At 42.9% G+C, this 72,089-nt stretch overlaps 1 protein-coding gene and 1 long non-coding RNA gene across 2 annotated transcripts; one reads left to right on the forward strand and one right to left on the reverse strand.

Moving 5' to 3' along the window:
- Positions 1-337: 337 nt before the first annotated feature.
- Positions 338-52,686, reverse strand: GALM (galactose mutarotase). Its single transcript, XM_014832932.3, has 7 exons — positions 52,239-52,686; positions 44,384-44,538; positions 39,917-40,123; positions 34,384-34,465; positions 3,478-3,619; positions 2,140-2,314; positions 338-1,506 (listed from the first exon to the last, which is right to left on the reverse strand). The coding sequence occupies exons 1-7, from the start codon at positions 52,684-52,686 to the stop codon at positions 1,429-1,431; spliced, it is 1,287 nt and encodes a 428-aa protein (XP_014688418.3). The 3' UTR covers positions 338-1,428.
- On the forward strand, positions 45,811-53,990 carry LOC123286534 (uncharacterized). Its single transcript, XR_006528997.2, has 3 exons — positions 45,811-45,925; positions 53,036-53,114; positions 53,863-53,990. It is a non-coding gene; the product is annotated as an uncharacterized lncRNA (long non-coding RNA).
- Positions 53,991-72,089: the final 18,099 nt, after the last annotated feature.

Genomic DNA, 72,089 nt, shown 5'->3' on the forward strand with positions numbered 1-72,089 from the left:
CCAGAGAGGCTGTGATAGCCCTGAGGGAACATACTACATCTTTAGACCTTACCTCTTGAATCCCTTAAAAGACCCAGCAGAGAACTGTGTACACAATAGGTACTCAGAAAATCCATGCTGAAGTGAATTAAAAAATAAACAGTATCTTTGGTTTATTATTCTGTCTAAGAAAGAGGAAGTATGGGAAGCTCAATAGGCTGCCAGTAGCTTTCCTCTAGGAAGATGCTGGGGCTTGTATTGGAAAGCATAATAGATTCCAGAACATACCGTATACTTGGTCCATTTCCCAGAGGTCCATGCCTGATAGATTTAAAGATGAGTGAAGAAACTGGGAGTCTTCTGAAGGTGCAGATTTTGGTTTTATTTCAACTAATTGCTAGCATATAATAGTATAAGAAACATTAAAAACCACCAACCCAAACCCATCACTGATGATTCAATTGTTCAAAAAAGGAGGGAGCCCCAGCCTCATAACACGACATGTGCTCTGCGCGGAACATGCAATCCTCAGGTAAGGCCTCTCTCCTCACACCAACACAGCTCCTGCTTCCAAGGCTTCCTTTCTTCCCACACTTTGGCTGGGTTGGGCTTTCTCAGTTAATCCCAAAGGCAGAGAATCAAAATTATAGATTCTTTCTGGATATTTTGATCTTGCATTTGAAGTCACCCCACCTCTAAGGCTCAGAGAGAGTTAAACTCAGACTAATGCTTAAAAAGTGAATCTGGGAGGAATGGCTGGCTACAACGGTGTAAAGGTCAGACCCCCCTTTGCCTATCAGTGACTCTGGCAGACTGAAGTGGAAGCAAAGAAGGGGACTTGAATTTGCATGACCTAACCTCAAGTCCTGGCTAAAATTTCTCCTAGTTGTGTGCCTTTAGGTGGGTCATTTACCCTCTCTAAGCCTCAGCTCCCTCACTTCTCAATCATTTACTACCTTATCAAGGCAGAGAGGTCCATCTGCCTGCATCTTGAATGAGCTAATGTGACCTTTAAAAACTCCAGAGTGTTACACAAGGGCAAGGTGGTTTGAGGTAGAAGAAGAGGAAAAAGAAAAGGAATGAGAGGAGAATCAAAGAAAGGAATGTGAAAAGTAGAAAAGAAAGGCGGGTGGAGAGATTGAGCCCACATAACACCGGGGGCCCAGGTACCACTTCTGGGCTAGGGTTGGGGCTTAGATGATGACATTGGTGATTGGATCCTCCTAAGTACACAGAGAATAGAGCTGGTCATCAGATCTAGCCTGGAGCTAGTTATTGGAAAAGGAAGTCAGTATTCAGATTGATTATCATGACAGCTACCATTTGTATGATTTTAATTCATCGGATCACTTTTAAAGCCTCTAATCTTCATATCATTTCTGGACAGGAGAGAGGCTGCTGAAGAGGCTCCCAGCCTGGCCCCGGAGGAGGTCATGTCTTTACACTTCCTTAAGCCACAGAAAACTTAAACCAAGTGGTGTGGTCATACTCGTCACCAGGCCTCAGCAGCACAGGAGGGAAGTGGGGCTGTGAAGGGGAAAATAATCAGGTTACACCTTGCCAGCCCAGGGTGCTCCCTTAACCATTCAGGGTGGCTTCTAGACTGGTCTTTAGACCAGCTCTGTGAACCAGTTGCCAATGTAAGAAAACTGTTTATTATGGGTTTGCAACGAGATAAAGAACTTGAGCCAGAATGAAAATCCACTGCATCACTAAGCACATTTGGTCATAGCAAAATTCAAAGAAGGAAGCAGTGTGTTGATTTATGTTCTGGTGCAAGCTGCAAGTGTCTATGACCTTGGTGCTTTGAGGGGCATTACTCTAGGCAATATCTAGAAAAGACAGTTATGAGGAAGCAAACAGGACGAGAAGATACGGAAGATCATCTTAAAAGTGTGGTTGCAGAAAATGAGTAAATATTGATAAGGAGAAATATTAAACTGAATAAAGGCTTTGGAGGTACAAAATATAAGATTTTTTTTTAACATGTAAATACAATGTTAGTAACTTGGCTAAGTGTTTCCTGGGTTTATCACGATTTGGAGAAGAGAACACATGTGGACTTTTGACTCATACAGACCTGTCTTGAGTGTTGTGACCTCTGAATATAGTGTCACCTTGGACACAACACTACTCTGACAAGCTGGCCTGTGGCTTTACCTGATTGACCGCATCAGGCCAGTTCTGGGTCTCAAGGCAGAAACCGGAGTGCTTGGGATAGACTGCTCCACTCTTGCCCTTTAGTGTGCCATCAAGGAAGTTGCCCGTGTAAAACTGAACCCCGGGCTGGGTGGTGTACACTTCCAGTACCCGCCCGCTTCCAGCATGATGGACCCTGCAAATAAAGCCAAACCACATATAGGTCCAGGGCAGAAAAGCAGGTAGGGACAGGTAGAAGCTGGGAAGCAGCTTTGAGACAGGAATGAGACCCAGCCACAGGGCAAGGACGAGATATATGGAGGAGACAAAAGGAAGAGCATGATGGGAAATTCTCACAGCCTCATAGGTGAGGCATGAGAAGGTGGTTTTTTTTTTTTTTTTAAGATTTTATTTTTTTTTCCTTTTTCTCCCCAAAGCCCCCCAGTGCATAGTTGTCTATTCTTCATTGTGGGTCCTTCTAGTTGTGGCATGTGGGACGCTGCCTCAGCGTGGTTCGATGAGCAGTGCCATGTCCGCGCCCAGGATTCGAACCAACGAAACACTGGGCCGCCTCCAGCGGAGCGCGTGAACTTAACCACTCAGCCACGGGGCCAGCCCCGAGAAGGTGGTTTTGAGGATCTTCAGTAGCAACCTCTCACTCTGATCTTGGCTTCTTTGCGGAAGAGCAAATCAAACTCACCCAGCCTAGTGTGTGTGTGTGTGTGTGTGTGTGTGTGTGTGTGTGTGTGTATACACACACACACACATACACAGTGGAATACTACTCAGCCAGAAAAAAAAGACAAAGTCATCCCATTTGCAACAACATGGAAGGACCTGGAGGGAATTATGCTTAGCCAAATAAGCCAGACTGAGAAAGACAAATGCCAGATGATTTCACTCATGTGGAATATAAGCAAGCACATGGACAAAGGAAACAGTTGAGTGGTTACCAGGGGAAGGGGGGTGAGGGGATGGGCACAGGGGGTGAAGGGGAGCACTTATGTGGTGACAGACAAGAAATAATGTACAACTGAAATCTCACAATGATGTAAACTATTATGAACTCAAATAAAAATAAAATTTTAAAAAAAGGGCCTTAAAGAACAGGCAGAGATGAGAGAGGGAGCAAAGAGAGATGGGGTGCCAGGTAGGGACATAGGAATAATGGCATGGTGGGGGAGGGGGAGGTAAATTCTACAGAGCTCACCTGTGGGATAGGAGCTTTGAAGACATACGATGTGGTATTTGGTCCCTGTGGCATAGTAATTGGTCCTGATAATGACTAGAAGAGAAGCTCCTCAAATAGGAGTTTATATCTCTTCTTCCCTACAGAGGCAGTAAGTGAAAAGGACCTACCGGGCACAAAAATGCTTTTCTTTGGATCTCTTCAGACAGAAATTGTGGTCAAAGCCACCGAGGTGAAACTCCTGTAGGTGTTTTCCAAGCTCCACTGGCTTCCTCAGGTCAAATGCAGTTCCTCGCACTGGAGCAACTTCTCCTGGTGGGAAGAGGCAGAAAAAAGGGTGATAAATGCCCAAATCAAATCTTTATATAAGTATCCTAAAGACCCACTGGCTCTACCCTCTCAGCCTTCATTTCAATTTGTAAGGGAGATGGGAGCCCAGATCCTAATAAGGAGAATGAATTATTGGATTTCTTTAATTGTAAGATGCCATTGATTGCAAGATGCAGTAGCTTTAACATTCAGAGTCATTCAAGTGTGAAAAAAGTACAGAAATCAAGGAAACCCATAATACCCATGAAGAGCTTAGTGGAATAAAGGGTGATGGTTGTCCTAACTATTGAGTCAATCACCTTCTTGACAGTTCTTGTTTTAGTGCTGAAATATCCCAGGGCTCATAACCAAGCATTAGCACCTGTGCAGTGGCTAACCAGACACTAAAAATGTCCCTGGGAATGGAATACTACTCAGCCATAAAAAGGAAAAAATTGTCCCATCCACAGTAACATGGATGGACCTTGAGGGTATTATGTTAAGTGAAATAAGCCAGATAGACAAAGACAATCTCTGTATGACTCCACTTATATGTGGAAGTTGAACATGTGGACAAAGAGAACAGATCAGTGGTTACCAGGGGAAAGAGAGAAGGCTGGAGAAGTGGGCACAAAGGGTGAAGTGGTGCATCTACAATATGACTGACAAATAATAATGTACAACTGAAATTTCACAAGATTGTAAACTATCATAACCTCAATAAAAAATAAAATAGAAAAAAAATGTCCCTGAGATTAGTGATTCTCAAACCAATTGGGGCCATTATTAGTCAAAAAGACACTGGCAACCACCTTTCCCCAATCACTTCCCTGATCAGCCTGAAGGCACACTCTAAACTATAGTGGGGGCTATTAATAATAACACTGGGACAAATGAGATAACTGGGACTGTCCGGGGCAAACTGGGATGTATGGCCACTCTACAATCTGCCAATTTTGGATTCAATCCTTTGAATGAAAGTTTTGTGTCTCCAGGAGTGATTGATTCCTGAAGAAGTTGTAGTCGGCAAGCACTGCCTCCTTCCTGTGTGTAAGCCAGATTCCTCAAGCGCTACAAGCAGTACATTTGTTCTTATCAAGGCGGGACATCCTGAAGCCTCTTCACAATGATGTGGGTTGGTGGTCAGTCCTGAAGGAGGATACTGCAGTGTGGGGACCCTTAACTCTTAACAGGCAAAGCACAGAGGAACATGGACAGGAGCCCAGTCTTGGTGGTCATCACACAGCCAGTGCCCAGTTAACATTCCTTCGTGGTGTTACAGAACTCAATGGAGTTGGGACCAGAGTGTTCTCAGAGCTCAACTGGTCCAAACTACTCATGTAACACATGAGGAAACTGAGACCCACATAACTTGATATGATCAAATGACAACCTATGATATTGATATATGCTGTATTTCATCAATTTAAGACACTCGTTTTTGTATTTTAAAATCTCTGAAAGCATGTCATGGTCTAACTGGTAGAAGTTTTTTTAATTCATGGGATATTCAACAATGGTGAACTTTACAATTGATGGCATCTTACAGTTGATAAAATCTGTAAAAATAGTTTGCAACATTCTCTGCTCTATAAAACCACTGAACAAGTAATCAGGGCTTTGAGGGTGAAAAAAGAGGAATCAGGATTATTTTGTGTCATTTCTTTTTTCTAAAAAATGAACAAGTGGCTCTAAAGAATTGTGAAGAGACTCTGTGTGTGTGAGGAAGACTGGCCATGAGCTGACATCTGTTGCCAATCTTCCTCTTTTTTTTGTTTCTCCCCAAAGCCCCAGTGCATAGTTGTACATCCTAGTTGTCAGTCCTTCTAGTTCTTCTATGTGGGAGGCCACCACAGCATGGCTTGATGAGCGGTATGTCAGTCCATGCCTGGCATCCAAACCAGCGAACCCCAGGCCATTGAAGCGGAGCACATGAACTTAACCACTACACCACCGGGCCAGCCCCTGTGCGTCATTTCAACTGAAGATCCAAGAGAAAGAGAATTTCTCAGTACACAGTCCTCTAAATATGTCTGCCAAAACGCTGTAATATGGGTTTTCCATTCTTCTGAAATAGTGTCATTTTGCTTTCTCACCTTTCATTCTTTTCCTAACTTTGAGGTCTGTTCTTCCCTAGATCCTAGGCTGAGCCATTTCAAACAGAGTATGCAAATATTTTGAATTTAGCTCAGTTAAGAAAGGCCAGATAATGTGAGGAAGTCTAGAGAGCAAACTGGTTACTTTACAGCACCATGTCAAAGCCAGAGCAATGGACGAGGAGCCATTCAGTCAGTCACTCTTTTGCTCCATCAGCACTTATTAAACACCTACTGTATGCCAGGCACTCCGATGGGCAGGGACACTACATAGATGAAGGAGACTTGGAACCTGCCTTCTTAAGCTGCTTCAAGTCTGGAGGAAGGAGCAGACCTATAAATAGCTCATAATCACAGAATGTGAAGAGTGCTCCAGTAGAGGCATAGCTGTAAGAAAGAAGATAGGCAGTGTGACTGAGTTGGCTTAGATGTGGCAGACTGGGGAGATTCCATGGATGAAATTACAGAGGTTAAGCTGAGGCTTGAGGTGAGATCACACCAGGCTGAATGGGTGAGGAAGATTGAAGAATGTTCAATGTGGAGGAAACAGCTTTGGTACAAGGTGATGGGGGTGTGTGTAGTAGGGCGGAATGCCTCAGATGAGGAAAGAAAGACATTAAGTAAAGTTAGATTATGAAATCACTTCTCTGAGCCTGGGTTTTTCATCAGTACAATGAAGAAGTTGGACTAAATCACTGACTTTCAACCTCTACCCCACTTCCTGCAGAATTCTTTATTTCAGAGGGAATCTCTGGCGGAAGCTCAATAGACACACACACACACACACACACACACATACATACATATATATTAAAATATTCACATACATACAGTATAAAATACACATATATAAAAGCCAGAGTGAAGCCAGTACAGGCTCTGAGCAGCTCAGTTGGAAAACCCCAGGAACAGATGAGAGCTGGGGTGCACCTCGCCCCCTCTAAAAGTATGGCCCACCTGGGAGCGAACAGCCCCCTGGTCCTAGGATCTTGCACCAAGTACAAAGAATCCCAGGTTCCCCGGCAGCAGGCAGAAACACTCTGGCCATTCTTTCTTTCTTTCTTTTTTTTAAAGATTGGCACCTGAGCTAACATCTGTTGCCAATCTTTTTTTTTTTAATTCTCCCCAAAGCCGCCCAGCACATAGTTGTATATTGTAGTTGTGAGTATCTCTGGTTGTGCTATGTGGGACGCTGCCTCAGCATGGCCTGACGAGCCGTGCCATGTCGGCGCCCAGGATCCGAACCAGTGGAACCCTGGGCCGCCAAAGCAGAGCGGGGAACTTAACCACTCGGCCATGGGGCCAGCCCCCTGGCCATTCTTTTTTTTTTTTTGAGGAAGGTTAGCCCTGAGCTAACTACTGCCAATCCTCCTCTTTTTGCTGAGGAAGGCCAGCCCTGAGCTAACATCCATGCCCATCTTCCTCTACTTTATATGTGGCACGCCTACCACAGCATGGCGTGCCAAGTGGTGCCATGTCCACTCCCGGGATCCAAACCAGCAAACCCCGGGCCACCGAGAAGCGGAACGTGCGAACTTAACCACTGCACCACCAGGCCAGCACCACCAGGCCAGCACCTTCCCCCCTCCCCCCCCACACACCCCCCTCCCCCCACCACGGCCATTCTTTCTTGAGGGGGAAAGAGGATAGGGACTCTTTCAGAGCCTTACACGATGATACAGTTTGTCCCTTTAAAAGTTTTCTTGTTGTCCCAGAACCACATCATGTATTTTAAAGATAAATACAAATGTTAGGTAGTTAACATACTCTTTTAGGGTGAGAATTGCCTTTTCTTTTCATGAGGTCAAATGGAAATGTTTTAGGAACTTGGTTTCTACTATTTTTAGGGGACAGATAATAGCATACAAAGTGGGGCTGAAATCTGAGGAGGCTAAGAAAAATCAGGAACTTGTCTTTATCATTAAAAGAAATAAGTAAAAGGAGAACTGACTTTTAGCCATTTAAAGCATTTAGTTCTGCTTTTGTGGGTTCCTAAAAACCGAGAGGAAACATGAATCTCCTATCTTTGGGCAAAAGAGGGTATCCTTAAACTCAGAGCTGCTGTTCAGGAATGCAGTCCTTCTGGCATGTGAGAACTGGGGTCTCTGAGTTCGCAGAGCTTTGAGGGGGCCTGGGGTGCCTGGGGTCCAGAGCACCTGGAGGAGACGCTGAGGCCTGGCTGATCTCATCCTAGAGTCCGGTGCCCACTGTTCAACCAAGAAAATTTGAGAAGCACACAAAGAAATCCTTCTCATTTACCAGAGTCAGCATCAGGAAAAATTAACATTCTTTTTGAAAAGCTCCTTTAAAAGTATCTATTTCCTTTGCCTTGGTTCTACTTTTACAAAAAAGAATTTTTGACTAGGTAATCTTTGCACGTGTAACCAATTTAAAAGGGAACAAACATAAAAGGTATGAAATACTATATAGCAAAAAGAATTTCTCTCAGCTTTGTTCCCCACACGTCAGTTTCCTTCAACAGCACAACCACTGCTACCGGTCTCTCATGCACCCTTCCAGAAATATTACAAGGATAGCCAAGCAGCTGAGTGTACACCCACGTACACACACAAATACCCAGCCTGCTTCCACTGCGACCTGTTCACCCAATTTATCTTGAAGGTTGTTGCTAAATTTACTCCTAGGTATTTCATTGGACAACTCTATGTGCACTCATACTTTTCTCTGTTTTTTCTATAATAATCTGTCTAAAATTTCTTTTTGGAGGTCACAATTGCAAATTTATTTTTATTTTCCTAGAAAATTATCCATTTCATCTATATCACTCTCATATTTATTTGTAAAGAGTTGAGGAAAGAAATAATTTATGATCCTTTCAATTTCATTTGTCTGTGGTTATTTGCCTATGCTCATTTCTTTCTTCCTTTTTTCTTTTTGGTGAGGCGATTGGCCCTGAGCTAACATTTGTTGCCAATCTTCCTCTCTTTTTTTTCTTCCCAAAGCCCCCGTACATAGTTGTATATCACAGTTGTAGGTCATTCTAGTTCCCCTATGTGGGATGCCGCCACCCCATGGCTTGATGAGCGGTGCATTGGTCTGCACCCAGGATCTGAACCTGTGAACCCCGGGCCACCAAAGTGGAGTGAACGAACTTAACCACTTGGTCACGGGGCCAGCCCCTGCCTATGCTGATTTCTAATTTTGTGTGTCGAATAGGTTAGCTAATGCTTTATCTATTTTATTAGGGTTTTTTTCCTCCAATGAAGCAGCTCTTAGATTTATTTATTAGTACTACCTTGGCTCCTCTTTTCAAAATCATAATTTCTGCTTTAATTTTATTAATTTTTCTTTTGTTCTCTTGAGTTCATTCTTTTTCCAGTATCTTGCATTAGATGCCTAATTCATTTATTTTCACATTTTTTGAGTAATATAAGTATTTAGTGCTAAAATTTTCTTTTGAACAATACTTTATATCACATGTAGGAGTTCCCATTATATATAATTAGAATATTCCCATTTATTATATATTCCAATATATATTATGTATAAAAATTTCCATTATATAGAATATAATATACTATTTAGTTATTTTCTAGATATTCCTAGCTTTGAGGTTTGATTTCCTTTTTGATCCAAGAATTACGGAGAGAATTAAAACATTTCTAGGTCAATATTGGCTATATTACTTACATTTGTGAAACTGCTTGAGGTTTTTCTTAACGTCTTAGATATAGTCATTTTTTGTGAACGTCCGTTATGAATTGCATCCTTTATCATTATAAGGTGTCTTCCTTTATGTAATTTAATACTTTCTGTCCAGAAATCAGCCTTTACTGATGTTAAAATTGAGACCTGCTGATATTGTGGCTTTCATTTGCCTGGTTTGCTTTTTCAAAATTAATTAATTAATTAATGTAATTTTTAAATTTTTGGTGAGGAAGATTGGCCCTGAGCTAACATCTGTGCCCATCTTCCCCTATTTTATATGTGGGACACCTGCCACAGCATGGCTTGATAAGCGATGCATAGGTCCGCACGCAGGATCTGAACCAGCAAACCCCGGGCCGCTGATGCGGAGTGTGCAAACTTAACTACTGGGCTACCGGGCTGGCCCGGTTTGCTTCTGGATTCTCATATTTTCAAACTTTCTGAGTCACTTGGTTTGTACAAAGCATTCTGCTGGGCTTTGCTTTGTGGTTCAATTTGAGAGACTTTTTTAATAGGGGCGTTTTATGGCATTAATGTGACATATGTTCTAAGTGTTCTTAGTTCTGTCATTATATTTTATGGTATGCTTTCTGTGTTTATGAATTCTAGTTGTTGCTTTTTAAAAAAAAATCCTTTACTATATGGTCTGTGTGTGTATATGTTTCTGATAATTTAGAAAGTCTGTGTTTTTATTTTAGTGGTTACATCTCTTTATAAGTAACTTCAATATAATATACTTAATTCTCTATTTCTTAGGCAGAATCTGCTGAGCTTTTCCTTCCTCCCTTTTTCTCCTTCCTCTTTGCTTCCTGAGTTGGGTTTCTCATGCTTTCCACTATAAGTCTTCTAATAAAGGCACTTTGTTTCCCGGTAGATGGTGCTAGAGACACAAGATAAACAGCTTGCTTTATAAACATCCACCTCTGCCGAGTTCTGAGTCAGTCCTCTAAACCCTGATCAGTTCTGGGAGAATAGCTGAACTTTTTGGATCTCTAAGGCCAAAGGCCAAATCCAGGATAGCAGTGACCCACCCAGGTGCTATTGTCCTGTGAAGTCTGCAGTGACCAACCACCTCTCACATTGACTTCAAAAAAGCCAACAACGTGTCCTTATGAAATCATTTGACTGGGAAAAAGAAGCAGCTATTCTCATGGCTCACAAAGATTTTAATCTTACCGACCCTACTCTGAGCGGTAACTTACATTATGCTTTCTTCCCTAACCTTATATGGTGTTCACAATATTTAGTTTTTCCTTAAAGCCATACTTGACTCAAAACCTAACTCTTAGCAAAGTCCCAATGTGATTGCCCAGGTCATTACTTATTTCTCTTGACTTTAAGGGAAAAAAAAGTCATGGAATTTTCATGAAGGAAGGACTCAGAACATGTTTCAGGTCTGTTTACCTGATATTGAGCAATCTACAAATCAGTGTTTACTTTAGCTTTTCTCTCTGTAAAATGAAGCTGCTATTATTTTCTGCCTTACACGTTACATGGAAATATTTGATAAATGATATGCTTGAACATTTTCAGGAGGACAGCATAAATAAAAGGGCCAAATTTCGGGCTAACATATATAACATAAAGCAGAGCCTAGAGAGGATAAGACCTCAAGAATGGCAGAGAAGCTCTGCTTAAAAATTAGAAACTTGGGATAATTCTAAAATGAGATTTTTTGCTAAATGAGAAGAAAAAAGACAAAAGGTTCCAGTCTATCTTTTCCAGCCTCATATCCTGACATACTCCCTCATGTGCCTAATGGCCAGGCATCTGGAAAACTTGGAATTTGTCCCCCAGATTCATCATTACTTTGAGTTCTTTCTCATAACTGGAATCTTTTCTGTGCCCCCTACCCTCATCGCACTCTGGCAAAGTCCATTGATCATTTAAGAAAACTTACTCTCTAACACCATTTTCTCTGTGAAAGACTATAATCTCTGCAGGTAGAGCTAACCCCCTTTTCTACTTTGCTCCCATCGCACTTTGAACATACCTTCCCCCAAACATTCATCAGATTATGGTATAATTACAGAATTATATCAAGCTCTTTGTAAGGAGTGTGAGCTCTGGGAGGACAGTGATTGTGTCCTATTTCTGTTTGTCCCCTTTGGGCATGAAGCACAGCCTTTACTGGATTAAAAACTGATGAATGGGGGCTGGCCTGGTGGCACAGCAGTTAGGTTCGCATGTTCTGCTTCAGCAGCCCGGGGTTCGCCGGTTCAGATTCCGGGTGCGGACATGGCACCACTTGGCAAGCCATGCTATGGCAGGCGTCCCACTATAAAGTAGAGGAAGATGGGCACAGATGTTAGCTCAGGGCCAGTCTTCCTCAGTAAAAAAGAGGAGGGTTGGGAGCAGATGTTAGCTCAGGGCTAATCTTCCTAAAAAAACAAAAAGCAAAAAAACCCCCTGAGAATGAAGTAGAGGCAGAGAAAACAGGGACAACTGTGAATGTTACAGCATCCTGTGCCAAAGTCGGCAATGAAAGATCTAGAAAGGACCTTAAGAATGACCTCATCCAGTTCCTTATTTTGCAGATGATGAGGTTGGGACCAAGACAGCTGAAGGGACTTGCCCAACACAGGTGATGCATCTCCATAGTGTCAAAGTCTCCAGGCCCCTACTCAGGCACTTTCCACCTCACCCTGGAGTGACTCGGTTACAGCCCCTTCCACCCCCAACCTCCTGAGTGTTCTTGATTTTTCTAAGAATTTGGGAAATGAACGTGCAGTTCTAATTTTGGTGTATCTGCATATGTGAGTTTGTGCTTTGGTGCTAAGAATAGAATATGTCAGAAGAGCTCTCTCAGCAATGCTGAGTGTACAGAAAATGAAGCGGAAATGGAAAGGGTGCCCTCAGAGAGGATGTCACATTACCAGACTTTGGTTTTGAAGCCACCAGAAAGCGGGGGCATCAGCAGAGAAAAGCTGTTTTTTGAAGAGGGTTTCTCATTATCCTGAAGGTTGGCTGGGTATGCTTTTAAGTTCTGAGCAGCAATGCCTGTCAGATGGTGGGCTCTGACCCAAAGATGTGGGGTTACAGCTCTGGGGTAGGGGAGCAGCTTGAGGCAGGATTTCTGATCCCCCTTTCAGGGAAAGTCTGACTGCAGGCACTGTTAAGGACCCACTTGAGGTTACTGTCATAAATTTGGAGTAAGACCAATAGTTATTTGGTGGCAGCTGTGGAGGGTGTGGGGGTTTGGATTAATCAGGGTTGGGTTTTGTTAGGAGAATGCAAAGAAGGAGAGGCGCAAGGGAGCTGAGAGCATATACAAAGGGGTGATTCTAGTGATGGACTTCTGATCTAAGTTGGGGGGAGGAGTGAGGTCACAGGGAGGTGAGGGACAGTGAAAGGGTGGTAGCATCAAGAGACTATAGGTTCTTGTGGCACTGAAGAATTACTGGAGCTGAAGTAGACATTTTAAATAGTGATCATAGATGGCTGCAATAAGAGGTAATGACAAAGTCAAGGGTATCACCCAATGACCACGGGAGTGAGTAGCTGAGAAGTTTGGGGGACAAGATCATTGGAAGAGAGGATGTCAAGAACTGAAGAGGTCAGGGTATTGTCAATATGGATAATGAAATAATCAAGAATTATGACAAGAGTGGTGCTGGAGTGACAGTGAGCTAGGAACAAGGTGAAGTCTATAGATGACCTCAACAAAGAGGATCATGTGGGTGTCACCCTAGCAACTACAGCTGCCTCATTCTTGCAAGAAGATGATGTAGACCTGATAACTGGCAATAGGACACTCTAACATTCCAGATTCTGTCACAAGGTGTTAACTCTTTCTCTTTCTATTTGCATTCCTGACAGAGTTATAATTACCTGCCCTCTGGCAGTAGAGAAAAAACTCACTGCCTTCATGAAATCCATATGCCTTGATTCATCTCTCTTATCTCATATAAGGGATTCTTATACATATTCTATTACGTAGTCTTTGGCCTTTTCCCCATGACAGCTTGTGGCAGATTGCATTTTTCAAAGATGGCCACACCAGTATGTATCCCATTCCACAGGCTCTACTTACAATGTGCCGTTGACACACTTTTACTGAGAGCTGGAGTCTTTTTTCCCTTCCTTAAATCTGGATGGGTTTTTGTAACTGCCTCAACCAATAGAAAGTGGCACAAGTGATGCTATGTGATTTCTGAGGCCAGGTTATAAACACGAAGTGGCTTTAGCCTGGCCCTCTCTCAGGACGTTTGCCCTTGGAACCTAGCCACCATATTGTAAGGAAGTCCATTCCTGTGCTTGTTCTGTCCTGCGCCTTGTCCAGTTAGCCAATCCTGGCTTATCCTTCAAGGTTAGGCTTCCATCACCACCTCTGGAAAACCTTTCCTGTAAGGAAGCTCAAGTCACATCAAAAGGCCATGTGTGGGGTGTTCTGGCTGACAGCCCCAAATGGCCCCCAACCAATAGCATCAACTACCAGTCAGGCGAGAGAATGAGCCTGCCAATGATTCCGGCCCCCGCTCTAATCTTCCAGCACATGCCCTAGACATCATATGCAGAGACAAGATATGCCCTATCTAAATTCCTGACCACAGAAACAATGAGAGATAATAAAAGAAGTGTTGGAGTCATTTATTTTGTAGCAACAGATAACTAGTATACTGCCAGGATGTTTTCACCTCTTGGCAGTTGACTTGACAAGTCTTGAGAGAAGGTTAATGTGCCCTTCTCCCCTTTTTTTACATAGTCAGAAGTGCCTTTAAATGATTCTACCTTAAGAACACTAATCCTAGCTCTGACTTAATTTTGGGGGATTTAAGAAATGGAGTAGAAGGTGAAGGAGTCCTTGTGAACTCCTGATCAAACACTTGACTACAGAGAAATGGTTTTTTGTAACATCTGGGCATGAACACTCTCAGTATCTAACTGAGAAAATTCACCTGGGGTGAATTTTAATTCAATGCTTTTAATTTCCCATCAACTTAAATAGCTCTTTTCTCTGCCTGGTGGCCCTAGTGCCTGACTCTCTGAGAAGATGAACAGATGGTCACTGCACGAGTCGCTAGATCTCCACATTCATTCATTTTTAGCCCCTTCCTTCCTGGCAGGTCCCCTTTCTATCTCATCTTCACACAACCCAATAACACAAGAGCAGGAATAAAATCACAGGCCTGTCAGACAGTCCTCAGCACAGGTAGGTCCTGTTTATAACTAAAATTATTTTGAGAAAAGTCAAAAGAAAAAAACGGAAAAGAAAATCTGGCATAGACTTTCTAGAAGAATTTGGGGAGGGTGGGAAGAAATTTTCTCCAATAATTTTTTCTCTCTTGAAAAAGAAATGCTCAAAGAAATATTAAGTAGGTTATTTGAAAATTATTTTCTATCATTTGTTCTATATGTTGATTTATAAATCTATGTAAGACATTGGAGTTAGACTAACTGACCTTGGGTAGGTTTCCATGCCTCTGTAAGATTCAATTTTCTCATTTATAACATGGAGCTAAAGTTGGTATCTACTTACTACAGATATTGTGAGGTTTAATTGAGAGAATGATATGAAGGAGACCCTCTCTTCAGGCCCGTACCTGGCACATAGTTAGTGCTCTCCCTCTCTCTGTTACACACACACACATACACACACACTCCAGAAATAGAGAGAGCAGAGAGAACATCTACTGGCAGATTCCTCCTATAGCAATGCAGCAAAGGCTTTGCATAATCCACCAGGGCCTCCTTCTGGACTCCATATTCACGATTCCTCCATATTCTTGCAGCTCATACAACAAACTAACATGTGAAAGGCACAGAAGCTTGTCTTAATCTGAGCAAATCACCAGCTTTCAGAAACTGCAGGAAATGAAGCATCAGAGAAAGTGGAAATTGCCACTAATGACAGCTGAGAAAATGGGGCTGATTAGGCAAACTGTGTCCCCTGGGTTGCAGTGGATATCAGGAGTCATGATCACTAATTACTGTTATCAGCCTCCCAGGGGGGTCCTGCTCACCTGTTTGGCAGTCAAACTCAATAGCTATTAGAATAAATTTTAGAGTCAGGCAGGCCTGGATTTCAATCCTGGCTTTCTTTGCTGTAAAAACTTGTGAAGGTTGCTTAGCTTCTCTGAACCTTGCTTTCCTCATCTGTAAAATGGGGATAACAAGAGTATCTACCTCATCGGATTATGAAAAGTAAACGAGATAAGGCATGTAAAGTGCTTAGCACCCTACCCAGTCTGTAGGAAGTACTGAGTGGTATAGCTGTTACTATGGACAGTAGCTGAGGGCGATAACAGCATAGACTTTGGAGTTAGGGAAACTTGGCTCCAAATCTTGACTCCACCAACTACTTACCTGTTTAACTTTGTGCAAGTTACTCGCCGTCTCCAAATGTCTCTTTCTGCAACTGATGCCTAACCGAAGCATAACACCTATCTCAAAGGGTAGTTCAAGGAGCTAATGCAGGTATGTGCCTGGCTCAGTGTCTGGTACATATTAAAACACTCAGTAAATGGTGGTGATGATGATGATGATAATGGTAATCATTATAGTTAATACTTACAAAGCTCTTACTAAATGCCAGGAACTGTTCTGAGCACCTTACATGTCTTATCTCATTGAATCTTTACAACCAATGCGGTAGGTCCAATGATTATCTCCACTTTACAGATGAGGTCTGCAGAGGTTAAATAAATTATGCAAGATCACAGAGGTGATCACAATTTAAACCTAAGCAGTCAGGATTTAAGTCCATGCCTTGAACTACTGTGTTTTCCTGATGATAATGTGTCAAAATGAGCACTTTTAGACAGCCGTTCAGGGTCATACCACAGACTCATTTCACCAAGGTCAGAGGCATTTTCCATTTCTGGCTGGAACTCCCTCGCCCGCCCCCATCAGCTTTCATGGCACCCTGGGGTGCCCGCTGCCCAAGAGCAGGCGCAGTACTAGGGCTGGATGTTGATCTTGGGAACCAAGACCGCCTTCCACAAATCCTCCTGGATCCACCCGATTCAGTCTGTCAATGGCTGCTAACTGTTCTAGTGTGAGAGGGACAGCCCTTCTGCCTGACCACACAGACAGACAGTATTCGGGGTTTGCTTGATGATTTCAAAAGGGGAACGTGTTGGGCAGAAGAATTTTCCTGCATGCTTGTTTTGCTGCTTCACAGCAGCTCTGGCAGGCTCCAGCGACAATGGGGTGATTAGGGAGCCCAGGCTCATGGTAGACAGGTGGTTGACATCCTGACACCATGAAAAGGATGGTAATTGAACAGAGTTAAATTACGTTAATGGCCCAGGGACAGAGAAGAGAACCAGTAAAGAGAGAGGGGAGAAATCAGTCCAGACCTGCTGGTCAGTTGGCACAGTGGCAGTGCCAAGAATGGCTTCATGTGGGAGATTTAGCTCCTCTGATCTCCATCAGTGTGCTCCCTTCTCGCAAATCACCACAAATAAACATACAATCTAAGTTTCAAGGTGCACTCCAGTCTCCCGTCTAGTGAGACTGCTGCCCCAAGCTCCTCCTACACAGAAATGTTGGCCCCTTACAGCTGCCCAGCCTCCTGTGGTTTACTTGGAACATAGAAGGCCTGTGTTTGTACCAAGAGTTGGAGGCAGGGAACCTTGAAATGCAGGGCCAGCCTCCTAGAGGTCAGTAGCCACAGGACAGGGTCGTTCTCCTCTCTGGGGTGTGTGTTATGCAGACCCCAGAGGGTCAGTTTCACAAACTACCAATTTAGGAGCTGCTCTCTGTGCTGTGAAGAATTCTGGAATGGAGACCTGAAAGGGAGGAGGAAGCACGCTCACCAGGAGCCAAATACAGACATATTTAAGGACAAATCATTCCCAGGCCACCCGCTAGGCTTCTCTGACTGGGTTACAAGGCTGATGGCTCAGGGAGCATCTGGGCTTCACCGAGCAGAATCTGTAGGAAGCTGTCAAGTGGCCTCAGATCTGCGGATATCTAGATGTAACTCTAGAAGGTACTCTTCTCAAACTAGGACAGGCAGCATGACGCTTGGAGGCAGATTCACTTGGGATGACAGAACCAGGAATCCAAAAGACGGTGCCAAGTCAAGTAAAGCAGTGATCACAAGATGAAATTTGTGAATAACAGCAACAGATACGGTCCTGCACTTGTGTCCAAAAAAACCTCAACACCAAAAACCCAAGGGATGCCGCCTAGGTTGAGACTCTAACTCTAAGCCTAGGCACAAAATATAACCGTTTGAGGTTCCATTTCCTCACCTGTAAAATTGGGATGCCATAGCCCTTACCTCACGAAGTTGTCATGAGGATTAAAACAGTTACTATAGGTCAAGTGCTTAGCACAATGATGATGATGATGGTGATCACGATGGTGGTAGCTAACAATGAGGTGGTTCTTCGTAGAGTGCGTCACACCCAGCAGGCTGGTTCCAGAGCCTGTGTTCTTAAGCATCGTGTTATACCAATTCTCATAAATGTTAAATCTAATTACTACAATTATTACCAACTAGGGAGATGTAGCTGAGCCACAGCATGTGTGAAAATAACTTTAAGGATGTGGTTGGCAGTAAGTTCAATAAGAGTCCGGTAAAGAGAGTAATGAGGTGGTGACAGTTTTCGGTTACTTTTTGCAGCGCGGGCATCACAGATGGAGAGGCCTAAAGACAACAGAAGCAGGATCAGAGGAGAATGACCAGAATAGCCAACACACAGCCTAAGAAGAACAGCTGACGACCTGGGGATATTCTGCCTGAAGGAGAAATGACTCAGGGGTGACATAGCTGTCTTCTAAACCGTGAGCCTGCTCCGTAGGGACCCAAGAACTAGGCCAAGTGGGGGTCAGCTCTAGGAAGCCAGATTTCAGTTCAATATCAAGAAGGCCTTTGTGACGTGCTGGCCCAGGATGGACAGTGAACATCCTGTCCCCGAGGCACCTGAGTGCCAGAGGAGCCCACAATCCCGGGATTCGAATACTAGACAGGTGGGCGGTGGTTGCAGAAGATAAGGTCCTTTCCAACTGTGACATCCAGGGCTGTGGGTCCATTGGCTCACATGACAAACCTAACGAAGCAGGTTGTTCCCTTTAGGGACACACTGCGATATCTGGTTATTTCTCTCCTCTCTCTTTTTTAAAGCAAGTTTTTAGCTTGTCTTATCTAGGGAGGCCATTGGCTGAGAGCAGCTCTTTGCAGAATGACCTGTCGAGAACAGCTTGTGATAAGAGAGGCTCAGGCTCGGGAGTGTGAAGTGTTGGAGCGGGAGGGGAAGAAAGGTAGCTAAGGAGGCAGAAGGAAGGATACAGGACTCTTGGGGAGTGGAGGAAATGGGGAGAAATAGATGTCAAAAAGGGAAAAAGCGACAAAGGTCACTTGAGGCTACATGGTATTTTCTAGAACCTTTTAAATAGCTACTCAAAGCGTGAAGCCAAGACCATCAGCACCAGCATCACCGGGGGCTTGTTAGACACGTGGACCCAGAGGCTTCACCCCAGACCCACTGAGTCAGAATCTGCATATTAACAAGTTCCCCAGGAGATCTGTGTGCGTATTAACAGTGAAAGGCACTGAAGTGGAGATCATCTAAGGGAGACCAGGCTCAGGTGTGCTGTGCATTCATCTCAGAAACAAGGCTGGAGAGGAACCTGGGGCAGTAGGAAGGGCACCCTGGCACTGGAGCCTGGTCTCCATGGGGACTGCCCAGCTGTGCTTCCAGCCCAGCTGCTCCAATTATGCCTGTGTCTTTATCTGGTCAGGTTTAGAACAGTCAGTCAAATTTGCATAAGGAAGCCAGCAGTAATGGGGCTCGTGGGCACAGGTACTCATCTGACACCTAATTATGCCATCTTGGTAAATCATCTCTAGAACGCCTGTTATTATTTTAGGAAACAAAATAAAGAGAATGATAATTAAAAGTAACACCCTGGGTGGGAATTTTTACTTAATTGCAGTGGTTGGTGAGTAAAGCACCTTGGGATTTTTTTTTAAGGTAACATTTCTATAAATTTTCATAGATCACACAACCTCAAAGCTCGTCTCTGCTGCAGTTTTTTCCCTTTCCTCTGCCGATGCTTTGGGTTTGTGGCTTTTTTCTACTGCTGTTTTTTTTTGTCTTTTCACTGAGTATCTTCTGATTTTACTTTGACTCGCAAGGGGGAGGGTACTGCTTCTGGATATTACATACCATTTGAAGCACAAAATGCTAAACCCAGCTACGCGCTGTTTTCAGGTGAGAAGGTAGTTTTACACTTCACAGTTGGGCCCATGTGAGGCATTCCACGCAGAGAATTTTTCCATCCTAGGCTCTCATCAAGATGTCATCCAGGTATTTGCCGCCAGGACAAAGTGCACTGCTCAGTCGACCACTCCCTGCAGCCTCCTAGCCTTCCTGCACGGGCATTCCCCGTAGACCTGCTCTCCTCCTGAGTGCCACCACATTCCCCGGGTCTTCAGGGCCCCCTCCCATGCATTCATCAGGTCCCTCACATCCTTCACTACCTGCTTGGCCCCACTGTCTATGACCTGAGCCTCTTGGTTGACTTGCCTTACACCCTGTCCTCCTGCCCCTCCTACCTAACAAAATCTCCACTTTGGGTCATCCCACACCTGCCCTTCTCTGCTGCTGACTCCACACTGCTGAGAGAAACTGTAGAAAAGCCCTAGAAGCACCAACTGAGGCCACCACAAATTCACAGTCTCAGTCCTCACCTGGATTCTCGGCATCCTTTGATAGGCATTTTACTTGTCCTTAGTTAGCTCCTCACCCCCTAAAAAACCTCTTCCTTTACCCTGTATCCCCACCTCACTGAGGCACCCTCTCTTCCTCTTTTCACAGCTTTTGAAAGCAGAGTCAACACCACGGCTTCCATTAGCTCGCTTAGGTGGCTTTTATATATACAGACTCCCTGGCCTCACACTAAAGTAAATGAATCAGAATCTCTGGAGTGGGCCCAGGAGTCTGTACTCATGAAAGTTGCCTTAGTTGGGAATCACTCACTGGCCTCTGCTCTTCTCTCCTCACTTTCAATTACTCCGCCAACTGTCACAGTCTGGTTTCTACCGCACTGCTCTTGTGAAACGGGGTCAGCAGTAACAGCCACTACAGCCACGCACTCTTCCCAGGTCTCCCCAACTTGACCTCTCTGGAGTACTGATGCTGTTGGTCACCCCAAGACTTCCGGTCACCTTTCTCCTTCTTTGCCTCCTACCTCTGACCATCTCCCCTGGTGCCTTTAGCGTGAGCCTTTCTTGCACCTTAAACATTGGTGGTTGTTTGTTCAAGTTCCTCTGGGTTCAGTCCTCTGACCACTGCATTTCTAAATCTATGGTTCCTTCCTGAGAAACCCGCATGACTTAATCTACAAAGCATATGGTGATTTATATCTCTCGCTCTCATTTCTCTCCTAACGTCGTACCTATCTGTCCACCTGCTTGCTGGAAATCACCTGGATGCCCCACAAGCACCTTAGCTTCAAGTTTCCAAGACCAAATCCACAGTTCCCCCAGCCCCACCCCACCCCGGTCCCCCATCCTGCCCCTATACCAGCTCCTCCTCTTCCTCTATTCACTATTCGCTTAACATCTCCATTTCTGCTGCTCAGGAGCTGCTCTAGAAACCTAGGAGTCACCACACAGCCTTCCTGCTTCCTCATCTACCACATTCAGTTCAGGCCTCCTGATTTTTACCTCTTAAATATTATAGAACTACATGTCTTCCAGCTGCCCTCTCATTTATGTCCTCCTCATCTCTTGCTTGGACTATTAAAATAGCATCTGGGGGCCAGCCCTGGTGGCCTAGTGGTTAAGTTTGGTGTGCTCTGCTTCAGTGGCCCAGGTTCAGCTCCCAGGCGCAGACCTACACCACTCTGTTAGCAGCCATGCTGGACTGGCAGCCCACACACTAAAAATCAGAGGAAGACTGGCATGGATATTAGCTCAGGGTGAATCTTCCTCACCATACATACACAAAAAGCTTCTTAACTGGTTTCTGAGTCTAGACTCCAGTCAAGCCTCAACCCCAACCATTGCCGGGGTGGTATTTGTAAAACGCCAGTCTTGCTAGATCAATGCCTTGGCTTGAAACTGTCAAAACCCTCCATGATTTAAAGATAAAATCCTAGCTCCTTAGGATGGCACAGAAGGCTCGACTGCGGGGCTGGGACCAGGGTGAGGCAAGCGAGGACCTAGGGTGCAAAAGTGAAGGAGATGCTCACTCTCAGGTGCCACCCCTGCAAGTCCATGCCCCCAAGAGTGAATGCTGCCTTAAAATTTGCACCCTGGAGGCCACACTTCTCTTACCTCACCTTAGCCCCCACCCTGCCCAGCTGCCTGTCTAGCTTTTTGGCTTAACACCCCATCCCCACTCCCACATTCTGTGCTTTAGTACTCTCACGCTCCTTGTTGCTAGACCCTCACAGACACTAAGAAGCTTCTTGCAGCTCAGGGTGATCTCGAGAAAGCCTCCTCCTACCCTCTTCTCTATGCTCCCTTAGCCCATGGGCGTTATCCCTACCACAGCCCTGACCACATTAGATTCTCCACTCCCTGTGAGCTTCTCAACGGCAGAGATAGTGTTCGGTACTCTTTCTATGGCCAGTGCCTCAGGCAGCATGTAGCAGTCAGCAGGCACTCCATAAATGTTAGCTGAACTGAATGCAAGCCTGCTTGGGAACTCACGTGTCAGCCTCAGGTCCATGGTGCACAGCGCGCAGTTACCTCTCAGCCCCTTCAGGATGAGGTGACCTCTGAGGATTGCTGTGCACCAGGTATGAACTACAGCCAGCCCCTGTGCAGCCCTGGGGTGGAGAAGGGGTGGGTGTTAAACCCTTAGCTCTCCAAGGGTAGTAGTCAGAGCTCTAACAAACAACTCCCCTTCTGACAAATTTACTTGATGTTAGTCTGAAATTTTCATAGGAATTACACAAGGCCTGGCCAAGTGCTAATTTCTGAGCTTTCTTCCTGCCAAATTTCCACCATGCTGGTTCATGTTTGCCAATCTCGGAGCAGTGATGTTTTCTAGCAGGGAACACGAGTAGCTTTGGGAGTTATTCTGGAGCCTCATAAAACTGTTCTTGGGGCCATTTTACGGATAGGGCTTCAGTAATGCACCCCCTTGGAGAGTATCATTGCTACTAGGCGAGGTCCTTGGAGTTTCTGTATTGAACTTCCTTGAACAGTGTCTAGGAGGGCCTGTCATAGAAGAAACAGCTCTAAGGGTAAATAACATTCCATAAGATCCAGTATCACGAGTTTCACTTTTTTAGTGTTATTCAAGTACTATCTTAACTGTAGCCTTATTTCTCTGAGGACAGGATCTGTGCTATGTACATGGCTATATGTTCTTCATGCAGGCAGGGAGTATCTATTTTGCTCAACATTGCTTCCCCAGGGTTGGCATAGTACCCGCCACGTAGTAGGTACTTGATATCAGCTGGTGATGGAGAATGGGGAAAAGAAGAGACTTGTGGGGCAGAGCTGGACCTAGAAGGGCTCGTCTCCAGAAGTGCAGAGCTGAAGGTGACAACCAGAACACCACACTCTGGCTTTTCACCTACAGTGAGGCCCCAGTGTGCCTACCTGCTCCTACACGCAACAGATATCCATCTGCCAGGCCTGGAATCCTGATTGCACAAGGGCTGGTGGATATTGGGTGGCAATTTTATTCATGTGATGAAGCAGAAACCAAAAAGCTGGCCATCCGACTCAGAGTCCTGGCTCCCGTTGCTTCTCTGGGTAGAACCTTCAGGAAGTTACTTTTCTTCTTGGTGTGCCATCTTCTTCCTCTAACTAGCCTTCTAGCCTCCTTCAGGAAATTTAATGGTGACGAATCACCAAAAAATAATTACACCCTGAAGATTACAAAAAGGAAAGCACACTGCTATTCTCAAAAACGATGACTATCGCTATGTGTAATAATACACAATAGGGCAACCATAAACTATTATGACCTTGAGAGAAAAAAGACCAGAAAACCCCTCTGTGGACAAGATGATGCAAGCAACTCACACAGGGTTTTACACAGAATTTCAGGGGCTCATGAATCCCGTAAAGTTCTTTCATCGTCTTCCCGGACGTACAAGTAGGGACTCTGGTTAAGAATTTCTGAGCTAGAGGTCTCGTGTGGTCTTTGAATCGGTGTTAGAAATTCTCAGGACCTCAGAGTTCAACTAACGTAACCATCATCTAGTAAGATTTTACAGATTCGGTTATGAGGCCCAGAGAGTTTTCATGGATGACTTGAGGGCATAGCTGGTGGGTAGCAGACCTGAGACCTGGATCCGGGCTTTCTGAATCCCAGTTATCACATGGTATTACTTTGATAAACTATGTTTATTTAAACTATGTTTAAAATAAATGTAAAGAAGAGTGGAGAGAGACTAACTGTGGGAGAAAAGGAAGATGTAGCTGTTCCTAGCATGAACACAGTGGCTGTTACTTGGTTTCATTTTTGTGTTGAGTGTAGATTAGTTTTCTACCTTCAAGCCAAAGAGACCAAGCCTGAAGCTCCCTTCCAGCTCCCTACTTGGATCTGTAACTAAATCCTGATAGATCATCTGAGGTAAACTTATGCACGGGAAGATAAGGGAGCCTGGGCACATGGTGAGCTCTGAACAGCTTCTGTCATTACAAAAACCCCGGAGCAACAAAGAATCTATTGTTTCTAGGAAGCAGGAGAAAGATTTCTAAGGAGAAAGTATGAGCCTTGAAGAAAGAGTAGCGGTTTATGCAGCGGAGAAGGTGGGAGGCAGGTACTGAAACAGGGTGGGGTGTGAGGGAGGCACGGTGGAGATGGGTCTGGGAGGCAGCTGGTGTCTGGCCTGGGAGCCATCTAAAAGGTTTTTTAGGCTGGAGAGTATCAAAGTAAGATTTGCATTTTAGATAGCTAACTTCAGTAACAGATGGAGGATAGATCTAACGAGATTTTTTTTTTCTCAGTTAGAGAACCATTGTCCAGATTCATTTGTTCATTCACTGAGCCCCATTTATGAAGCTCATAACATAAGCCAGGCCCTGATGCAGACAAGAAAAGATAGCCTAAACCAGGACAGCGACGATAGAGATGGAACCACATAATCAGTAACACATATTGAGAAGACAGATTCGAGAAATACTTAGAAGTGAAAAATCAGCAGGACCTTATGACTAACAATATTGGGGGAGGGGGAAGACTGAAAAGGAAAAAAGGAAGCATAGTGATGGCTGGTTGAAACTAATATTATGTTCAGAGGATTTTTAGGGCAGTGAAAATACTGTGTATGATACCATAATGATGGATACACGTCATACATATTTGTCCAAACCCACAGAATGTATAACACCAAGAGCAAACCCTAAGATAAGCTGTGAATGTTGGGTGATGATGTGTCAATGCAGGTTCATCAATTGTAATAAATGCACCACTCTGGTGGGGGAAGTTGATAAGGGGGGAGGCCGTGCATGTGTAGGGGTAGGGTTATATGGGAAATCTCTGTACTTACAGTTCAATTTTGCTGGGAACCTAAAACTTCTCTAAAAAAATAGTCATAAAAAAATCAGCAGGACCTGATGACTAATGATATTGGGGTGGGGGGAGGGAGGAAGAAGGGATGAAAAGGAAAGAGGGAGCATATTGATGGAGAGTTGAAACTAATATTATGTCCAATGTTTTAGAATTATATAAAATCTAAAGGAATTTTCTGTAAGAAGCTCCCGAAAGATTAAAACATGTAGAATCAAAACAGTCTTCGTTTGCACCATCTATGACCCAGAAGACGACTTTGGAATCTGTTATTTCGCTAGGGCAGAGACTTAGACCTGCCCTAGGGAAGTAATTATAAAATTGACTGAATTGTAGGTTGAACCCAGGGAGGTTGAAATAAAACATAAAGGTCTTGCTGGGCCTCTCTCCACAGCCTTTGTGGTAAGCCTCTCCTACCAGAATTCTAATTTTGTAAAAATGGGGTTGCTTTCATGTAATTTTAGAAGGAGCTTTCAAAAACAGACAGCAGCAAGAACAGTAAGTGAACGCAGATGGGCTGGGGGGACAAAACGGATTGGGCAAATTTTTATAAAAATAAAAGTGATGTTTTCTCAAGGAAAAGAATAAGATGGGATTTTACGAGGAAAAGATCTAGTCAAAGCATTCATTTTTGCTTTCTTAATTCCTGATCCACTACTGCAAATAAAGAGCAGCAGCAGCAAAAAAAAAAAAGCTATGTGCTGTAAAAGTCTTTAAGACACAGGCTCAGTTCCACACTGTGTTGTATACATCATAATGTCTTGCTGGGCGGGTTGCCCAGATCGCCTCCAAGTCTCACAGTTCTGTAAGGCGAAAGGGTGAAACGTAATATTTACAACCCCGGGAATGAATTAATCCCTAGAGAAACAGAAGGATTGAATTTTCTCACCTGCTCACATTAACTGGCTTAGTACCTGAGCAGGGCACCAGGGACCCATTTCCTCTTGTTGCCATAGGGCAGGACACTAGACTCAGGTCCCGAAGCTACATGCCTGATGTGTTAGGACAGAGACCCGGCACTGGAGTGTTCTCTCTCTGTGGACATCGTTATATACCTACCTGTTCCTTCCTGGTGGACAGCTTCCAGGAGCTCCTCTTCTGAGAAAATATACTTCTGACAACAACAAACATAAAAACACCCTCAAGAGGACCTGAAGTGAAGATGCCCCACTAACAGAGTGTGCACCCATCCTATGTAGCAGCAAATGCTTTATGGGCTGTTTGTTTTTTTTTTTTTAGTGGGAAAGCAATTGCTCAGAAGAAGAAAAGATATGCTAACTGCTGATATGCAAACACAGCCTTGACAGCTTGGCTGCAAACTCTGCTCCTGGTCTATGGGTGAAACAAGCTCTCAGCCTTGCAGAGGCCTTCTGTTGGTACAGCTGTGGCCCAGGAGAGAAGCGCCTGTGAGCAAGGACCATGTGCTCAAAACACTATGTGGTGACTCCGAAGTGCCCGGAAATTCATTCAGAGCAGTAGCTTCAGAAGCTAGGTGATGGATTCTCTTCTTTTACTCAAAATACTTTCTTTTTTTTTTTTCCAGAAGAAGAGCAAAGATGCTGGAGTCTTCCAGCCTAACAACTCAGGGATACTACTTGCCTGTATTAGGAAGTTTCCAGGGCTGATGATGGCAGAAATTTCCAATGGGGAAAATGAGGGTGACTTTAAATTACTTGAATGGGCTCCTCTGAAGACTTCTGATACCCTCACACTTGCTGAGGCATTTCCACTGGGCCTTTGGAAAGGGACAGCCTTTTAACAGGAGAGCAGGGAAAGGGGAAGTATGAAGAAGCCACATAATACAGGCTATTGTCTTCCATGCTTTACTGGCTGAAAGGGCTGAAGACATTTTATATGCCCCCAAAAACTGCCAACAGGAAGAAAGGAAGGAGCAAAACAGGTACCCAAGGCTGCTGGAGGCCTGCAGGCTATGCCTGGGGAAGAGGCCTAAATGGGCCTACAAGTTTAAGACGAAGGGATTTCATCACATTGAACTTGCCTTGGCTCCTGAAACTGTATGCCAAGGCACTCCTTTCCTTGCTCTGTGATAACGCCCTATCAGTAAGCCTGCGATAAACACAATGGAGGACAGGCCTTCCCCCCTCTCCCAAACACACACAGGGGGAAGGTCCCTTTTTACTGAGTACCATGGCCACAGTCTTACAGCTACTGTAAAATACGTGCTACTTTCTCATGACAATGGGTTTTCCCATCACCTGAGAAATTATTTACCGAGTGTCTGTAACCAAGGTGAAAAATACCCCGAAAGTTTAGATCCGCATCAGCATTTCCCTCCAGAATAGCTCAGGTTACAGCTTTTATGAAGGACAAACAAAAAGGAGTTGAAAAACAAATATAAGTATAAATTAATAGCCACAAAAGGCAGGAGCATGGGATTATTAAATATCTTTGTATCACAGAAAGATACAGCTTAGAAGCCAGCCTAGGGGACTTGGCTGAAAGTCAATAGGAGACTGACCAAATGAAGCTATAGAAATTGCAATTTTTCAGATTAAGCGTCGGGGACAAACCCATACAGAATTCAGGAATGTAGATGATCTGATAAAAGGCCTCATGGTTAAAGAGCTTCTTCCAAATCCACCACAAATTCTCCTGCATGAACGAACCACTTTTTCAGCCATGGTTTAGTTGTTCTCTGTTCTTGTGACAATGGGTACAGTTAAGGAGTTCTTGGTTTGTTTTTTGGTACAATGATGATAAGAGAGACTTTGCTCTCCAGGAGCTCCGAGTAAAAATAATGAGGATTTTTATGACTCTCAGAAGAGAGATTTTTAAAAACAAATACACAAACAAGGATTTGAGGTGGAAAGCAAAATGGATTTATGGAATAAAAGCCATTCATTTGCAAGGAGAACAAAGTTTACTGCCAGCCTCTGCAGGGCTTCTCCATGACCAAGCAGCAGGCTTGGGGAAAGCCAGGGAGAGCAAAAAGGTGTAGAACAATTATCCAATACTCGGCATCCTGCTGGTTAAATGAAGCATCTCTCCATTAGTGATATTTCAGATAACTGAAAGCTGCCCTGGTAAATGGTAAAGATTTTCTTTTACTACGTTTGCGAATTTCCTATGGAAGGTGACTTCCCTATCATCTTCAACAGAGACGACCAATGTGCATACTTAAAGAAAGTGAGCCTTCAACAATAACTTGATCATAACAAGACTTTGCAGATGAGAAAACCAAGAACCAGCAAGATAAGACAAGGGATGTGTCACCAAACACCGTACTATGTTGCAACAGACCAATGACCTCCAAGGTTACTGAAGGCTACAGAGAATAATTTCGAACTTTAATTAGACTGTTTTGGAGTTGTTCCTTTTCTACATTCCCTTCCTCGTCAGTCTAACAAGGCCAGACACTTAAATTCATACTCTTTAATTTCAAGAAATCCTCTTAGATCTCTTTCTTTCATTTTTGCCCCTCTTTTTTTAATATAATTTGAACAAATTTGGTTTTCTGTTTTCTTTACAGAAAAGTAGAAATAAATTGAAAAGGAGAAACAGGGAGGAAAACAGTGAGGGAAGCTGTGAGGCTACCTGGACAAAAAGTGGCAAAAGAAATGAGAACTGACAATTGTCGAACACTTTTCTTTTTCTAGCTTACTTCCCGTTTCTTGACTATATGGTCATCTTAGCTTACCATATAGTCAAGAAATTAACACTTTTCTTTCTTTCCTCTCTTCCTTCTTTCTCTTCCCCTCCCGCTAGAACGCTTCTTGATATCTAACCACACTGTAAGGTCTGTAGAGTATTCGTCTCGTTAAGAGCCTGAATTTCAGTAGCAGACCACCTAGGTTTGAATCCCAGCTTTCCACCACTTGCTAACTGGGTGATCCTCAGTAAGTTACTTAAACTCCTTGTACTACAGTTTCCACATCCATTAAATAAGAAAAATGAACAGAACCTACCTTATAGGGTTGTGGTGTGGATTACTTATTTGTTTATAAAGTCCTCTCTGAAATACTAGCTGTTATTATCATAAAGCTTCACCTCATCTCACAGATAAGCAATTCAACATAACCACAATCTCTAGATAGTGCATATCAATTCCCAGAACAAAGTGTGGCTGCTCTAACAGGTGTTTTACAGCACGTCTCAAAGAAGTGGCCGTGTGGTTCAGTCCGGTTCTGGCTGAATAACCAGAAGTTTGAGACTGGACTCAGGCACACTGTGAGTCTGCCCATGTGGATCAGCCTGGAACTCCAGGCCAGCCTCGGGTCCTCCAGGGCCACTGCAGGGATTGCAGGCATACCAGATCTGACATGGCCCCAGCCAACCTCTCCAGACCCATCCATTTTCTGCCTGCCAAAGCATCCCTCAAATGCTTCAGAAGCTCAGCACTTCCCTGGGGATAGCCCTGCTGTTTCTTGTGCTGCCCATTCTTGTTCCTCTCTATCCAGAAGACCTTTCTCCTCCTCCCTGCCTGGCAAAATTCTACTTGGTCTTACAGGTTTTATTTAACTCTCAGCTCCTCTAACTGGGAGCCCCCAGGCAGTGCTTCTCCTCTGTACCAAGTCTCCTAGTTTTATCTATCCGGACATTTTCCAGGTTAATGAATAATATTCTGGCTGACTCCTCCACCAGACTGTCAACTCCTGGAGAGCCCAGCAGCATAGGGGAGGCATTTCCAAATGACCAAATGATGGGCAGGCCCTTTGGACTGGTCTCAGAATTAAGCCTTTTGCTCAATGTTAAGAGATGAAATCTGGGCTTCCAAAGACTTTTCCTTGGCTGAAAGTGGGCCAGACGTGAATTTTTATATCACTGAAGTGCACAGTAGCAGTTACCACTCATTTCTTGAAGAAGTTCCAAAGGAATCATACAATTAGCTTGTTTCTTAAGCATTTTTGAGAAAGGAGGAAGCAAAAAAAAAAAAAACCCTATAATTTTAGTTTAAATGTCATTGGGCCAACAGATATAATCTGTGTAGCACTGGCTAATGCATGGAAAGGTAAAAGAGAATTACAAAATTTTTCATGAGTGCTGAAGTTATTGCAACTTATTTACTTTCATGATAGAGTTCTAATGAATTTGAAGGGTGGTGGAAATAGCAGTAAAATGTTATAATAGCAGCCTCGAAGAATCATAGAATGTAAGGACAACAAGTGACCTATCTTACAGACAAATATTGGTTCTCAATCATTAGTCCATGATGAAATTTTATTGGTCCCCAGAAAACTGAGAAATATTTGGATAATCCACTATCACATTTCTTTAAAAAGCAAGATGAATTCCATACAAAGGCTTGGTTTTCATTCTGAGATTAAGTTTTCCCCACTTTTACGGTATCAAATGTTCTTTCTTTTATGAAAAGATGGTGATTATAAATGGCAGTTTGGGTTTTAAAAAAATAAGCGTTGTGTATTTATCTCTGTTCCTCATTATAATCCCAATTAGTTTTTTTAAAAAATTGTATTGAAATATAATGAACATACATTTCCAATTAGTTTTAATAGCCCTATATTTATGATAGCTTTTAAACTTGGCAAAATGAAAAGCTGGGCAACCCCATATAAGTCTCCAATTGTTTTTTAAAGAAAATTTACTGGTCCAAATCTGATTGAGTTCAGCATCCCTCCTGTTTGTAGAAAAGGAAATGAGAGTCTATCGAGGTTAAATGTTAAAGTATTATGTGTACAGTGAATGTTCCCTTGCTAGTCAACAGCAAAGCCAAGACCAGAACCAGGGCTCTTGTCTCCCAGAGTCCAGAGCTCTTAACAGCCTACTCAATTCCACAGGTGTTCAATATCAGTATAGAGGATAGAACTGGATCCCAAAACCACCTACTGTGGGTGCAGAACTGAGATGAAACTGAGCTTTATGCAGTCCATTAGATTGCATTTTAAGCTCCACAGTGCTTTGCCTCAATTCTCTCTTACAATTATGACAAATAATCTTTACATGGCATGAATCACGCATTTTTGAGATTTTCATTTGATCAAATCTCAATAGGATAGCATAAGATTTTATAAATATACACAAATAAACACGCATTTATTTCATCACCTCCACTTATAAGCTACTTAGTTCATCTTCTTCCTTATCAGTCACAAAACAGCAGCCACCACTATTTTTTCCTTGCAGTTCACAGCATATAGTTCTAATGCAATAATCCTGCATCTAGGACAAGATGGGCCAGCTTACTCATGGCCATCCACTGAGCCATGCCAATATCAGAAGATGACACATATTACCAAGACAAAGATAAAAGCCTTTAAACCCGGCCGGGAGCCAGGAAAATATTCAACACTGTGATGCTAAAAATTTTAATCCATTTATCTTGATTTCTCACTATTATTCTAATTAGTATTGTAGTCACTATATTAATGGGAGTTTCTAATTTCTGCTGTTAACTGAAGTTCCTGTTTAGCACGCAGGCTCACATTCTTACCCTTTTCCTGTTAAAAATTTTGAAGTAGCAGCCATAAACACAACTTCATTTTTTTAAAGAGGCCAAAATAAAACAAAAGCCCTTACCTAAATAAGGCAGGTGTCCAGTAAACTTAAAGTAATATCTTACTTGCAGCCCTGGGCTTTTTTCTTTTTATTCTGAAACAATTTTAGACTTATAGAAAGGTGGCAAAAATAGTTTATCTCTGTGTATCCTTCCACTACCTTTCTTTAATGTTAACACCTTACGTGACCATGGTACAATGATCACAACTAAGAAATTAATATTGGAACAATACTATTAACAAAGCCACACACTGCATTAGAATTTCACCAGTGTTCCCACTAATGCCCTTTTCCTGGCTCGTGATCCAACCTGGGATCCCACACTGCATTGTGTTGTCCTATGTCCTTAGTCTCCTCTGTGACCATGCTTTAGTCTTTGTCTGTCATGATCTTGACATTACTGAAGAGTACTGGTCAATTATTTGTAGACTATCCCCTCAATTGGGTTCATGAGATGATTTCTCCTGAACGGATTGAGGTTATGCATTTTTGACAGAACAGCACACACGCGATGTGCCTTTTCAGTGCATCATATGAGGAGGATGTGTCAATATGTCTTATTACTGGTAATGTAAACTTTGATTACTTGGTTAAGATGGTAGCCTTGGCTTCTAATTGCTCATATTCTATCATTCTAAGCTCATTAGTGGCACAGAGGGGACAGTTAAAGTAGAAGCACCCTTACAGGGGGTGGGAAAGGAAGGGAAGGGCCTTCCTGACCTGCTGTAGCAGATGGGCTTATGGAGGGCTGGAGCCCTGAACAGAGGCCTGAGAGAATGGAACACAGGACATGTGCAATCTGACAAGGAGCTATGAGGTAACGCCTCAGAGAAGTCGCTGTCAGACACAGGCAGAGACCTTGACTGGCCAAGGGGCAGCACGAGGGTGGCCCTTCCTCCTAGGGGAAGAGGAGCTGATGCAAAAGTGTTTGTGTCTTTCTAGATTTCTGCTCTTCCTTCCCTTTATCCTCTACTTTTGTTTACTTCAGTTTTCTTTGACTGCCTTCTACACTCACCTGATCTCTGACTGTGATGAAATCCCAATAAGAACATGACCTACTGCTTTGGGGTAATTACTTCAAGTTAATTTCCATGAAGTGCTACAAATAACAGCACCTCTGCCAGTCATCTTGCTGTCATCCATCTGTCCCCTGGAGACAGACGGGGTGCACCTACAATCTAGTACAAGACTACACTACTCAATCCTGGAGATAACATATGAACCAAGGTTCTTTCTTTCTTTTTTAAAATTGAGATATAATTCACACACCATAAAATTCACTCTTTTATAGTGCAAAACTCAGTGGCGTTTAGAGTATTTACAAGGTTGGTGCAACCATCACCACTATCTAATTGCATCATCTTTCATCACTGAAATCTCATACCCATTGTCACTCGCTATTCTCCTCTGCTCCCAGCCCCTGACAACCCACTAATCTACTTCCTATCTCTATGGATTTGCATGTTTGAACCACAGTACTTTGGATCCAAAATAATAATAATCAAGATGACCTTAATCCAGTTAATCTAGGAGACGCGCGCGCGCCTGTGCATATACACACACATTCTCAAACCCATGAAGTTTGCCTTTGGCAACACCTCACCTTCCCTCTTGATACTCTGGACTCCCCATTCCATCCCACCTCCTAACTGTGTCTCAGAGGTGACGTATCTATATTTGTCCTCCTCAGAGTACAACTCATCCTGTCCTTTCCCCTTCTATCAAACACCACGTCATTTGGATAAATACCCAGAAGTGGAACAGCCAGATCAACATCTGGGTGTTTATCCAAAGAACATGAAAACACTAATTCAAAAAGATACATGCACCCCTATGTTCACTGCAACATGACTCACAATAGCCAAGACTTGGAAGCAACCCAACTGCCCATCAACAGGTGAATGGATGAAGAAGATGTGGTGTATATATATACACACACACAACAAAATACTACTCAGCCATAAAAAAAAAGACAAAATCTTGGGGCCAGCCCAGTGGCACAGCAGTTAAGTTTGCACGTTCCACTTTGGTGGCCTGGGGTTCGCCGATTCAGATGCACGTTCCACTTTGGTGGCCTAGGGTTCACCGATTCGGATCCCGGGTGTGGACATGGCACTGCTTGTCATACCATGCTGTGGTAGGTGTCCCACATATAAAGTAGAGGAAGATGGGCACGAATGTTAGCTCAGGGCCAGTCTTCCTCAGCAAAAAGAGGAGGACTGGCAGCAGTTAGCTCAGGACTAATCTTCCTCAAAATAAATAAATAAAATGAAAAAAGACAAAATCATGCCATTTGCGACAACACGGATTGACCTTGAGGGTATTATGCTAAGCAAAATAAGTCAGACAGAGAAAGACAAATACTGTATGATTTCACTCATATGTAGAAGATACACAAACAAACACATAGATAAGGAGGACGGATTGGTGGTTACCAGAGGCCAAGGGGGAGGGGGAGGGTGAAAGGGGTCAAGGGGCACATACATATGGTGATGGATAAAAACTAGACTGCTGGCAGTGAGCACGAGGCAGTTTGTACAGAAGCTAAAATATAATAATGTACACCTGAAATTCATACAATGTTACAAACCAATGTGACCTCAATAAAATAATTTTTAAAAAAAGAACCAACAGGTGTGCCTAAAGTACCATCATAAAAAATTTTAATTCTTCGACCAATAAAACAACAGAAAAAAGAAAAACCACATCACATTCTATCAGTGTTCTACATTTGTGAGGTAATGTTTAGATCAACTTATCTCTGCTAAGGTGTAACAGATTTACATTTTAGTGGAGAACTTTTGGAGTCTTAGGCTCAGCTAGGATGACCATATGACCCAGTTTGCTTGGGACCATCCTAGTTTACGCCTGTTGCCCTAGCTTAATTATTAACAGCATCCCCTTCTCAAAAGTGTCCTGGTTTGGGTGTTTAATTGTATGGTCACCCAACCTTAACCAAAATAAATGACTAATCATGGTAATCCTAGGCATTTTGGCAGGCCAATAGGGAGAATAAATTTAGGTGAATGAAGTTTCAGTGTCCTCAAATTATAGCCTGGGTCTGCATTCCCACAAAAAGTTTAAATTCACCAACCTGTAGGAATCAGGGTTTCATCCACAGGCAAAAAAGCATCAGCTTCTATTGTAACTTCATGGTCATATATATTCGGGGAACCCTGGGAGGGAAAAAAAAGAGAAAGAAAAGAAGATTTAATGCTCAGTCTTATTTTACATATTTGCTTTATAACGTCTCTTGCAGAAATGTTTTCAGGCATTGACAAAAACTTCAGAAATCTCATTTGACCTACAGTGATGATTACTATGTTCACTTAAGTGTAAGTAGATAGGGCCTCAAAAGAGCAGCTGATACATTTGGAAGAAGGTTTCAAGCATGACCCCAGCATGAATTTTCTTTTCTAAACAGAATTATGAAGGCGAAAAGTCAGAGACAACAGTGGTTTGAAAGCCTTTTGCTGGGAAAGATTGGCCCTGAGCTAACATCTGTTGCAAATCTTCCTTTTTTTTTTTCTCCCCAAAGCCCCAGTATATAGTTGTATATTATGGTGGTAAGTCCTTCCAGTTCTTCCATATGAGCTGCCGCCACAGCATGGCTGCTGACAGCTGAGTGGTGTGGTTCTGCTCCCAGGAACCACCTAAGCAGAGTGAGCTGAATTTTAACCACTAGGTCATCAGGGCTGGCTCTGAAAGCTTTTTGGATTTCAGCCTATTGGGAGAGAAGTTTCTTCCACTCTCCTCACTTGCCAGGCAAACAGAACAAGTGTTGGTGACCTGTAACACACAGGTGCTGGATGGCCAAGGCATGGCCTCCCGGCTCGCTAGAAGTGGGACATGTCACCCCGTCTCTGGCACAGCTCCCCGCAAGAGGACCCACTCCTTGCTATATGACAGAAGCCTGGGAGTCAGAACTGGAGTCCATGCTCTTGAGAGTTTTCCCACCCACTCCATAAAGATGCAGCCTGCCCGTCATGGGGAGTCAAAGGCTGGTACACAAAGCACTGGTCAGTGGTCAGGAGGCCTGGGGTCTAGTTCTGGCTCTCAATGAGTGGCCGCAGGGAAATCACTTAACCTAGAATCTCATTTCCTTTGGTGTAAAATTGGGCTGATGATGCCTCCATCTTTTGTAGGGTTCTTGCGAGGAACAGTTGAGTGAAGATGTGTTATGCTGCTTGCAAACTGGACAATACACTTGTATGTTTCCAATAGAAAGGATTATATTTTAATAGGAGTATATTTTAAAGCTTCACAGCAGAAGATATGGAAGGAGAACCAGGTGAGGGCTTTGCCTTAGTGAATGCTCAAAAATAATCTAAGCCAGTGGTTCTCAACTGGGGATGATTTTGCTTCATGGGGCAAAATTTGACAACGTCTGCAGACATTTTTGATTGTCATGGCCGGGGGCATTGATGCTATGATGGAAGCAGTAGTGGGGAGAGGCCAGGGATTCTACGAAACACCCGCCAAAGCACAAGACAGCCTCCCCACCCCCACAATGAGGAACTATCTGGCCCCAAATGTCAATAGTGCAGAGGTTGAGAAACCCTAAGCTAAGCCAAACTGAAGGCTCTGCAGGGTTCCTGAGAAGTAAGCAGAGAGAGGCAGAGCACTATGGGTTAACTGGAAATAGACTCTACAGACAGAAAGACTCAGGCCCCCACAATCAAATGGAGTCGTCATGAGGAGAAAGGCAAAGATGGTAAAGACCATGAGAATCTATGTCTAAACATGACAGAAATTGGTTTACCACACTACTAAGAGGCTCTGTTTCTGAAGAACTATGATTCTTTTGTATTCCCCCAGCGAGTACAAGCTGGGCAGGCGTAGGAGTAGGTGGACGTCAAGGCTGGGGCAGAGGCCACTCCTCCGCCCACGCTCTCCATTAGTCACTTGTTTGGTCCCTGTTCTGACCCGGGAAGGCAGGTCCAAAATGGAAGAGGCCTGCACCCCTGCCCAGAGTAGTTTAGACCAGACCGGTCTCTCTCCTGTGGGCTCTCCCTACTGCCATCCTCTCATGCCTCAGGGTAGAGGCCTCTGGGACTAATGGGAGCAGAGACGAGGGAAGAGAATTTGCAACTGTTTCCTCGGCTCTCTCTGTTCAATGCTCAGTTTAAGGTTGATTCCTCTGTAGGACTATATCACAGTCTGTTTATCCATTCTCCTGTTGATGTGCTTTTGGGTTGTTCCCAATTTTTTACTATTATGAATAAAGCTGCTTAGGAACTTCCTTTTTCTGTTTGTTTTTTAGCACTAGGGCAGGAAGAAAACGATTCAATAAGAAAATCACACACCAAATAAACTGAGTCTGAGATGTTAGGAAGAAGCCTGGGAGAAGAAGGAAAGGAACGTTGCTTAGGCACCCACTCTCTCCCCGGTCGTCGGGTCAGTAACTGGCACTAACATTCCTTCATTATCGAGAAGCAGGCTTCATTTTATGACTCTTCTGACCCGGAATAATGCAATGATCTCCTCTGGTGGAATATTACTGTTGGATTCATTTCCTTTCCAGGCTGATGAAAACTTGGCAAGAAATGCTGATTCACAAACAGAATTTGAGGCCCATCTCTGAGTTCAGTGTTTATTTTGGTTAACTTTGTTTGGCTGCAACTGGTTTGTGACATTAACCATTTATAGAGCTCATTGTGGCTTGCATGGGGCTTTAAAGACTTTTTTGTGCATTGCCACTACCACTGCCTTAATTCAGCTCTTATCACCTCTAGTAGGATATAACAGACACTATTGGTTACTACTCAAAACCCATATCAACTTCTTTATCAGTGCCCTCCCTTTCCCCTGGCAGAACACTGACTTGTTGATTTATCCTATGCAGAGGCCATATATTCAGGGAAAGGACCCCTTCCCTGGCCCGAAAGGACAAATTTTGATTGGTCCAAGCTAATCATGGTGGTCTAATTCCCTTGCTGGTGATTGGGTTAGGCAGGGCATAAGACACACTTCTGGCCAATGAAATGTGAGGGAAAGTCTGCTGGCGGAGCTTCTGGGAAAAGTTTTGCTTGTTCTTAAAAATGGAACATGAGAGATGTGAAAAAAGGAATAGATCCTTTTTTCTCTCTGGATATGACTATACGAAGAGGTGATTCCTGGAGCTTTGTGGCAACCATCTTGTGACCATGAGGGGACAAGCCTGAAGACAAAAGACAAAACATTGAAGAAGCAGAATGAAAAGAAGGAAGAACCTGGGTCCTTGATGACACACCTACCCACATACCATACATACAAGAACCACATCTCAAAACTCCCCCAGGCCTGCTTTCATAGCTCTTTAAGTAAAGTTTCAATAAAAAAAAAATTTTCCCAGTTTTATGTTAGATAAAGAAGGAACAGCCAAAAAAAACCCCAACCAACCTGCAACCTACATACCTTTTCCATTCTTTGAAAAAGAGTTCTCCCTTCCTCCCCAGGCCTCCAACACTCAAACTTAGAAGTGATGAGTCAAAGTGTGGCCCCAAGTAGAACAGAAATACTGTTCATTAAGTTTAAAAAACAAATAAAAGAAAGAAAATATATAAGATGAGCTGACTACTTTAAAGATCAAGTTTTGAGCTAATTCCCTGAGGAGAGTTTAAGACATATGATAATGCTTTTCTAGGTAGGGCAAGAGATGTTCTGAAAATACAGAGACCCCTTGACCCCAGGCCTAGTGACTCTCCATCCATTCTTAAAGATTTTATTTTTCCTTTTTCTCCCCAAAGCCCCCTGGTACATACTTGTGTATTTTTCAGTTGTGGGCCCTTCTAGGTGTAGCATGTGCGATGCCCCCTCAGGATGGCTTGATGAGCAGTGCGATGTCCGCGCCCAGGATTGGAACTGGCAAAACCCTGGGCCGCGGAAGCGGAGCGCGAGGATCCAACCACTCAGCCACGCGGCCAGCCCCTCTCCATCCATTCTTACTTGAGTGCTCCAAAAGGTTTGTGGGCCCCGCACACCCTCAGCCCTGAAGCTAGAGGCTGTAGATTTGGCTTCTCTTACTGAGGCAGCATATAGAAGGGAGTTGACACTGACCACCCTTCTGGGTGGGGTCTGTGATATGGGAAACTATTCAGCCTCTGGAAAGAAATTCAGAAATTTCTGTCACTCCAGGTCCCTGTAGAATTGGAACGGTGGAAAATTCTGGTCAGGAGGGTCCTCCTGCCAAGTGAATGGAAAGAGCTTTAGTGAAGCTTACATTTCCATTTTGTCTCCTTCATTGGAACACAACTGCAGGGGTAAGACTTCACGCAGGATTTCTACTTCTATTTCTGAATCTATTCCTTTAGACCACCACCCCGGAAATAAAATAGAACGTCCTAAGTATACAAAAATGTGGAAAATAGTGAGAAAATCAGCGTGATCTACTACTTATATACAACCATTAATATTTTGTCCTATTTCTGTCAAGTTTCTTTCTGAACTTATTTTAAAAAGTAAGGTCTTGGGGCTGGCCCCATGCCAAGTGGTTAAGTTCATACGCTCAGCTTTGGCGGGCGGGGTTTCACCAGTTCGATCCTGGGCATGGACATGGCACCGCTTGTCAAGCCACGCTGAGGCAGCGTCCCACATGCCACAAATAGAAGGACTCACAACTGAAAAAAAAATACAACTATGTACCGGGGGAATTGGGGGAAAAAAAGCAGAAAAAAAAAAAAGAAGATTGGCAACAGTTGTTAGCTCAGGTGCCAATCTTTAGAAAAAAAAAAAAGTAAGGTCTTTTATGCACATTACTGAAGAGGCTCTTATGGCTGGGCAGGTTTGTTTTTGTTTTTGTTTTTTGGTTTGTCTTTAAGATCTCAAGAGGGATGGCAGAAGTTTCTGAAGATAAGGAAGTGAAGAGCCATCTTTCTTATTTTTAAAGGGAGAACCTTGGAAATTATATAAGAATCAATTACCTCATGCTATTTAAAAAGATCTCAGAAAAAAATCAGCAAACTCCTAAAAGACTATAAAAATGAAAGATATTACTAGTTGGCTATGAACATCATCTTGTGGTAGGAAATCATGCCAAAGTGATTCAAGTATCAATGATGAGTTCAGAAGAGGAGGAAGTAATAGATATAATCTACAGAATTTAGCTAAGCTTTTCATTTGGTCTCATATAATAGCCTCCTCAACAAGCTAAGACATTACCATAGGTGGGAATGAGGTAGTTTAGGGAGGACTACCTAAAGGGGGTTGTCACTTTCTCTTCACTACTCTTAGGGTGGGCTGCACAGTGGGAGCATCGAAAGGGGCTGGCCAAGCGCATTTCCAAAGATCCAAGGGTGGAAAGTGCCTTAATTGGAAGTAATTTTTTGGAGGTAGGAGTGGAATAGTGGAAGCAAATGTAAGCACATGTTACAGTTAGATGAGAGGGAGTTCTTAAAATAGCTAGTTTCTTGTCTGAGCATATGGGAAATAGATAATTCTCTTGGCAGTCCAATGTACTCATTCTATCTTTCTCTATAACTCCCATTTATTGAGTACCTACTATGAGCCAGATGCTTTGCTGGGAACTGTTTCTCATCACGGGGGCGACCCCACCGCCAGACTCATTCCATGCTGGGTTGGTCTCTCCACTATGCCCCCAGGTCATTCCACAAAGCACACCACAGGAGAGCAGAGGTAAGTTCACTTACCTGGCCGGCCAGGTTGAAATAAGAATGGTTGGTCAGATTGACCGGTGTGGTCTGACTGGCCTGGGCTCGATAGTTGACCACCAGCTCCCCGCCATCCAGGGTATATGTCACCCAGACTTTTAACTCTCCAGGGTAACCTTCCTCACCATCTGGACTGACCCGAGAGAACTGGACACCATTTGACAGCACTTGAGGCGTCCAGAGGACCTAGAAAAGTGTTTTCAAAGCTGTTTAGTCATTCCAATCCCAAGCTAAATGCCACATTTCAATATTTAAAGACAACTTATTCTAGGAAGAGAAATGATTATACAATCATTAAGGTGTTTGACTAGTAGCTTAGATTTTAATTATTCCAAAATTTTGTTTTATACAGAAAAGTCACTTTTGAGAGAAAAAAATCATTTTCTCTTTACCTACTCACATTCCCCATACTCTTCTTCCCTAAATTTATACGTATGTGTCTACAAGATTTTCTTCTTCCCCTTCTTTGATTTTTTTTTTAATCTTAGCATCCCATTCTGACAAATGCCACACAGCAATATCTGCTAATAATATTAAAAAATAACCTTAAAAAATTAGCCCTTCCTTCCTGAGGGCTACTATTTACTAATATTTATAAAAAACACTCTGAGGTTCTCTATGTTCCCTGGGCAGAATTCTAGAGGAATAAGAAGGACGTGTTCCATTAGGAAGAGATCTAGCCCACAGTCAGGAATCCTGGTCTGGGGGCCAGGGTTGTTCCTAGCTCACTGTGTGACTTTGGGCATCGAACCCTTCCATAAAATAAAGGGGCTGAAAAATGACCTTGAAGTTTTCTTCTTGTTCTAGAAAATATGATTCTAAGAGTGGCAAGAAAAATACGAAGAAAAGTTTTCTAAAAGAGTTTTTTTGCTTTGGGAAATAGAAATAGGAATCTTGGATTAACACAGTGGTTCCTCTCAACCTTGCCCTAGAGGCCTCAAGATTACACTTATGGGGAAGGGAAAACCAACATTTATCGAGTGTCCGTTATGAGCCAAGAGACTTTGCTAGAAACTTCACAGACACTATCTGATCTGTCTTAGAGCTGACTAAAGTAGGTACTATTTTCCTCATTTAAAGATGAGACAGCTGAGGCTGTCTCTGGATAAACTACCTGTCCCAGGTCATACAGCTAGTAAGACAGTAGATGTGAACCAAGTGGTCTGATCCCTGAGCCTGTTCCCTTATTCTACACTTTCAGAGGACGAGGTGGCCAGAGACCCCCCCAGACCCTTTATGGAGCTCTGGGGTCACTAGTGAAGCGGCCTTTCGCAGACATGAGACCTCCATTTGTTGAGTGCTCACCAGTCACTGACCCGGTGCTTTACGTAAATCATTTTGTATGGCAACGATTTGGTTGAACCAGATATCACCATCCGTGTAGGTCAAAACAGTTGAACATTGGCAATTTCATACAGCTCCAACTAATATTATTACCCCCACTTTACAGTTGAGCAAATTGAGTTCAGTGGAGTTAACGTGCCCACTTCTACCTCCCACATTCGAGGGGAGTGGTAGAATCCCTTCATACTTCAGGTCCATCGTTTAAAGGGAAAAACAAATCTTGTTCAAAGTCATACATATAATTAGTGACAGAGCTAGGGTTCAAACTCAAGCCTGGCAGTCTACACTGTTCCACATCTTAGTTTCAGTGAATGTTTTGTTTGAATCTCCATTTTCAACAGAAGAGTCGAGGCCAAATACTGCCATTCCAAATAGATTTGAAAGATTATAACTTCTGTGGGCCACAGGAATGGCCTATGAAGCCAGGTTCTGCCCACCCTCTCCTAGCAAGGCCTGGATCTCTCTCACTGACATCGCCTTTGCCAGGAAGGGGAGCCCAGCAGGAATGGAGGTCTCTGCCTTCACCTACAGGGAAAGCAGCTGGTATCTCAAACAAATTCACTGACCTTAGTAAAAGATTAATTTTACACCCTGATTATCTAACAGAAATGTTGAACTTTCAAGAGACTTAAAATATAAAGCCTATATATTGCCACAACTAGAAGGACCCACAACTAAAAATACACAACTATGTACCGGGGGCTTTGGGGAGAAAAAGGAAAAAATAAAATCTTTAAAATATTATATTATAATAGCCTATTATATATGTGATTAAACAAAGAAAAAAGAATCTCCCAAATGGAAAATTTTAGGGACAAAATATTTGAAATAAAATGTTCTTTTTCTTTTTTCCATTTCTTTTGAGGAAGATTAGCCCTGAGCTAATATCTGCCACCAATCCTCCTCTTTTTGCTGAGGAAGGCTGGCCCCGAACTAACATCCGTGCCCATCTTCCTCTACTTTATACGTGGGACACCTGCCACAGCATGGCTTGCCAAATGGTGCCATGTCCATACCTGGGATCCGAACCGTCGAACCCCAGGCTGCCAAAGCAGAACGTGCACACTTAACTGCTGCGCCACCGGGCCAGCCCTGAAATAAAATGTTCTTTACTTGCTACCTAGTTTTTCCCCTTTAGAGAAAGAGCACAATGGAAAGATTTTCGTGTAAACCACTTTTATCAGACAAGTATAATTCTGCGGAAAATATAATTCCTATTCATGGGAGGATTTCCCTGACCCTGTAGTTTTCAAATTTCCTGAAAATGTCCAAATTTGTATCTCTAGGCCTACTTAGACCATTTCTAATCCTATCAGGTTATTCAAATTTCATCTTTTAAAAAAATATGTTGATATAAATAGAAAAATACATATCTCCAAACCAACAATTACTCAGTAATTGTTGAGATCAACTATAACTTAAAGTTCACCTGATACTGCTCATGTTACTATATAAAAACGTAGTGTTTAAAAGTTTCTAATGCATCCATGAGAACCTTCCAAGTCTTTCCCCACCCCTCTCTGGGCTGTTGCACAGCCATTCTCTCCAATATCCACTAATTGAATGAAATGCTATCCTATCTTCAAGGGCAGTTCACATCTCACCTCCCCAGTTTCTATAGCACACCAGTGGCATCTATATTAGGGGGCTTGTTTCCTATAACAGTTATTTATGTAAGGGTCTGGCTCCTTCACTATTCTGGAGTCTCAGGAATCCCCACCTTATGCTTTCTGGTTCACAGAAGGGGCTCCGTAGGCACACTGCACTGAAGGATATGTATGCTATCTTGCTATGTTCATATAGGGCATACATGTTAGGCAACACCACAGAAAATACCACAGCTGAATAGAGGGAGCAGGAACAAGGTGCTGTTCTGAGGCTCCGCTGAAGGTCCCTGCCCAAACAGAGCTGAGCCTAACTTCCTCTGGTTGGGGTTTGTCCACGGACCTGGCATGTTCGAGATCCTCTGCCCTAATATTGCCAGGACTGAGGCTACAGTGTCACTTCACGCCTCCCTGGTGTGAGGAGTCCAGTCATGGAGGAAAGGGGAACTGACAGGGCAGTCTGATTCTAGGCCAGAGACAGGAAGCTGGTGGGACAGGGGACGCAGAGAGTGACCAAATTCCTTCCACAGGACAGCTGGCAGTAAGAGACAGAGAAGAAAACACTGTGATCCTTAACTGCCATACATGTTCCTGTCTTCTCTGGCTCCTCTCTAGGAAATAACCTGAGGGATATAATTTAAAGGAAGGTTAACTACCAAAATTATCTCCCTGGAATTAGACTAGTAAGAGAGTCGCTGGGGGTTAACCCACAGACTCCCCCACAGCTGGGAAGCAGGAGGTCAGGCATTCCTACCTCACAGAGAAGCTGTTTGATCAATTTGCTTTCCTAACCTTGTTTTTCTAGGGATTCACTTGGGGAATGGGAGTTTTAATGTGGAAAGGGGAACTAGGGAGAATCTGAGGTAATTTTGAGGCATGAAGCACTTCAGTGGAAGGGGAGGTTTGGGTGTGGCGCCACACTGCATGGGGAGGGGACTTAACAACAGATCCACAAAGGTGTGCTGCACTGGGGGCGCCCACGGTGGCTGTGGAGGACACTAGCAGTTGTAGCGCAGGAATGAGGGCTTTGGGTTAGGCAGCCCACCTTAGGAGTGGTGTGACCTTTCCAAGCCTCAGATTTCTCATTTGGTGATTATATGGGTTCTAGTGAGGGTAAGAGATCATATATGCAAATATCTTGTGCAGTAAGTGGTAAGTATTATTTTTGATCCACTTTTCTGTTGTGCCTTAGGTCAACCCTACTCCCTGATCCCAACACTGTGAGAAAGTCATTCCTTGTCCTTCCTAAGTCAAGGGCTGTCAACCTTTCACTCAGGGCTCCTCTGCCTATTACAGTTGGACGAGCTAAGGAAGGATGGGGTCCTGGCACAGGGCCAGTGCCTCTGCTCCCCCGAACCATGGGACAGCCTCTTTCTTGTATCACCTTACCATGCATTTGCTCTCAGGTCAAGGATTGTGCCTGACAAACAGAAAGTATGCTTGAAGGTACTCTGTGAAGTGTGCCAGGTGAGGACTCTGTCCAATGCCCCAGACTCACCTTATCAAACCCTCTGACTCCTCCATGCAGACTGTTGGGCCCGTTGTTAATCGGCAGTTTATACTCCTTCCCATCCAATGTGAATGTTCCTTTGGCAATTCGGTTGGCCACCCTGCCAACCACAGCTCCAAAGTAGGGCTGCTTTTGGAAGTACCCTGCAAGGACATGCGATGACAGCATTTTTTAAAACTTTAAACCAAAGGTTTTGAGGCTCACACTGCTGCCCACCACTCTCTTCTGAGGGAAGCTGTAAGTTGTAACAACATGCGCAAATCCAAGTCCTCATGGAAGCATAGAAAAATGGTGTTCTTTACACATGACCTTTTCTCTTTCCAAAAGTAATTCAGTTCTTTATAAACATTTTTAAGGAACTTTACAAAGCACAAAGAAGAGATTTAAATCATCCTCATCTCATCACTAGAGAGAACCACTGTTAATTTTCTCAAGTACATCCTTCCATCATTTAGTATATGCATATGTGTGCTTTTCTTTTTTTATAAAACTGGGATCTTAGTATACATGCTGCTTTGTAATCTGCTTTTTTTTAGGCCAATCAATTTTCTTAACTGAAAATTATATTTTCTATAGTTTTCAGAGGAATCTTATTCTTCCTTCTCTTTTTATTATTTTTTTGAATCACACAAGTAGTACATGAACATATCCTTTAGAGAGCATTACATAATACACAAGTACATAGAGTAGGCTTGCCAGAGGGAATACAGGATGCCCAGTTAAATCCGAATTTCAGACAAACAATGAATAAATTTTTAGTATATAAGCATGGGACATACTTACACATAAAAAGCATTTGTTTATTTGAAATTCAAATTTAACTGAGCATCCTATATTTTTATTTTGCTAAATCTGACATCCTTAATAAAGCATAAAACATATGAGCCCTCCTCCACCTCTCAACTCCTCTCTTTCCCAGTGATAACCACGGCTAACAGTTTGGCATATACCCTTTCAGTTGTCTTTTTAAAAAATTAACTTCATCCAAGCAAATACACAACTACACAAACACACACATATTCTATATAGAGAATCGTACTATACACACTGGTTTGCAACTTTTCATTTATCAAATGTCTTAAGATCTTTCCATGTGATTACATAGCCATCTACCATATTTCTTTTGACAGCTACATGGCATATTGATGAGCATAAACTCTTGTGGGCTTTTTGGGGGAGGGGGGGTGGCTATAAAAAGCAATGTAGCTAGCGTCCCTGTACTTAGAACTTTGTGCATGGGCATATTACAGTACTTTCCTTCTCTTTAAGCTCCTCTCTGCTATAATCTTTTAGTTTAGACTATAATGGTAGAGATTAAGGTTTGGAGGTAGTTTGTTTTTTGTATTGTGACTAAGATTACTTTCCACTCTATTTTTCACTCAGATGCCCTCAGAATTCCATCCCCCTTTCATATGGAACTCTGTATCCATCGCATCTACTGTGGATCAGGAGAGCATGCAATTCGAGAGTATGAACTCTTTTTCACTATGGCTGTAGGGGCTCTCAGGATACGGACCCTGAAGTGATTAGGTGAGTTACAGGTCACAGGTTCCCATTACTCACCTGGTGGGGCATAGTGGAACATGAATCATTCCCTTCCAGGTCTTCCCTGGTTCACTTCCTCGAGAATCTGCAGGTCCTCAGAGTCCTGCCCACAGACAATCAGGAGCTAACACTTACTGAGCGCTTCCTAAGTCTCAGCCACTTTCTAAGTGTCTTACATTTAACTCATTCCATCCTCAGAATACTCCTACAAGGCAGACAGTACTATTACCCTCATTTTACAGGTGTGGAAACTGAGGAGAGAAAAGTTAACTATCTTGCCCCAAAACACACAGCTAGCTAGTAGCAGAACCAGGATTTGCATCCAGGGAGTCTGGCTCCTGAGTACATGATCTTGAGCATCACATTATTTGGCAAGCACAAGGCTTTCTGATTAATTGACCTTACTACCACCTCCTAGCACAGGCCAGGCTGATCTCTCTACCAGCTCCCACCTCTCTCCCCATCCTCCTCTCTTTCTGAAGCTATAGCTTTAAAACCCCCTACACTCGGGAACCAGAAGGGATCCCAAAGGGCCAAACAACCTTTTCTTGGTTCTACTTCATCTGCTTTTGTTTTTGTTTTTAATAGACTTTATTTTTTAGAGCAGTTTAGGTTCACAGCAAAATTGAGCAGAAGGTGCAGAGATTTCCCATATACCACTTACCCCCACACATGCACAGCCTCTCCCATTATCAACACCGCCCACCAAAGAGGAACTTTTATTATAATTGATGAACCTACATTGATACATCGTTATCACGGACAGCTCATAGTTTACATTAAGGTCACTCTTGGTGTTGTATATTCTATGGGTTTGGACAAATGCATAATGACATGTGTTCACCACTGTAATATCATACAGAGTATTTCCACCGCCCTAAAATCTTCTGTGCTCTGCCTGTTCATCCCTTCCATCCCCCTAGCCCTGGGAACCACTGATCTTTTTATTGTCTCCATCGATTTGCCTTTTCCAGGATGGCATATAGTTGAAACCATACAGTATGTAGCCTTTTCAGATGGGCTTCTCTCCCTCAGTAATATGCATTTGTTTCCTCCCTATCTTTTTGTGGCTTGATAGCTCATTTCTTTTTAGCACTGCATAATATTCCATCATCTGGATATACCACAGTTTATCATCCATTCCCCTACTGAAGGACACCTTGGTTGCCTCTAAGTTTGGCAATTATGAATAAAGCTACTATAAACATCCACGTGCAACTTTTTGTGTGGACGTAAGTTTTTAACTCCTTTGAGTAAATACCAAGGGGTGTGATTGATGGATCATATGGTTAGAGTGCTTATTTTGTAAGAAACTACCAAACTGTGTCCCAACGTGGCTGTACCATTTTGCATTCCGACCAGCAATGATAAGAGTTCCTGTTGCTTCACAGCCTTGTCAGCATCTGGTGTTGTCAGTGTTCTGGATTTTGACCATTCTAATGGGTCTCACTGCTGTTTTAATTTGCATTTCCCTGATGACATATAATGTAGAGAATTCATCTGCTTTTCAAGGCTCGAAAATGTGAAGAAAAGTAAAATTTTTGTTCGAAAATTGTTTAGCTGTATCTATTTTTGACTCCTACCTTGATTCATTCAACAAGGGTACACTGAACCCCTACTCCCTGCCAGCCACATGCTTGGCATTGGGGACAACGACAAATCCAACAGCAAGGCTGCAGCCTCACAGGCTTGCAAGAGTTCCTCAGAAAGGACCACTTTCTGGCAATGGTTAATAAGCCTGCAGAGATAAGAAGCACTTGTCCGTCCTCAGTCTAGATGAAGACTTTTTAAGATTAAACCATAAGGACAGCAGAAACCACTGCTCCCAACTGTCTCTGAAAAACTCTTCAGAACAAATGGATTTTATACTATCTTCATACGTTACTAGTAAGCTTTTATATCAAATCAGAATTACAAACAGGGACAGACCCCAAATTCTGAATAGGACATGATGGAAAAGCCTGTTTTGAAACCCAGAAAATATTGTTTTCCAGGAAAAAGGGCAAAGTTTCTAGGTCAAGCGATGAAGGCTGATTTAATTAATCTAATCAATTGCTGACGTGGGATAAAGGGTAGAGGAAAAGTCTGTGCCTTTTCCAGGGCAAGGCACTGGCCAGAACATATTAATAAATGTTTAACCATGGGGTATGGCCCTTTCCACGTCTCTAACATCCCAAGGATCTCGGCTATGACACCCACCTTCAACAGCCCAAACCTCAGCCAGAGTGTCCTAAACCCTCAGATAAAATTGCTCACTATTCTCAGTGAAAACCTCTCCACTCTGAATGGCTTTCCTTTGGCTTTCTGAGGAAAACAAACATTACTTTAATTGACAAGCTCTTTAAGAAAGCCAAATATTTTATATATTCTTAAATGGCTGCTGGTTGTCCCAGATGAATCTCCACGCCATTTTTGCAGTGTTAACAAAGTGAAATAAAAAGTTCAAGCGGTGTGAGCAAAGATATTTGGTGGCAAAGGAAGAAAAGGAGATAAAAATTATTAATTGTTCACTATAGTCGGACACATCACAGCCGATAGCACATTTAATCATCATTATCCATTTGTTTCAGGTGAGGAAATAAGTCTGGAGAGGTTAAGTAACTTGCCCAAGGTCACACAGCTTTAAGGGACGAAACAGAGACTTAAACCAGGAATCCTCAATGCTCCTACAAGGGCACTCTTGGGCATCTGTAAGATTAAAGTACAGCCTCCAAAGTGGTCCCTTTTCCTCCACCCCCTCTTATGAACTCAGCTTTTCTAAAAGCACTAAGTTTATTTTTTCCATAATGGCTCTCATGCCAGTAATAGCTGGGTGTTGGTGGCAACTGGGGGGAAGATGAAGGGGAAAGAGTCGTATTGATTGTATGGGTAGGTTGTTTATACCTGTGGCTTATAAGCAACTGTTCTCATCACAGTTTTGAAAGAAGTCATGATGCCTACAGATGGGACATGCAGATGAAAAACATTTAAAAATATTTTAAATACACAAAGTGGCAGAAAAACTCACAGGAGGCATTACTGCTTTCTCCGGCCTGTAACTAAAAGATCCGTGTGATTTACCTCTTAGAATTCACCAGAAGAAAGATCTCATTTTCCCAGGGAGAAATTGAACCATTCTGACCTCCGGCCATGGCTACGATCCAAGCTGTTTATATAATCTCTCTGGGAAACTGGAGATAGTTCACGTCTAACCTAGCAGGTACAAAAAGGACCATGTCTCATGGAATTATCCACGCTCAGCTGTTCCCTGTGGCTCACAACATTTTTGGGACATGGTAATGTCAAGATAACATCTTCCTCTGTCACATCTTATTGCTTTAGATTATTTGTCTCAGTTTGTTTATACAATACTTACATATTCAGAATTCTAGAAGACTATACAGTAAAAATTGTCTCCTTCGTATCCCTCTACCCCAGCCACTTGGAGCCCTTTCTTAAAGACAACCACTGTTGTCAATTGCTTACCACGGGGTTTAACATACGAGAATTGAATAAAATAGTAGCAGGGCACCATTTCACACTATTCTGATTGAGACAATTAAGCTTCCTCTTATCACATGTATGAAGTCGTCTGTATTTTTGGCAATAAAGAAATCTACAAAAAACTGAAAGACAGGGGCCAGCCCAGTGGCATGGTGGTTAAGTTCGCGTGCTCTGCCTTGATGGCCTGGGGTTCACAGGTTCAGATCCTGGACGTGGACCTACACATCACTCATCAAGCCATGCTGTGGCAGCATCCTACATACAAAATAGAGGAAGACTGGCACAGATGTTAGTTCAGGGACAATCTTCCTCAAACAAAAAGAGGAAGATTGGCAACAAATGTTAGCTCAGGGTCAATATTCCTCACCAAAGAAAACCCAAAAACAAAACTGGAAAGATAGGGCCTTAAAAAGGGAACAAGGGGCCACTTGCAAGAACCTCAAAGACAGCTGAACATATTAGAAAGCGTTACTTGATATTCTGAGGGCTTTTTTTCAACTTCTCTTTTGAAAACAGCTTGCTTTTCTTTTAAAGTAAATAATTAAATTCTCTAAATTAGTATAAGAATGAAAATATGTATCTTGACCCAGCACCTGGAATATTTTAGATGCTTTGATTCAGCCTGGCATTTTGTGAAGCCTGTGATGCATCCTGGTAAGAAAATGCTACTTAACTTTGTCAAGAGATGTTAATAACATGCAGGGCAATACAATACAAGGTAGATCATTGTAATATCATGGGACGTATTTTATTTTCTCTCTTTGAAGAATATTTGGGGATAATTCTTTCACTCACACTTCCACAAGTCATAGACTCAGAAACGATTGTATTAATGCCCTCACAAAATTGACACTTTTGTGCCTATTAAGAAACTAGTGCTTCCCACGTGCCATGCCATCATGGCACACGTTTCATACGATGACTTGTGCTTTAGATCCATGTGACTCTTACATCAGAACCAAAAATAATAACAAGTGAGTGAGTGTGCAGGGGGGAGACAGTTATCTCCTGCATGGTGATAAGGCAGAGATGGAGATAGGGTGATTAAAGCAGGTGCTCACAGCATATCATCTCTGATGTTTTACTGGCTCCAGAATTCTAGGCCATATATCCAATTCTCCTTTGAGTCCACTGGGCAATTTTGTATCAGGCAAACAATTTCTTTGTAATTCTGTTTCAGCCTAGAAAATGGTTATGCTACTAACAGGGAGAGGTGACTTAGAAAAATGATTCTAAAGAATTCTTTTTTGTCACTTGTCAATCACCTTGCCTTCTGACTTTGAAGACAGAAGATATGAACTCCACCCCCAGAAGTCTGAGGGGATGTGGAGAGGAAGGGGAAATGGAGGTGACTTTCCCCACATCACTGCACCTTCCTACCAGTGAGGCTTCTGTATTAGACTCTCTTAAGTTACCAAAGAAATTCTGCAGAAGACTACCCACTTCTCCAAGCCAAGCTGTGGAGGCTCCAAGGCAGATAAAGACAACCAGAAGGCAAGGAATAGGTTCCTTGGGAATAGTCTTATACTAACACTTTTTTTTGCTGAGGAAGATTAGCCCTGAGCCAACATTTGTGCCAGTCTTCCTCTACTTTATCTATGGCTTGCCACAACAACATGGCTGATGAGTGGTGAGTTCCCCACGGGGGATTCCCAACCCGTGAACCCGGGGCGGGAGTACGCTGAACTTAACCACTACAGCATGGGGCCAGCCGCTACTAATACATTTTGTTAAGGACACAGGGAGCAAAGTTCAGTCTCCTAAGGGAAAACCGATACTCTCAGTTTTCTGTTAACCTCCAACCATGAGCCATGTTACACATCTAAAGAACCAAACACAAAGATACACCCAAAGGAAAACCTCAAACCTCCCCTCTAGCAGACTCTGTCTATGCCCCTACCACACCAAGCAGAGGGTATTAATTCTCAGTTTCCCTTTGCCAACTTACTTCAGACATCATTTTCTGTCTAGCTACATGGTAGTGCCAAGAGATAGCTAGGTACATTTTCCTTTGCTGCGATCAAACTGCAATTGTAATTACTTATTTATGCAATTATTTGGCTAACATCTAATCCCCCCAGCTAATCTGCAAGCTCCATGAGGGTGGGGACCTTGTCTGCGTCATTGAAGGAGATAATGGAATTAACAGTTTTTGAATGCATGAATTTATGAACTTAATTGCCCACGGATTCTGAGAGAGTAAAAGTCCACCCTAGTTAGGAGTTCTCACTCACAGCCAAGGAGTTGGTCTTCTGCTTTCCGTTCAGCACGTGGTTATCGAGCAGCCAAAGGGTGCAGGGCACTCTACCCCACAGACCAAAGCGGATAAGCTGTCTACACCCACTGAGCCTACTATGGAGAATTTCTGAGACAACCAGACCTCAAAAAGAATCTGATAAGGAAAAACGAAGTAGAAGACAGACGTCTTTGAGTTTCCTTCTCCAGAAAGGGCACGAAGGAAGAGCTGGCAGCCACACCCCCTTCAGCTTGTTTTTTCCTTTACAGCCTCACAAAGATCAGGCAGTTCAAAGATCGCTCCAGGATTGCTGGAGTTTTATCTGACCCTCAAGTGACTTTTTAAATTAATTGAAGTGAAGCCTGAATGGATAACCAGAGGCCAAGTCTTATAGCTGTTTCCATTCATTTCGTCTTTTTCCAAGCACTGGATTGCAACACACTGAGTTAGCCGGATCCAAGCGCTGCTAGTCACAAGCTCGGACTTCCCCCCGGTCGCATCACCGCGAGCAGCCCGATCAGGGGCGTGTGCCGGGTGGGCCTGGGGCCAGCCCACAGCCCGGGGCAGAGTTCAACCCACCTTCCAACTCTGCAAAGCCGAGCACCACATCGGAGGCTCTGCCCTGCCTGTCTTTGACCTCCAGGGCCGTGATGGTGCAGCCCCAGGAGATGATGTCCACTTTCAGCAGGTCGGACTGCAGCTGGAACTTCTCCACTGTCCCTGCCCCCAAGGGCAGGTCTCCAAACACTGCTCTCGTCACCGAAACCATGGGGAAAGCTCGGGGTGTGCTGCTGTTCCAGGCCCTTGGAACTTCTGCCGCCAAACCTGGGGCGACAGAAGTTTCCTGGAAAAGAGGCGGGACACGGCTTAGACTCCTCCCCTTCCTTGCGAGGATTAGGAGAGTGACCACTCCTGCAAAAAATATCCTCTGTGGCCTTTCTAAACCATTCCTGCGCCTGAGGGTGACGGGAAGGCAAAATTTCCAGCCTGGCTTGCAGTTCTTTTCTTTAGCTAACCCTGGCTGCATTGCATGTTGGGTATGGTAGTCTTTGGAAGGTGAAATTGCATTTTGGGGCCTGTAGTCTTTCTAGACCCAAGTCCTGAATCTGCAGGATTCTACCCTGTTCTCTGGCGCGTGGTTCTCAGCATGCAATGAGCTGTTCATTAATGTTGGTGGCTGACTTTCAAATAAAATGTTGGAAAATGCAGAGAGCAGAATTAGGGACAATGAAATGGATCTTGGGGAGAAATTCTGGTTTTTAGTTAACTCTTTGACCCGGAGGGAAAAGAAGTACAGAGGCAGTTTTGAGAAGAGGTAAATAATTGCAGCCTTCTCTGCACACTGACTGAAGATCCGTCCTGTTTGTCCCACACAGGGAAGCTCTGCACAGGTTTCTGCAGGAGCCACTGCCCAGAGGCTCTCCTGACTGCAAGCTGGAGCGGCAGCCCAGACAGGTCAGCTGTAGACCCATCAGGGCCTAGTTATAGGGGGGTGACCAGAGACAGCCTCTGACTTTCTTTTCTTCAGGGGATTGGGAAAGGGCCTCAGGTATCTAGCCCTTGTTCCTGCAGTCCAAAGTTTCTTTAAGAAGAGATTAAAGGAGGCACTGGCCCGGTGGCTGAGTGGTTAAAGTTCTGCGTGCTCTGCTTTGGCGACCAGGGGTTCGAGTGTTTGGATCCTGGGCGCAGACCCTCTCCACTCATCAGCCATGCTGTGGAGGCATCCCCCACACAAAAAATAGAGGAAGATTGGCTCAGGGCTAATCTTCCTCAAGCAAAAAAAAGGAAGATTGGCAATGGATGTTAAGTAAGCTCAGGGTGAATATTCCTCACCAAAAAAAGAAAAAAAGAAAGGATTAAAGGAACAAATATTTACTAAGGTCCTTGTAACTGTTAGGTACTATGCTTTTATTGTCTCCTTTCACAAGGAACAAAAGGCTTTAAGTACATACTCTCGGGAGAAGAAAGACACCGAGGTCATTGAGACGTTAGTGTGCCCCAGAATTATCTGAAGAGGTTTTAAAATGCATATTCCCAGGCCCATCCCTGGAATTTCTGATTCTGTGAGTCTGGGGTGAGACTCATGAATCTCCATTTTTCACAGGTTCCCTGGGTTATTCTAATGCAGATGATCTAGGACCAGACTGAGAAATATTGCTTTAAGTTTCAATCACTAATCTCAGATTTTTTCCCCCTGAAATAGGCTCTGAAGGCAGAGGACTAAGATAGAGCTACTAAAGGACTTCATAGGATGTCAGATAAAACACAGGAGCCTGTGTATTTCTTCGCTAAATCTGGCCACTCTAGACAGCACTGGGCCTAGGAAGGGGGAGGATGCTGGAAGCCTGAAGACCTGTTTTACTCGGCCATCTGCATACTCGTCCCGTCTTTGCTTGATGTTGCTTTTGGTTTGGTTTCTAACTACTTCACAGGGGATCCGACTAGACTGTGGTGAGCGCCGAAACACATCTATGATTAGAAAATGAGGAGAATTGGGATCATGTTCCTGGAATCAGATGCTAATGAAACATAATAGCCGTCTCTCAGCCCTTTCTGCCTGTACAGCTTGAGGGAATATTTAGCATTCTTGTCACAAAGCCTCAATTCTCATTCACGAATTCTGATAGCAAAGGAAAAAGAGAGCTTGCAACAGGCTTCAGTGAAGCATAGCATATAATAACAAAAAGACCCAAACAAGTCAAATTACAGAGTGCACCACACTCACACAATGACGGATAGGCACTCTCGTGTGCTGCCTCATCAGAAATTCTCATAAACTCTGCAACTCTCCTCAGCCCACTTAACATTTATGGCTGATTCATACACAAGCCCTTTCGGCAGGGCTGTGTTAGCAAGGATATCTTAGAATCTCTTCTGTGAGCAGGAAGACTGCATTTTCTTTTCTCAGCTGCCAGTTCTCAATGTTCTGCCAAGCTCATGTTGTCACAGAAAGAAATAAATGCATTTGAACAGCCAAAGCCAAGTGTCACTAGGGGAGGTCTTGTGGCTCGGCTTGGTAGAAAATGAAACATACCATGACGTCTCCCTAAGATGTTCACTTGATTTCATTTTCCTTTCTCTTTGAAGCATAGAGAAAATAGGTCCCAAATAGGACTACCTTGTGTTAAGTCAAGCCGTCTGGCACAAACTTTGATTTTCCTTATAAAAATATCCCATTTTCCTAGTCCTGCAGTGATGCTCTAAAGGAATATTTGTGCACTTAAAAAAAAGAAGCAGCAGCAGTCTAAATCTAAGGAAATACTGTCCATCCCCAAGGTTGGATTAGATCAGAAGAAAGGTAGTAATCTTGAAAATGAAGCATTGTGGAATTGTAGGAGGTATTTGTTTTTATTTTGAAGATGGGGCAAGGGTGAAGTTATGAAGTAAAGGAAGCAGGAATTGTGACAGTTAGGTCAGAAAGGAGTTATCTAAAGTGAAAATCTTTTCTTTCAACCAGAGAGCGAGGTATCAGGGCGGACAGGTGGAGGTCTATTCCTCATCTCAGCTGGAGTTAGTCCCCAAAGCTGAGTGCTTGGGGAGCCAGGAATGAGGAAATCTGAGCCCTTGGATGCTGCGCCCCACCTCCTGATTCCACATCGAAACTGCACGGGTGCTGGTCCTGGGCCCCGTCAGACCCTGGGCCCGTGAAGATGGCTCCAAACCCTTAAGCTATTGACACCTGCTATGCAGAGGACACTCCCTGAGATATAGCAATAAAACCAACTCACAAAACCTCACAGTTTGTCAATAGAGATGTAGAATAGATTCTCTTCAGACAAGCTGATATATTACCACCCTCGTTCTTTTTCTCATTGCTCTGAACACCAACAGTGTATATTGTCAGGTCTCTTCATGGGGCACTCAGTGTATACCATCTTAGATCATTCCTTATCTTTCCATGAGTACATTTTGTTGTTGTTATTGTTTACTCAACTGTTGGCTCCCTGACTCAATATTTTGACAGCCATATTTTTTGTAACCCAAACAATATTATGGTTGATTTCAGATGAAAACTACTTGTATCTGAAAGCCAGGGATACCTGGGAGAATCCCCGCCAGTTCATGAGAGGTAGAATTCTTCGCAGTTCACTGCAACTCTATTTCATCAACAGTTTTGGAGCAGTTGCTGGGGAAGGCATTAGGGGGGCAGGTGAGAAGTTGTTGAGGAAGATGGATGAAATTTTGCTGTGTGACATGTTGTTCATTCATCAAATATTCAATGAGGATGTGCCGGGCACTGTGCTAAGTGCTAGTTGTACATCGATAGGTAAAACATGATCCTTGCCTTCAAAGAGTCTATAGTCTAATGTGATACAACGTTCGTCTCTCCTCCATAAAAACTTCAGTAAAGGGGGGCTGGCCCTGTGGCCAAGTGATTAAGTTTCCACGCTTTGCTCCAGGTGGCACAGAGTTTGCTGGTTTGGATCCTGGGTGTGCACCTGTGCACGGCTCTTCAAGGCTGTGCTGTGGTGGGATCCCACATAGAAGAACTGGAATGACTTACAGGTAGGATATACAACAATGTACTGGGGCTTTGGGGAGAAAAAAATTTTAAAACTTCAGGAAAATCTTCAAAATGTATTGCTAATCAAATGCTGGATGAAACAAAGCGCTGGGACCGGCTTCAAGGTAGTCATAATTTCAGGGCTGCCCAAAGATGATCAGCCATATTGGGATTACTGTAGAATTCCCTAGCACCAAGCACAGTAACTGGCAAATTTAGATGCTCAATAAATAATTATTGAACGAATACATGACATATTCATACACACAATGTTGTGGTGGAGAATTGGCTCTGGTGTCAGAAGACCCACGTTCAAGAGCCACCAGAATTTACTGGCTGGGCAATTTGTTCAATCACACCTCAGTTTCCCCATCTATACAGTGGGAATAATATCACATTGTTTGCCCATCAATTAATATTAATTGATTGTTAGTAAAGATAAAGTGCTAAAAATTTACTGGGCACCATGATAAACACCCCTATGAGTCAGGCACCGTTATCTGATACAGAAATTCAGACAGAGAGGTTAAGCAACTTGTTCCAGGTCACATGGTTAGTAAGTCAGGAAACCAAGATTTGATCCTAGACAGCATGACTGCAGAGATAGGAGCATTTAACCACTTCCTTATACGCAGCCTAGTATTGTGCTCAACTGAGAACAGGAATTCCAAAGCACTCTGTAGATTTTAGCACCTTACACTAATGCAAAGTGTTTATCTTCTCATTTTTATGATAATTACAAGTTTCAAAAAATCAGTTTCTGGAATTAGGTCATTGCATTCACTTACAATAGGAAGAAGGGCGCAAGAAGACCTTGGCACCCACAGACCCTGGAAACAAGGTACTCATCACCCCTGGATCTATTATGTATTTATTTGTTTATTTGTTCTTACGTTTTCTGCCAAGAAAATGGAAGCTCCAGGAGAGATGGAACTTTCACTGCTGTTTCCCAGTACCTACAACGTATTAGTAGGTCACTAAAAAATATTTATTGAATGAATGTCTGAATGCTAGAAAGGATGTGAAACATCTCTCCTACAAAGCTGGTGAAAGTCTCAATTGATAAAACTACTCTGGAGGACAGCTCATCAATACCTAATAAAGTCAAATTGCACATAACTCAGTAATGGCCCATGACTCAGCAATTCCATTCCTTGGAATATACTCTAGACGTTCTTTTGCATATGGGCATAAGAATATTTATAGCAGCATTAGGTGTATGAGTAAAAATTTGGAAACAACCTAAGGTCCCTCAATTGAAAAATGGGTAAAAAATTTGTGGTATATCTATGTAATGGAATATGACATGACAGGAAAATGAATATACTAGGGCTTCGCAGGTCCTCAGGCTGAATTTCATAATTATAATGTTAAGGGAGAAAAAAGCAGCAGCAGAAGGAGGCAGCTATATCATTTATATCCAATACAAAAAACTGCAAAACAGGCTAGATGTCCCTGAATTTAAGCCATTAGTCCAGAGTCATTTCACTTGGTAAGTTGTAGAGCTAAGATTTGAACCCAGGGCACTTTCCACTACATTATTGTGCCGCTGGTAAAAATTGATAATCACATATGTATTAGACTCCCATAATGCTCTGGAAACCTAGTCGATTGATCTTTCCTTAGTTTGAGTCAGCAGTGGTGCCAAGGGAGTGGCTTGGTGATGGTGGGGGGTGTCTTTTCTTCCCCACTTTCTTTGATATGAATAACCAGTTTTATGCAAAGCAGCTTCAAAAAATTCCCTCATCTGTTCTCTCTGACTTGATTGTGGCACCCATTTATAGAAATTCTGGAGCGACAACTGGCCTGCACACATTCTTTGCTTTTATATAGACTAGATAGTACTTCTAGGTGTCGTTTGTGACAGTAATACGGCCAAGAGTCAGAATTCTTTTATTTCTGGAAGGTGTAAACCAACTCAAACTTGGCTTAGGCAAAAAAGGAAATTTATTGGCTCACATAGTGAAACGTCCAAGGATGGTGCTACCTTCAGGCATGGCTAGATCTGGGCTAAAACGATGTCAGTAGGACTTGGTGTTTCTCTTCCCCTTGGTTCTGTTTTCCACTGTGTGGGCCCTATTTTCAGGACTGCTCTTTTTACCTATGATTTCTAGCATCCCCAGGGTTATGTTCTCCTACGATAGCAATCTTAGTATGAAGCAAGCATCACATTCCCAGTAGTATCAGCAGAAGTCCCAGTATTGAATCTCAGTTGGTCACGTGTCTTCTGAACCAATTACCTGGCGCTTGGTAGGCTAGAGTCAGCCTCATCCAACAATAAGGATTGGAAGAGTGAGGAGGGTTGTTTCCCCAAGGGAACATCTGATGCTATTCCCAAAGAAAGAATGGATGCTGATCAGGCCAAAGAGGGTAGTGACAAACAAAAATTGTAGTGGAACTAATTTCAATATAGTGTTGGAAGTTGGAAATAAGAAATAACTGAACAGGGAATTCTTGTAGAGAGATGAAGCATTTAGAATATTTTGACACATCAGAATACCTGTGTTTCACAAAGGGCTTTCAACATTTTGTCACTGGTTCGGTAGCAGGTTTTGCCACATCCTCACTTCTATTCTTGTTTGTCTACTTTGGTCTCTTGACTAATGTGGTAGTGATGCAAACTTGCTTGAACCTTTCTCAACATTTTCAATTACCCTGCTGTTTTTCAAAGGACAAGTGCTGCCAACATTCTAGAAAGAATATTAGCTCAGATCCAGCATAGCCCGAAGCAGATTCATCCTTCCCTTGCCTGAGGATAAAGCAGATAAGGGAACTGTTCTCTAAGTTTATCTGGACTTCAATCCTCATAACATGGAATCTTATGTCAAAAAGCATGGGTGAATATAATTCTTGGCAGGAAGTAACATTCAAGCAACATTTAAAAATTATCTTACTCAAACAAGTGGTGAGAATTTGCTCTCATGGTTTTGCCAGCCTGATTTGGTAACCTTTGATTCAGTCCCTTCCATATTTGCTAACCACAGGAACCAGTCATAGTGTGATCTTCTTAATTCCTACCTGAGACTTGTTCAAGTCCCAAGTAGCACACGTTTATCACTCTTATAATTTCTTGTTTTTGAATGGATTATATTTGGCTCAGCTTGAATGGTAAATTTTTGACAAGATGTAATAAGCATGTGTTGTGTTTTTTTCTTTTGCCAAATCAGACCTTTGAAAAGTTACTCTTTGATTAGTTAAGATTGGGTTTGGCTGCCTGTAACAGAGATCTAAAATAACAGTGGCTTAAGAGAGATACAAGGTGATTTCTTTCTTAAAAACAGTCGAGAGGTAGGTATTTCAGGTTCTGGGATTTTACCCTGCTTGCAAGCTAATAAATTACTGTTTCACGGATACCAGCTGAAGACACAATATTCCTGGGTCTGAGACAAAGGATTTTATTACGCACAGCATAGCAAGCAGCATGCACATCATATTGGTGCTGGTTCCCCATGCCCCCCAAGACCCATGGAGGTAGGAGGGACCAAGATGGACAATCTACACACAGTGGGATTGTATTACAACTGGAATCTATCATTTTTATAGAGAGTTGTAATCAAGCCTGCTCTTTGTCTGGGAAAAGTTGTTACCTCATCCCTTAAGCCTGCTCACTGAAAACTCAACCTTGAGAAACGGTCAGCTAAAGGTAGTCAAGGCCTCGCATTCTTGACATACCTAAAAAGTATGTTCAGGGATGCTCGGGGCCCTGGTGGATTGTGTCTCTCAAGTAGTCCAAGGTTAGTATGGCAGTCCTGTTCAATGTGGTCATCTGAGACCTAGGCTCCCTCTAACTTGTTCTTCACCATCTGTAGGGTATGGCCTAAAGTCAACTTGCTCAAGCAGGTATGTCACCATGTCCACATTTAGAGCAGCAACATGGAGGAGAGGAGTCAGGGGGAGGGAATGTTGGAGAAGGGGCAGGCTCCCTCCTTTTAAGGACACATCCTGAAAGTTGTACACGTTACTTCTCCTCGTATCCTTTTGGTCAGAACTTATTCACATAATCACATCAAAATCAGAGTAGGTTGGGAAATGTATAATCTTTATTCTAGGGGTTCTATTAATATAATATCAAGAAGAAGACATTGGAGCATAAGTAGCACTCTGCCACATTCTTTACTAAAAGTTGATAGTATTTCAAAAAATACTTTCCAGGGAGGGTTGCTATTAGCCACCTTTTTCCTCCCATCCTTTGTACATAATGAGAATCTGAGTTGGTGGCTTGGATGTGTACTGGTCGCAGCCAGGTATCTATGAGCACACACCTGGGATGGGACTACAGGGATCAGACACACTTCATGCACTGCCCAAGGTGAGAATACAAAGGAGTCAGATGATTTCCAGGGATCTGGAAGAAAATAGGGATTTTACCCAAGATGATGGTGCATTTGTGAGTGTGGAGCAAGAGACTCCAAAGATCAAAGTGTCAAGGTCTGAAAGAGCTCTAGTTGCAGAGGTTCATTATGCCCAGAGGATGGGTTGTGCAAGATGGGAACCGTGTTGATAGTGATGGATTTTTCATTGGAGGAAGAGCCAAGCCACACAGCATTTCCCCCCAACCCTCACAGAACTGGTTCCCAAGAAAGACATGGAGAACCCCATGTCAATCAGCCCAGGACATGGGCTATTTGTGTCTTGGAACAAGTGACTCAGCCAGAGTTGGACGGAGGTGCTCCTAGGGGCCAGTGTTGACCAGTATAGTTACAGCAAGGAATTTTCTGGGAACAAGTGACTGGGAGCTGCCTGGGGTGCTATCCCCATAGTGCCTATCTGAGGTTCCTGGGGTTGGCCTTGCAGCTGGTCAGTGCTTTGCACTAGTTAATCGTAGCTGCAGTGCAGCCCTCTACTCCCAGGGAAGTTTCTCCTTCATGGATGACTTGAGCCTCTGCTCAAAGTGGAAGCTCTTGGCTGGTTCATTCCTCTTGGACTTTTATAGTACATTGGGCTTCAGCCATGTCCCTTGATTTTGTGCCATCTCCTACCAAATTGACCATATCTCCCTCCATGCACGTGGGTGAGACAATCACTGACAAGGTTAATTTTGTCCTGAACAGGATCCTAGCAGAGGAAGTCCTTGTCAAAAGTCACTGCATATTTAAAAAAAGACTAAGAATGAGGCCTCTTTGAATGATTTCAGGTATGCCAGCAGGTATACTAAGATGGGTGGTATTGATTGATAAAACTGTGTGGCTTCTCTTGAGGGGGGGGGAAGGAAGATAAGGAAGGGAGAGGATAGGATAGCATTTTAACAAATGCTGGGACAACAGCGCAGCTGGGACCTCAGGCAGGATAGAAAGGCTTATCAACAAAGTCTTTGCCTGGGGCACATTCTAGTCAGTTTATTGCAGTAACTTTTAGGCATGAGGAAAGGCTAACTACCGACAAATAGCCAAAAGGAACTAAGGCAAAGAATCCAGCTGGATGGAGGAGGTCTGGCAGACACTATATCACTAGGCTCAAAAGGTTAAGAGGCAGCTCGGGTGGGGTCCAGCCAGAATCAAGGTGGTCAGCGAATCCAGAAGATGATTTCAGCAAATGGACTTACACCCTATTTTAGAGCAAGCCCTTTGCTCCCTGGCTTGTTGGAGACTGTCCACTGGCTGTGGTGTGGATTACAGTCGGAGGGTTAGGGGCTTGTAGGCAAATTCTGCCCTCCCTTGGGTAGACTTGCACAGGGAAAATTTTAGCCCCACTCTACTCCTCTTCAAAAAGGTAGCACTGAATTTAGGTCAGAGAATTGCAGCAGAATTGGCTGTTTCTTCTGGGCTTAACCACATTCTATAAAGAAGTGTGGTTGTACCAGGGCCATGTGAAGTCAGGAGGAGACAAAATGTGACAGGTCCCCTGTGCAGTTTTTTCTGACACCTCTTCTGACACTAACTGTGTGTTGTTTTTATGCATATCAACCAATTCTATGATTCCCAATTGAGTGCTCAACAATTCAATTGAACTCTGACACTTTCTACCTCGAGTTAGGGTCAGCTCTAACGAGTTGACGGGCTCGGTCCCACAAGGCGGTCCCTACTTCAGACACCAGCTGCAAATGGGGGGCCCAGGCTACAAACACTTCTGCCCAGCTGACTACAAATTTGGGAGTTCCCATGAGCTCCCTTCAGGTTTGATAATTTGCTAGAATGATTCACAGAACTCAGGAAAACACTTTACTTACATTTACTGGTTCATTGTAAAGGATATAATTCAGGAACAACCAAATGGAAGAGATGCACAGGGCAAGTTATGGGGGATGGTGGTGGGGGGTGGGTATTGGCATGGAGCTTCCATGCTCTTTCTCATCATGCCATCTTCCCAGCTTAAGAACGTGTTCACCAACGTGGAAGCTCACTGAACTCGTCCTTTAGGGGTTTTTATCACGGTTTCATTAAGCGAGCATGATTAATTAAATCATTGGCCATTGGTGATTGAACTCAATCTCCACTCTCCTCCCCTCCCAGAGGTCAGGGGATGGGGCTGAAAGTTCTAATTCTCTAATTACTTGGTTGGTTTTTCTGATGACCAGTCTCTGCCCTGAAGCCCTCCCAAGGGTTATCTTATCAGCACAAGACTGCTCTTATCATCCAAGACAGTCATCACTTAAGAGATTCCAAGGGTTCGGGGAGCTCTGTGCCAGGAACTGGAGACAAAGATCAAATATTTTTTATTATGCCACAGCCCTCTACTAGGCCCCACCACCCACTCTGTCTTCAGACAATAACCAGGTCAAGGAAAAGGAAGGAAGAACTTCCAGATAGGGCAGTAGTTCTCAAACATTGGTATACGCTAGAATATTCTGGGGACCTTAATAAAAATGTAGATTCCTGGGTCTGATTCTCAGGGACTCAGTGACTCTCGATCACTGAGGAAGGGACCTGGGGATATTTTTAATAAACTCCCTAAATGATTTCCATGCTCACCGAAGTTTGAGAAGCATGGAAGTAAGCACTTCCTTGAGTCTCTGCCGCCCCCAATACCACGGCTTTCCAGCAGCATGTCCAGTCGTGCCCTGAGGGAAGAGCCCCAGGTCTGACTGCTGGTCACACTCTTCCCCTGCCTTAAGGACAAAGAAGAGTCAACTGAGTACAGAGGACTCCTAAGCGAAGCAGATCTTTAGGGTCGCGGAGACTCTGCCTCAGGTTGGAATCAGAAACTCAGAAAAAGGAATCAGAATCAACATTAGTCAGTGTCTGCTGTGTGTCAGGAGATGTGCGTTTTAGGCCTATTTATGTGGTTTATCTGTGAGGGAGGTATAATTTCATGGCTGAGAAAACTGAGACTCAGAGAAGACTGAGGCCGAGGAGGCACAGCTGGTATTTAAACTCGGGCTTCCCCGGCTCCAATACCCAACTCAAAATGGTGAGTAGTTAAAAGGGAACATGTCGAACGGGTGTGAGTTGGTTGTAAGCTGGAGTCACTGCAGCCACAGTACAGAGTGTCAGTCACTGCAGAATCATTGCTCTGGAAATGGCAGCACTGACAGGGCAGCTCTGTGCTGCCAAGTATGAAAAGGTTCTGCCCACAGATGCTTCTTACTGAAGCAGCTACTTTCTCAGAGGCTCCTTGGGAAATCACCAGGCCTGCTAAATGTTTCCCTGTCTTTTTGCTGAACTCAAAGCCCTGAGGCGGAGCCCAGCTAACAGTTCTGGAAATCGCTGGGATCTATACATCTCATGCTGAAATCTAGCTAGCGTGTGCCTCTTCTGACGTGCTGAGTGCACCCTAGATAGTTCTATGGGTCTAAGTCCTGTCTGTGAGGCCAGGGCAGGCCTGGTGGGACAGTAGCCCTTCTGTTCAGGGTTAGGGTAGAGGCAGACAGGCTGAAATAGGAAAAGTGTCACCCAAAGCTTTTTGAGTCAGCCACGGTCACATTCAATGGGAACCGTGGGGAAATAAATAGGAGAGGGCATATAAAAATCAGCAGCCAACACTTTAAGAGTAGGTCAGAGTCAGGTGGACGAGGTGATGGAAGGTGGATCCGGGTAAGTCATTGAAAGGACAGGTTGACCAAGACACTTGGAGTGTGTTGTGGGGCAGGCACAGTAGCTTAGGGGAAATACGTGCACCTGGCCAGACTGTACTTTACTCCCATGTAGGTTATTGTCCATCTTGGGTGGAGGCAGCAGTGTGACGTGATGTTGCTAGAAGAGGCAGGACAGGGAGGTAGTGGAGTCATCGGGAGAAACTGCCCAAGTGGTCATGGGTGTGAATTCACCCATAAATACAGGGTCTTGTCCTCAGCCTTTCAGACAAGGATCTCAGTCTTGTCAGGGCCCCAGAATTTGTCCTGCCTTGGGAGATTAATACCAGATACATTCTTAAGAGACTGATGTATAAAATAAAAGCACTTTCTATTTCTTTAAAAGGAGGTTGTCTTTTTCCAGTGCCAGTCTCTAGTACTGAAGAACTGGCAACAATGAATTAATAATTAAGGGCCATTTGATGAGCATGAATTGGAGCAAAGAGCTGGAGAGTCTTGGGCCAGGACCAGGCTCAAAGAAAAGTAGCTCCTTCACAAGTGGGAGTTATCTCTGACGACTAGATAGCTGATATCCCCAGATTCAGCGCCTCCCATGGACAATGCTGGATATAATCAGCCAATATTTGTGCTTTTGACTTTGCCTTTTCTAAGCTTCTGTATCAGAGTTGCATATTTTAACTTGAGCTCCAAGTTTGTTGTGCAGAGATAATGGATTTTCCTATTATTTTGTCCATAACTGATCTGGTCTTCTCTTGAGCTCCCACTTTACTTGCTCAGTTGGTGGTGGGGGTGGTGATTAGCTAAATGTCTGATCTGGTTTAAAGCATGGTGATGCTGATAATTGAAATGATCCCTTTGGGTACACCAAAGGATAAACTGAGGCATATTAAACATTTTAAGAGGTTATTTGAGCAAAAATTGATTTAAATGGGCAGCACCAAACCGGAAACATGGGAGAGAATTTTATAGACAAAAGTCAGAAGCCAAGAAAAGAAATTATTGATTGGCTCTAGTTTAGACCCAGTTGGCTGTCTGTGATTGGTTGTCCTTAGGTTTCAATTTCATAACCTTGAGGCATTCACAGGCTTAGATTTGGGTTTGTTTACATAGGCTGCCACAGCATTAGAGCCACCTCAGTCTAATGGCCTCCTTGTTTAATTAATTTAACAGATACGTTCAGTTTCTCTTGGATAAAAATACTATAGCTCTCAGATAACCTCCTCCTCTCTCTGCTTCTTTTCCTAACATGATGAGTAGGTGTATGGAGAGGAGGGAGGGGTGTGGCTTCCAAGTCCTTGTCACAGCAGGAAGAGCCAGCGTCCTCAGGCTGGGGGTCCTCTGCCTCCTCTGCTCTTTTGTCCACCTGTTTGCTACATATTCTGCTAGCTTCTGAAGCTCAGCCTGCAGCAGTTAACATGTGGCCCTTAACAGCCTGGGTAACGCTTCCTGGGAACGTTGACCACCCTCTCTCTTGTAGACTTGGCCTCCCCCCAGCTTCCTGAGTCTGTGCTTTGTCCTCCACTCGCCCCCTGCCCTGGGGATCCACCGCAGCCCCTGCAGTGGGGTCTTCTCTTTGTTCAAACCCTTATCCTCTCTCAGCGATTCTCTTGCAATAGTCTCCAAATAGTCTGTCTACCTGTGGCCTCCTGCAATCTCTTTTTCTTTCTAAAACAACATATGATCATGTCACTCCCTTCCTTCAGAACCTCTAAGAGCTTCCTGTTTTCTCTAGGATAAAGCTCAAACTACTTAGTCTGGTACATGAGACTCTAAACAATTTGGCCTCAGTTCGCATTCCAACATCATCTTCCCTTCTCTGGCCTCACACACCCATCTGACACATGACGCCCTTTCACGCCTCTGAGTTTATGCATTCTTTCTGCCTGGATTCTTTTCTCTTCATTCTTTAAGGTCTAGCTCAAATGCTTCCCTGTGGCAGTTTTTTCTCTTTCTTCATCTTCGCACAGATCTCTAGTATGGCACTTACCTTATTAGATCTACAAGGAAGGTAAAATATTTTAAATTAAATGTAAAGGCTTGAGGGAAATTTCTGTCTTCAATAGAATGTATAATAATTTAAACTCCAATTAACTATAAATGGTCTTTTCTGCACACAAGAAGCAGACCCTAAACAGTAAAATAAGCCCACTTTGACCCTGACATATTGAAGTAATTTTTAAATATGAAAATCTCGTAATTGGCTTGTTGGGAATGCTTTTGGTTGCAAGTGACAGGATACCTGTTTGCAACAGCAAGTAAAAATAGGTTAACACAAAAGAATTTTCTTTTTCTTACATCATGGGAAGTCCAGAACTGAGCAATTTAGCCCTGGTACAGCTGCTAAGACATGCTGACAAGGACCAAGGCTCTTTCAGTCTTTCTGCTCCACCTTTCTCGGCTTATGGGTTTTTATCCTCGTGCTTGTTATCTCATGTCACCAACTGGCTGTTGCATCTTCAGGCCTCATGTTTGCTTTCTAGGCAGGAAGAGACAACAGGGACAAAAGCAGCAAAGGGGCTCTGCCAGTTGTTTCTACCCCTTTTCATCTGGAGAGTAAAACTTCCCTGGAAATCTTATCTGAGGGAGGTCTGCTTACATTGCATTGGCCAGAACTGAATTAGATGGCTGCCCCTAACAGCAAAAAAGGAAAATTGAGCATTTTGTTTTCCAGCCCCTGTAGAGGAAAAGGGTGAGGCTTTCGGGTTGCCAATCCCCAGTGAGTATCATAGGGCTATATTGGGTTAGATTATTCATGAGACAAGTTATAAAGAAGGACTGATGGGAGGTGAGGAGAGAGAATGGTGGAATGTTAGGGTATATGAATTGGAACCAAAGCACTCAGGTATTGTTTCCTGGTTTTAGCATTTTAGCAAAGAGATTACTCAAATCCCAGAGACCTCTAATGTCTCTTTATGCCACTCTTCTCTCTTTCAGTTTCTTCCTCCTGAGAACAGATTAAAAAAAAAAAAATTCTTTATTGAGATAATTTGCAATCCATAAAATTCACCCATACGATTCAATGGTTTGAGTATATTCAGAGTTGGGCCACTATCACCCAAATGTAAGTTCAGAACATTTTCATTATTCCAAAAAGCAACCCCCTACCCAATAGCAGTCACTCTCCTCGCCACCCCAACCCTCCAGGCCTAGGAAACCACTAATTTAGTTTCTGTTTGAGAAGAAATGGAAAGTCAGTAGAAAGCACTATAAAAATGAGCTTCAGGGTAGGTAATTAGATTTAAATATATCACCAAAGGCGATGCATCTGTTGTGGTTGGCTTTTTTGTGCAGGAACTGATTCGGAATCGCACTAAGGGAAAGCAGAATTTTTAAGCACTTCAGCCCTTTCCTCATTTTGTCCTAAAGAATCATTCTGTTTTCTAAATCTTTTCTGTCTTATATTTCAGACTTCCTTAAAGGTAAGTGAGATTTATAAAGACATAAAGTAGATAGAAAGTTACAAAACTCAAAATTCAAACTCAAAGTCTCGTTAGTGGGAAGGTTTTAATTAAAAAGAAGAAAAATTACCCATGGCCTGAAGAGCCAAACCAGGTGCTGATTGACAGTGATAACTGGAGCCAGGTGCCTTTTCTTCTCGACTTGTACGGGTACAGCCCCTGCCCCACTTTCAGTGTTGTTTGCAAGAGATAATATCATTTATCTACTGAAATGAAAATGAGCAAGTGGGCCTGAGACACAGAGTAATTGCTTTCATTATTGTTTGCAACATTCCCTCTAACTGTCATATCCTGCTCTACTTCAGACCTGTTGTACCTAGACGAGAGAAAACAGGAAACGGAGGCAGATTTTTAGCACAAACAGCTATCAGCAAGGATAGCTGGGCCAGGGCTTTCTGAGCAGAGGTTTGAGGAGCTATGGAGAGAAACGGAAAATTTGTGCCAGATAATACTGAAAAAAGAAAAATTGTGCCCAAACAGAAGTGAGGGAACATTTCAATGAGCCAGCTTTTGATATTGGGTTACATACTGCTTAAAGCAGAGATCTCACCCATGGAGACTGCAGATTTGAATGCTGTTTATTTGCTTTCAGTCGCAAACTATCACGTTTCTTTTCCTCAACTATTTTTTTCTTTTGGCTTTAATTACTATCACTATAGCAGAAAGACATTTTGTACTGGTTTGCCATTATAAATAATGTATGGTTAAGCTAGTTTTATGCTTATTTCTATCTTATTTTTGAGATTTAAATAAACAAGCTGCTAAGTGGATGCTTTAATAAGCAGTAATTTCATCTCTGAAGAAAAGTTCCCATTTGAAAAATTTTTTCCCAATTTAAAACGTTTGTAAATGAGGAAGTAATATATCTGGTTTCTAGAACTCTATGGGCTTCTTAAAAGCACAGTTTTTTATTCTCTGCTACTTTTCTTATTCTATTGCTATTAAGTTTTTGAGGCATGTGAAAAAAGGATAGAGAATAATAAATATTCAAGTTTCAACTCATGATTAAGAAATAAAACATTACAAATACAATTGGTCCTTCTGTGTATCTTTCCCCTAGCACGTTTCCCAACTTTCCCCTCAAAAGAACCAAACTCATGCCTGAATTTGATTTTTACCCTCAGACATGCCTTTATAATTATGATACATATCCATGTAATCTCTGTTAAAAACAAAACAACAGGCCCAAAGTGGAGTCGCTTATGCTAAGCCCCACATCACCAAACTGAGACTTTGTTTCAGTTTTGGCTCTTCCAGAAATGGAATCTTAAACCAGTCAATCAGGAATCACCTGATCAGCACTAGTTAGGCAATCTGCCTGATAGGCCCCTGCTATCCCCTAAAGGAAAGCAGCCTTACAATAACCAATCTGACTTTCTGCCTAGTGCAACTTCCTTGTTCCTGTTCCCTTCTGCCTATGCAAGTGATTCATTTCGTACAGCTCCTCTGGGCTCCTCTCTGTCTGCTAGATTGGATGCTGCCTGATTTACGAATTGTTCAATAAAGCCAACAAGATCTTTAAAATTTACTCAATTGATTTTTTTTTAACATCCCCAAACAAAATCAGGTTTGTCTGCACATTTTGAAATTCTCAGAATGAGGGAAGCACTACAATTCTGGCATCAGCTTTGACTTTTGGAGGGCCAGTTAGCTGAATTCCTACTTCAGTATCATTTCTGGCACCCAGTTCAGGGACCAAAGTGAGATCACATCATCTCATAGGCAACATTGTAGCTACTCAGTGCAGCCATTTCAGCTACTGGAGCAAGGCATGTTATTCCAATTTATTGTTAATTTCTGGGAATTCCTTTCAAATACAGTTTAGCATTGTAGATATAACTTGGAGTGAAAAATTTCTTTGTATGTTTTTGTATGTTGAAATTCTGTCAGTGGTTGAAGTACAAATATATATTTATTATTGCAAGAGGAACATCCTGCAATAATGAATGATTGTGAAAGGTCTTAATTTTATGTACAAAAAATTAAGAACTTTTGAATAGTTAGATAAATAGAGAAATAGATGGGGAGTTAATACAAATATAAAGAACGCATTTGTTAGACAATTTTAGGAAGAACAATAGATTTTTATTGAGTCAATAAATATAAATCCTTATAAAAATAATAATACAATTCAGAATAATAGAGATTAGATTATATCATAATTTTAATCATTGTATAATTGTTTGTGTACTAGTATCCAAAACATAAATAAAATAATCTTTAAAAACTCTATTTGATTTTTAGTTTTAAGATTCCAGGGGGCCAGCCAGGTCACTTAGTGGTTAAGTTTGCACTCTGCTTTGGTGGCCTGGGGTTCACCAGTTCGGATCCTGGGCACAGACCTACGCACTGCTCATCAAGCCAAGCTGTGGTGGCATCTCACATGGAAGAACTAGAAGGACTTACAACTAGGATATACAACTATGTACTGGGGCTTTGGGGATAAAAAAAAAAAAACAGGAAGATTGGCAACAGATATTAGCTCAGGTCCAATCTTCCTCACCAAAAAAAAAAAAAAAAAAAAAGAATTCCATTTAGATCATGAATTGTGCAAGAAGAGATGTTATTTGGGAATCTTTTTATTTTTATGAGGATAAATTCAAAGTAGAATGTCAATTTTTCCATCTCAAAATTTCACCAAGTGGGAAAACTCCAAAATCATGTATGATATTTATAATTAATTATTTGTGATTCAGACATTTAAAAAAGTAAAATATTGAAGCAAAGAAAAAAGTATCAGAGAAAAATTAGATAATATCAAGATATCTTGCTCTTTTACTGATTCAGAATCACACATAAGTAGATCAGTGACTGTAGGAGCAAAATAGCATCTGAAAGTGCTAAAGAAATTGTTTGTGTACTATGATGTGATTGCTACTAAAATTAACAATAAAATAGTGATCAATATTTTAAATATAATTTCAGATTTATTCTTGTACCCCAGAAGCCATTCTTTGATGTTGATATGTATCTTTGTCCTCAACTAAATATTGATTTTAACTTACTGGCCTTATGCCAAAATGTATATTTGGTGCACTCAATTAGAGCTAGATGTTTTAATTAGTCTTCTTCAACCTGATTTTTTGCTCAACTTTATATTTTTGAGATTAGTTCCTGTTGTTGCATGTAGTTTAAGTTATTCAGTTTCACTAGTGCTTTGTAGTTTAGTGAGAATTATATGTACGATTCATTTATCCCTTTTCCTGTTGATGGAAATTTAGTTTGTTTTCAGATTTTCACAATTGCAAACAATCTTGCTAAGTGCATTTGTATACATATCATCTTGTGAATGCTTCTTTAGTGTTTGTACCTGGAAGAGGTAATGACATACTAGGTCAAAGGGTGCTTTTTTTTTTTGATACGTTTTCCCTATAAGTGCTTATTCATTTTTATGAACTCAAAAGATCAGCTTTTGACTGATGACTCCCAAATCTGCAACTCCAGCCTTGTCCTGTTTCCCAGGCATCAGACTCCTGTCTCCCTCTGCCTAGCAAATATTCTAAGTAGAAATTTGGATGAGCCACTACCATGTACACTTATCTTATCCAGGACAGAGCTCATTGTTTCCTCCCAAACTTTCTCCTTACAAACACACACGTGACACGGTTATAAAAACCTTGGGCATACAAAACTCTTCTTTACGAAAAATGAGCATCATCTATTTTAAAATCTATTTCTAATTCAGATCTGTCTTCCTCTTTTAAAAATCTGTATATCCACATAGACACACATATACACAAATACATGGATTTTAAAACCTCATAAATATGAAACAAATAGGTTGATAGGCTGCCATTCCAGCATTGCTTTAGAGCAAGGGTCAGCAAACTTTTTCTGTAAAGGTCCAGATAACAAATACTTCAGATGTTCCTGGGCCATCTGGTATTCTTTACAACTACTTATCTCTGCCTTTGTAGTTTGAAAGCAGCCGTAGATAATGCATAAATAAACAGGTATGGCTGTGTTCTAGTAAAATTTTATTTGCAAAAATAAGCAGTAGGCCAGATTTGGCTCGTGGGTCATGGTTTGCTGACTTACTTCTAGAAAAACAACAGTTATCACTTAATAAGTGATTACTTGCTTCCTGGACCATTCTGCATAGAATTGTGCATATGAGAAGCAGGTAGGTTGCAGTTCTGCATATTAACAGTGCAATTGGGTGAGCCTGCCGTCGTAATTTCTGATTTGGGTATTGTATTTCAGATCACTCTTTGCTTTCTCTGCCTGTAATATCTTTGTATATATTGTGTGCCTCTCCCAGTGAGCACTCCCAATGGTCTCACATTCTACTTTAGTATCAGATGCTCCGGACAGTAACTACTCTCTATTCCTCCCCTAAAGTGAATTTTTTATAAACCATGTAGCCTATATTTTAAGTCTTTCTTTGCAAATATTCCACCGGAATTTAGCAAATTCTGCTCCAGAATCTTAAATTTATTTATTTAATTAGCTATGCGATAGTGGGTTCTACCACTTACTAGTTGTGCTATTTTGGCAGA

Source organism: Equus asinus, chromosome 6 (assembly GCF_041296235.1).
Source record: "Equus asinus isolate D_3611 breed Donkey chromosome 6, EquAss-T2T_v2, whole genome shotgun sequence".
Taxonomy (NCBI): Eukaryota; Metazoa; Chordata; class Mammalia; order Perissodactyla; family Equidae; genus Equus; species Equus asinus.

Coding starts and splice junctions, on each gene's coding strand:
- GALM (XM_014832932.3), bottom strand. CDS start 52,686: ATGCAGCCAGGGTTAGCTAAAGAAAAGAACTGCAAGCCAGGCTGGAAA. Junction 40,124..44,383: donor GAGTCAGAGGGTTTGATAAG/GTGAGTCTGGGG, acceptor ACACTTTTCTAG/GTCCTCTGGACGCCTCAAGT. Junction 34,466..39,916: donor ATTTCAACCTGGCCGGCCAG/GTAAGTGAACTT, acceptor TTTCCCTCCCAG/GGTTCCCCGAATATATATGA.